The sequence below is a fragment of the Labeo rohita genome, chromosome 24, assembly GCF_022985175.1.
Source record: "Labeo rohita strain BAU-BD-2019 chromosome 24, IGBB_LRoh.1.0, whole genome shotgun sequence".
NCBI classification, from domain to species: domain Eukaryota; kingdom Metazoa; phylum Chordata; class Actinopteri; order Cypriniformes; family Cyprinidae; genus Labeo; species Labeo rohita.
Genome location: NC_066892.1, coordinates 29497813 through 29561986, shown reverse-complemented (window position 1 = coordinate 29561986; position 64174 = coordinate 29497813). Strand labels below are relative to the sequence as shown.

Below are 64174 nucleotides of genomic sequence, written 5' to 3'. Positions count from 1 at the left end.
CAATACATTGACAACCAGCTATCTTGTCAAGCCAGCTACACATTTACACATTTACCTATTATCACTCATTTACAAACTTTGCAATATTTGCCTCTATGTAAGAACATATAAGGGTAGAAAGGGGTAAAACGACGCCTACTGTTTTTCCTAAAAATGACCACTAGATAGTCAAGATACATTTTTTGTTGTAACTATAGACTACACTGACAAAAGTCAATGTTCTGTTCTGAACATCACATCCTTTGTTCTTCCATCAAATGTATTCTAACTACTTGGTTAAATAAAAATACTTTGAGTTTATATTTAAAATTGACCTCAAGTTAGCATCAACTAGCAATATTTTTTTTTTTAACAGGCTATTATAATTTTTGTAATTCATAATTATTGATTATATTCTAAGCTAAAACAGCCTGTACTCCGATTTTGCTGTAAAAGTATAAAGCAAATTGCTTTGTCAGTCTGTACCCCACCTGTGGGGCAGAAAGCCCTCTGGGTACACATTACATTTTTGTTAAAAATCTAACGGACATTTTTCATACTTGGTTTTTAATTGATGTTATCACTAAAACTATGACACCTAATCTGGACATGTTTTGTTTCACAGACAATAATTACACTCCTTAATGTGGGTGTTTTCCCCATTCTCCTCTAGATACAGATATAAACATATTTTCTGCATTCTGCAACATTATAGATGCACACAAACAACAATAATGATAACAATAAACAAACAGCACAAATAAATCCTTAAAATTACCACACACATACAAAAACAGACAAGATGATCAACAGCACAAATGAAGTCATTAAGCAACAAAACAAAAAGCCTACAACACCATCGACGTAATTTATTCATTCTGCAAAGCATGCCAGGAGCTCACAAATACCTGAAAAACAGTCTTCATAATAAAACTGTTTGTTCAGACTATATTAACGTAGTTGGGAGAACATTTAGAAGAATATAATGCTCTAATGTGTTTTGAGGTAGATTTCATGTAGGCTGGATGAAATTTTCAAGTGTATGCTCTTTATCATCATTAACTATTGTGAGCATATTCATGCATGAAATACAATTGTAACCATTTTTTCATTTGTATTAAGCAGAGTTCACAGAGTTAACATCTGCTGCAGATCAAACATGCCACCTAGAGGATGCAAACATTTTATAATATCCAATTTCATGTTCTCAACTTCAGCCCTTCTCATTTCACACTACAGCAGCTAATAACGGGTTGTTTGCTGCCACGATTCAGGACAAGAGTCACCCTGCTGCCAGAATCTAAAAAAAAAATAATGGAGAAAAAGAGACAGTCCAGTGTTGCTTAAAGAACTCCACTTCTTATTTTGTTTTAATTCACCCCCTAAATTGATGTCATTCCAAACAAGTATGAATTTATATTTAGAATTTATATGAAGTTTATTTTTTTGAATTAAGACAAATTAAGCAGTGAAATAAATAAATAAATAAATAAATAAATAAATACATTTCTTATTTTAATTCACCCCCTAAACTGATGTCATTTCAAACATGTATGAATTTATATGAATTTAAATTCTTTGAATTAGGACAAATGAAGCAGTGAAAAACCAAGGAAGAAAGGAAGAAATTTCTTTTTTTATTATTTTAATTCACCATCTGAATTCCTAAAATCTTAAAACTTCATGGGCTTTTTCATAATGAATGTACATTTCTTTAATATTGCCAAGCTCTAAAATATTTTAACGGATAAAAATTGAGGAACATTTTTTTTAAGTTATTATCCTTATCAAATAAATCAAGAACTGCTGAAAAAAGTCGTGCAGACTCATCGGTTAAAAGGAGTGGAAATACTTTTCCGCTTTTAAAATCTCTGGAATCCTGTACAGAAACAAGTGTCCATATATTACAGTAGATGTACCAAACATATCAGACTAGATTATGAGTCAGGCCATTAGAAAAATCATCACCTTCTTTTCCACTTGATGCATAATTAACCGTCTTCTTCCCTCGACACCGAAGACGAGCACCACACTAATAGCACAGATAATCAGACTGATCTCAGAGTCAGCAGCGCACGCACATTACGAGTAGCAGTTCACTAATGCTTCTCTTTGCATCGGCCTTCTGCATCACTCAGCCACATCGTCTTGATTCTCTTCATGAAGAGGCTGAAACACGATTCTTAAACTCTGACCTTGATTGTAAAGGATACAGTAGCGCGGGAGAGCAACTCGGGGCGGGGAATGGAGAGCGCGATAACAACAATCAATATGTGCAGGGCTTTTAACTTGCAAAAGAAAAGATTTATGCATTTATGAAAAGAACCTTCCAGACAAAGATTTTTACTTTCTTCAGTGCACTAAAGTCTGTGGCAGAAAATGGTCACTTAACTTTTCTCTTCAAGTAGTCGGACATAATGCAAATTTTCAATTGCCATCAGACCCACACAATGTTTATAATTATATGAGACATCTGCGTTTGTGTACTCTAATATGAAACTAAACAAACTTATGTCGTTGACTGTTTCATTGTTATTAAACATTTTAGGTGCAAAAAACATCCGGACGCGACCGTCGCAATCGCCCCCTACTGGCACCAATTATGAGCCGAATTCATTTGTCCATGAAACCGCTTCTGTTTACATCCCTGCAGGAGCATTTGCTTTCTGCGTACTGAGCAAAATATGTATAGTAATTAATTAAAGTGCGACATAAACTATTAGGACTATTATAGATTTCACTTTGCGCTCATAGTTTCCACTGAAATCTGCCACACCCGATCACACAGCGGCGTTACTTCAAACAAAGCCTTTCGATACTTTGAATCAATTGAACCAATTGCTTCGCAAAATGATTCATTGTTGCAAAGCGCAGGTGACGCCTGCTGGTCCAAACGGTGTAAATGCAATGAAACCTCAGGTCAAACACGCATAAAAACACCTTTCACAAACCAGTTGCAAATTATTTACTGACACTGTAATCTGTTAAATGCAAACGAATCATCTAGGCTAAATACCATTAAATGTGTGTCAGTTTTAGTGTAATCACATAACTTAGCGTTTTAATAGGGGAAAGTAGGGTAAGATGAGCCATTTTTTACTCATGTGGTCCTCAAGATAAGAGTCTTTTTAAATGATCGGAATATATCTATGACAAAGGGTTCTAAAAATATGGCTGCTTCTTATAAAAAAGTGTTCCCGTGGCTCAGGTTGCCCCACGTTAGGGGGGTAAGTTGACAAGAGTCAGTGGGTAAGATGAGCCATCTGGGTGTAAACAAACCATCTTTAAAGATAATATGCCTCTTTTCAAAACTAATTTAATAATCAAATTTCTTTTACAAAGTCGTATTTCTTTTAAAGCTAGCTTAAACAATGTAAAACCAACCAAATTAAGTTTAAATTTCAGTCTTTAATTGTTTGCGTTTCTAAATCAATACAGTATGTTGAACACCATCGTTGTAACCTTCTCATGAACAGAATAAACAGAGTTTGTAGCGTAAAATTAAATAAGAACTGAAGAATGAAGGAATAAATGTCACTGAAACTAATGAACTTTTAGTCAAAAGATTCTTGGTCATTAGAGACTACAGGTGGAAAGATATATATGATTAGAATGTTCTTTTGGTTCTTATCATGAAAGAGTTTGGTGTAGCAAAATTGAAGCATGATTTTTGAAAATTGTTAAAAACGTTATCTGTTTTTGCAAATAAACTCCATATATATATATATACACATACATAAACTAAACCAGTTGCATAATATCACATTCAAATACCAGTTTATACTTAAAAGATTTAACATAAATTCAGTTCCTTATGGTGGGGTGAGTAGAAATACTGGCTCAATTTACCCCACAGCATTTGGCTCAATTTGCCCCAAAGCTGCCATTTTGGAAAAAAATAGCTAGCTTACCAATTCAGGCTAATATTTAGCTAAATGATTTGCATGGTTTTATACGTTGCTAAATCACCTATATGCATCATAAATATTTTTAGACCTGCATAAATTTGCACTGATGAAACAACCATTACATCTGTTATGCAAAAATTTTACTTTGACAAGCCAAAACAGTTTTTAAAGTAAATGGATGCCTTCGACTCCTCCTATGTGTTTCCCATTTTCACAGTCTGTTACAAATGATGGGTGGTTCCAAAATACATGGTCACATGACAATAAAAGTATACAGCTGCCAAGACACAGGGGGTGGCTCAACTTACCCCACTCTCCCCTATGTGCTCCCAATCAAACAGTTCGCAAAGGTTCAGTCAATGTTTTGAATGCGCCCAACTCTAAATAAATTGCTTAGCATGTTTTTTTAGTTTATGTTTTTGACTCTCTATCTAAAATGATGAATGATCTGTATTTTTTTTTTTTTTTTTAAGAATAAGAGTTCTTTAATATTTAATATATGTGAGACTAAATTAATGAAATACACTGTAAATGCTTTTCTGCACGATGATTAAATGATCGTTAATACCTTTTCACTGCATGAACGTTCATTTGGAGAGTAGTGTGCCAAAGCATCATAAACACACGTGCTGTAGCTGATCCTGCTCGCGCCTGTAGATGGCAGTAAAGCACTGCGGCTTCGCTCTGTCGAGGCATGGCAGGTGGTTTAACATCAGCCCACCTAAATGTGTGGTCCTGACAAAAGCAATGCTGTCTGCATGGACCAGGGGCACTGCTGGTCATTTTGAGATAAAGAGACTTAGGTTTATCGCTTCTTTGAAGAAGCCTCATTCTGATTAGCTACCGAACAGCAGAGCATTTTAATTAGAGTGTCAGCATATTTAAATCTGTACATGAATAATTAACTCCTCAGTCCTGGCAGCCCACGCACCATGTTAATGCAGCAGGGTTATTACTATCCTCAGTCAAATGGCACAGACTGATATTTGTAGTGGCAGTTTTGATCACAAATAGGTTAATTTGGGATTTGTGGTGGATCATGAATGCAGAAGAGTGCGGCTGTCTTTTTTGAATGCGGATGAGGTTCTGCATAGCGAATACAGTACCAGCATTTCCCTTTCATGTTCTGCTAAAACCTTTCAGCTCCACTGATGCTGTGAAATGATATTATCTCATTTATTCTGTATTACTCATTTATAATAAAATACTTTGAGAGAGCGAGAGAGAGAGAGAGAAATGTATGCATGTGAAACAATAATAACAGCACAAGAAAGTCATGAATGCACGTTTCTGACTCTATGGTTTTGGGGGGCGTGTCTCTCTGACGTCATCAGCTCTGGCTGTACTATAAGGCGTCGGCAGTGACAGGCACTATGGCTCCTCCAGTGGAGACACGGAGCATTTTTTCTGAGTCATGTAATGATTTATCAAATCAAATATTCAAATCAAGCCATTCATTTTTTTTTTTTTTTTTTTCTGGAGGCAGTTTTAAAACAGGAGGTAAGAGGCAACATTAATTAATCTGGCATGCATCTTTATCTCTGTGTTGGTTAAAACTGACCATTTATATAACATTTTGTCAGAAAACCTTTTTATTAACAGTGCTGAGATGTTTGATCAATGTGTTTAATATATTTTTGTCATCTCATACATCCTTACCTGAACTGATATAACACTACACCAATTTTTAATTACAAAAATGCACTTATCATAAAGTTATATTGCTCTTTATGTCTAAAATATTTACAAATATTTGTTGACCCAAAGAAGACGCCCTCTATAGGACAGGTAATCCATTATGATCAGTTGCTCTGTTTGTCTTCCATTGTTATTATTATCATTATTGTGCAATGAAACATATGTTTCAAAATAAAAGAGCAGAAACAGTGAGCAGTTTTTATAAAAAGCAGCAGTAAGAGAGCAGTGCATTCTTATGGAGGAACCAAACCTGTACTTACGAGTGTAAATCTGTAATTTAACATAGCTCCACTTATTTTAGTTCCTTTTGTTGTATTTTCTGGGTAAAAATGTCTGACTGAAGCTTACATATTCCAGCATTTATTTTTGCATTCCTGTCACACGTGCAGCCAGATGAAACACAGAGCAGAAATGCTATTATTCATATATGCATGCTTCTGCTGAAATACGCTTCCGTTTAGAAGAATCTGCATTGTCAACACCTTTTGTTCTATCAAAAAAATGACTTTTTTCGGCCTCATTGAATGCTGGTGCAATGCTATTTATATGGGGAGAATGTATGTTGGTGATGTACTTGTGTGGCTTCCCTCCAATATGTTATTTTTGTTGCTTAAGAAGTTGAGGTTGAATGGCCTCCTTGAAGGGGCTTCTGACAGTCTTTTGAAATGCTGTGGGAGAATATCTACCCGGATGTTGTCCTTAGATGCCAGCCGGGGATGCACGCAAGCGTCTGAGTTCATACGTATGCGGTAATCCCTTGGGTAAGTGAGTTTGTGGTCAAGCGGTTTGTTTATTGCTTAGTAAAAATTGCCCAGCCATGCTCGGTAGAGTAGAACATACCTTCTTAGCTGCATCAGGACCAGCTCAGTCACATAGAACATAAATATGCAAAGAGCCAAAAACTGTGTGCCTGATAGCATTTCATCTGTCTGATGCATCATTGCTCTTTATTGATCAGGAGCTGCCTGATGGCCACATAACACACTGTTTCAATCTGTAGATCCTGAAACGTCTGATATTATTTCTGAATACAAGGATTTCATTTTTCCTTTTCAAAGTATAAACTTAATCTCATGTTTCACTTAAAATAGAATATATGTTTTAGTAATATGAAACAGGACTAAACATGAAAAATGAATGCGTATTAGACAGTGGTTACAGGAATAGTACTATTAAAATTTAAATGCTGTCATTTATTTACTCCCACTCATGTCATGCCTAATCTGTAGATATTTCAGTCACGAAAAGTTTAGGAAAAACAAAACATTGAGCAATTTATCTCCTTAAAATATCTTCTTTTTAACAGAAGAAACAAACTCAGGTTTGGAAGCGTAAATAATGGTAGAATTGTCATTTTTGGGGTGAACTATCACTTTAAACCTATACATTTAATGAAAACAATATTAAAAATATTACATTTTAGCTTTCGTCTTTTGTCTTTAGATTCGTTCGATTAGATACACATATGCATGTATACTTTTTCATATTTATATTCATATGTGTAAGCATATTGCAAAAGGAATACGAGGAACGGGAGACCTAATCAAAATCATTAGTGACCTCATATAAAGATTTTATTTCTTATAGGTAACTGATATTCTAATAAAATATTATACTGTGTTTTAAGATGCTTTGCCTCTCTAGTCATCCCAACTCCAGGTATAAATAGAGCGAAAACCCCAAATAGGTTTGGGATACACTCCTAAAGTCCTAGCATACGCCCTTGTCAAAGAAATGTTGCATCTCTCTTATTGAAGCAATCTTGCAGAAATTGCTTCTTCCACACTGGACAACATGAAAGGCTGTGTTATACCGCAGCACATCTGTTGGAGGCAAACACCAGGACTGGCCAATCTCTGGCACAATCACAAGGTCCTGACTGATGAAGGGACTCGTCAGAGGACTCAGGAGAGCCTGATCCTAACTACACGTAAACAACACGCTCTTCATCCAATCAGTTAACCACTGCAGATGCACCGTTTGGCCCACTGATGCTGTCTGTGGGAAATTAGAAATTAGACTAATTCAAATGTGAATCTTGTAGCTGTTGAATTTTTATTTGTTGAATTTTGAAATGGATGGACTTAACTGGATTAGTGCAAACAAATGGCATTTGAGAAGACCCCATAATATGTTTAATAGTCAGATCCTAGGATCATAGGAACTTGCTGAAAGCAATAGGCAATTTGCAAGAGATTTCCCATGGCTGGCTTCAAATGAAAGCATTTTTTGAGATTCTTGCCTATTGAGTGCGGGTTTTACGTGGTACATCAGCTCCCATTGAAAACTCAACTTTGCTGGTTTCTGTTCTGTTTAATCCTCAATCCATTAAAGACTTGCCATGAAAGCACATTTTTGGCAGATTTAGCATTAACATTCCTCACATGAAGTGTCTTTGAATGTCTTACGTTTTGCTTTTCATGTACCCAACTGAGTCATCATGGTTATTGTATATTAAAGCCACAGTCAAACAGTTTTCAGTGCTTTGACAGATGTCCTTAATGCCTAGTGTCAATGTCTCGATCATGCTAGGAATAGCGGTGGAAGTAAAAATGCTATCATGTCTGGCTTCAGAAGTAGTTGACTATTAAGTAGGGGTGTGCAGTATTGACAAAAAAAATGATATCCTTATTTTTTTTTTTTTTTTTTTTATATTTTAATATTTTAATAAATATGACTGTCAAGTGAGATGAACACAATATAAGCAGTTTACTGAAAAACAACAACAACAAAACAAGGCAACAAGGCCAGTTTTTTTTCAGTAAAATGTTTAAATTGCTTTTATCTTGCTTTTATCTGTACTTTTTCAAGTATTTTACTTTTTTGGCCTACGCACCCTGGTTAAATTGTTTTGAAGGCACGGTGAGTTTCTGGCTGTTTCCAATAAATATGACTAAAATTGCCAGTAGGTGGCAGTAAGTCCCTGTCTTAATGAGTGATTTGCTGTATTATTTATTCTGATTTGCTGAATCATTTATTTAAACGATTCATTCAAAACGGCTGATGCATTTAGAAACAAATTAGCAAGTGGCTATCTTTATGAACGGATAATAGAATCATTGACTCAAATGATTTGTTCAAAAACTGATTCATTCAGGAATGGAACATGGCAGTGCTGCTTTGAGATGCAAAAAAATGTTCTTTCACTGGTGATACAGGACGAAAGAGACAAAAATGTGTGTTAAATGTAATCAGTATTAACTTTTGTTGGCATGTGTACAATTAATATATCATTTGTGATTGCGCTCACATGCCAAAGTTTGGGAAAACAGAGCTCTTGCTTGTGTGATATTACTTAACTATATTACAACTTATAAATATTAAAAACAAAAACTTATGCATCTTTTGCTTTTGTAACTTCTGACATCATTCTAATAGGTTTCATTAAGGATGCTCATTTTAACCGGTTTTACTGTTAACTGACAGAAAGAATTTTGACCGATCAGCTAAATGGTTTAAAATGTCTTTTTTTTTTTCAGGTATTTACCAAAATATTGTAAAACTTCCATTCGCGCAGCACAAAAATGAACCAAAATTCTGCATACTAGCTTGTTGCACAGTTTTTTCTTTTGTTTTGTTAATTAAGTAAAAATATTTATTGTATAGGCCTATTTATTCATTATATATATAGCCTAGCTTTATGATGTTTTTTTTCGTTTGCAGAAGCGCTGCAGGTGCGTGATGTGTCCATGTGAATCCTCATGTTCTGTTGTTTTCTGCTTTTTGTGCATATAAAATTAATCCCTGGAAATCAAATTGAGTTTTTTCAGGGTCACATACTCTTATCCTTTCTAAAATAATAAAATTCTAATTTAAAATAATCTTGTTGGTTAATGGTTAATGGTTAATAATCGGTTAACGAGTGTCGGCTGCCGGTTAGGAAAAATAGCCGAAATGAATCTATAGTTTTCATCATGCAGTGAATGCTTTTGGACTCTCAAGATGTTTTTGCTTGCTTTTTGCAAACACTAGATAGTGTCAGCTCACACATTGTTAAAACAACAATTACAGTATTATCGTAGATGAAAAATATCGCACATCCCTACTATTGAGTGTCAGTTTAACGTAGTACATTAACCTCATGTTTGGAATCTTGACTTCTGCTGGTTTCTTCTCTATTTAATCTTCAATCCAGTAAAATCGTAGCATTTGCATTCCTCACATACTCACAAAGTGTCTTGAATGTCTCATGTTTTGCTTGTCATGCACCCCATTGGGTCATCATGGTTATTGCTATCAAAGCCACAGTCAAACAAAATGTTCCCATGCCCTGACAAATGTTCTCAACGCCTGGTGTCAGAGTCTCAAACATTTCATTATGGTTTTATGGGACAGTGCTCCACTATAGGGAGTGATTCCTCGTGTTCTGTTTGCCATGGACAATGCCATCGCCTTGGTCAAACTTGCTTCACCTCAAAATAACCCTTGTAAAGTGAATGTTTTATGCAATGTGTGTTTTGAAAAACTGGCAGTCTGACATATTCCAACATGCAATTAAATCTAGTCTAATGCTTTTATAAGAAATAAACATGATTTATGACATTTTAGGCATTGATGAATGATGAAACACAAAAAGTGTTTTCTCTAAGTATATGTTTGCGTGTAATGGTGGACATTTTCTCGTAATCCTGTACACGGCCGCATGCCATGTCTATTTCCATGTTGTGTTTTTTTGCTTACGCTGTTATTTTCCTTCACTGCAGCCTGTGGTCTGTTGGGCAGTGTTTTATGCTAAATGAGAGCTTGTAGACATTGCTGAAGCAAAGCGAGAAAATAAGACCACATGTCGTTTGGTACCAAGCAAAACGGCCCTCTTACCATGGAGACTTTTATATGGTTGAATAAAAGGGAATTGTCGTAGTCTGTAAAGTTATAGAGGGCCTGTTGCTTGGCCAATGAAACCTTAACAAAATAGCCTGACACATGTTGTTTTATTTATATAAATTTATGCATATTATTTAGGGTGCGTCTGGCTGACGTATAAATCTTGCAGGAGTTTATAGAGCAATGTAAAAGTTTGGGTAGGGTTTTGGTTTAAATCTGAACATTTTTGATGAAAATATGAGTGGTGCAAAACTCTCAAGTCTAGATGATATTAGAATAATAATAAACCACTAACTATTTGATGATTATTTTCAAGATTCTTTTTCTACATCATACAGAAGTCTTTAATTAAAAAGCATATAGGCTGGCTTGAGGAACATAGGAGAAACATCTCTTATTAATACAATGATACAACGCAGTAGTCATTTCTATTATTCCATAGCAAATGCTTAATCTCAGAAGTAATTACTTGATTGTTTCTGCGAAACCATCTTAACACCCCTGTGGACAACTGCGCACTGATCTGATTAGCTTAAGTAAGTGTGTAACATCAGAGGTATAATCAAATGGAACAGCCATCTTTAAGTAATTATGTAAGCAAACAGATTCTTAACTGTTTAGAATAATTATAGATTGCGGTGTTGCTCTGCATCCAAAACAAACACTTTTTAATGTTCTTTACTTAACAGGACTCTGAAGATTAACATTTTAGGAAAAGGACTGAAACTTCGGTTGGGAATGTCGTGGATTCTGAAGTCCTTCCCAACACTGCTGTTCCTGGTTTACCTGCACGCCGCAGAGGACGATGATATTCGAGCGGGTAATGACAGTTTCTGAACTCTTTGAGCAATGCATTTGATGTATTTAAGACACTAAAACTCAACTATGAAGTCTGTATTGACAACTCATATTTTGAATTAATTTTGAATTAATACATTATTTATCCGTGCACAACACTATTTTTTCATTAATGTGCCCTTTTCATTATCTCTCCCCTTGCAACAACTCTTTTATGATGATGTGTGCATCGGAGCAAACACGGCAATATTTCCTCCACTCCAGCAACATATCACTTACATAATCAAGTTTTTGAATTTTGAATGAGATGTTTTTGGGAAAACAGGCAGCACTGTATCTAGTACATTTAGAATTCCATTATGAAGTTACATTTTTGTTTGGTTCAGTAAGTTTTGAATAAGAATCTAAATTTGAAATGCAACATTTTGAGCTCCATGAATGGATGTTTGTCACTCTCTGTGTGTCTCTGTGTAACACTTTATTTTGATAGTCCACTGTAGACATTCTACTAACAGTAAGTAACTTTGCAACTGTATGTCAACTAGTCATTAGAGTATTAGTACACTGTCTGCTTACACTCTTCTAACACTCTTCTAAACTTTGTAAGTATATGTCAACATTTTTAACTAACCCTAAACCTAACAGTCTGCTCTGAGAGTTAGTAGACATGTAGTTGCAAATTAATGAGCATTAGTTGACATGTAGTTGCAAAGTTACTTATAGTTAGAAGAATGTCTAAAGTGGGCTATCAAAATAAAGTGTAACCATGATATTTAGTTCTAGCCCAGTTCTTGTCCCTATTTTGTAGGCTGCAGCACTGCTGTCAATGATCTGGTCTACATCATGGATGGCTCCTGGAGTGTGGGAAGTGATGACTTTGAAACAGCCAAGCGCTGGCTGGTCAACGTCACCAGTGGCTTCGATGTGAGTTCGCACTACTCACAGGTGGGCGTAGTACAATACAGTGACACCCCCAGGTTGGAAATCCCTCTAGGTCTCCACAAGACCACTCAAGATCTCATTAAAGCCATTGAGGACATCAGCTATTTAGGTGGGAACACGCAGACGGGCCGTGCCATCAAGTTTGCCGTGGACCACGTCTTTGCATCTTCCCGACGAAGTGAAGTGAAGAACCGTATTGCAGTAGTGGTGACTGATGGTAAGTCGCAGGACGACGTCATGGACGCTAGCGTAGAGGCACGAGCACAAGGGATTAAAGTGTTTGCGGTGGGCGTCGGGACGGAGATCACCACATCAGAGCTGGTGACCATCGCCAACAAGCCGGAGGGCGAATACGTGCTGTACGCGGAGGACTACACCAACATCGACCGTATCCGTGATGCTATGGAACAGAAGCTGTGCGAGGGTAAGATTCGCATGCGTGTGAGCCTCCCCATAAACACTGACCACATTAAAACTAGTTTTTGACATTACCAATCCACTCCTGGGCATGCAGTTCTATCAGCATCTTAAAAGAACAGTGAGCTGCTAAAACACCACAGTCCATTCATGCCCAGTGACAGGGAAAGCCACAAAGCTCATGGGCCAAACCAGCGGCATGATGCCATGGTAGGGAGGAACTGGGGAGGGGTAAAAGGAACCAGATGTGGTTTAGCCACTGCCAATGCAGCTGGCAGCTCTGGTTTGGACAGATAGTTGTCACTAGTGGCAAGCGTGTAGTTTCTCCAACCAGAAGAGTAGTACTCATGTTCCCCCTAAAATGAAAATACAGTCATGGCTTACTCACCATTATTGTATAATTATCTTTTTTTCTGTGGAACACAAAACAGTGTCGGGGTAATGCATTACAAGTAATGCAAGTTATGTAATCAGATTACTTTTTCAAGTAACTAGTTACTTAAGTAATGCATTACTTCTTAATTTACAACAAAATATCTGAGTTAGTTTTTTAAATAAGTAACGCAAGTTGCTTTGTTTTCACATTTATTCACTGACAGCTCGTCGGTCCCTGTGTTGAGAGAAATTTGGAGTAAGTGCAGAGACTCTTCCTTCAGCCTGAGACTTATACAATTGCCAGAAATTATTTTTTTGTTTCTTTTGTTATTAAAAAACAAATAAGCAAGCCCAACCCAGGTGTCAAAAAGTACTGCAAAAGTAACAGAATGAATTACTTTCCATAAAAAGGAACTGGGTAATGTAATTATTTACTTTTTAGGGTTACACTTTATTTTAAGGTGTCCTTGTTACAGTGTAATTTTACATTTATGTAATATTAATGAATTACATGTACTTACTGTATGGTTAAGGTTAGGATTAGGGTTTGGCTTAGTGTTACTTGCATGTAATTAAGCATAATTAATTGTTATTATAATAGTAAGTGGATGTAACGTGTAACAAGGACACATTAAAATAAAGTTTTACCCTTTTTAGTAATACAATACTGCATTGCATTACTTTTAAAAGTAACTTTTTGCAACACTGTGCAAAAGTGCTCATTTATTCAAACTTACCTGCTTGTTAATTTCTAGTAATCCTAAAGACTTTGGACCTGTCCCAATACCCACATTTTTTTTTTTTTTTTGCACGTTACCCCCTGTCTCCTTACATGATGTACTTCCTATATTTGGCCCAAATTTTTAAGAGGGCATGCAGACTGCAAGTGTGCATATACACTTGATTACCCAAAATGACACACTTATAACATACTGCAAAAGTTGCAGATTGCTTTATTAAACATTTTTATTTTCAATACTTTGCACTGAATGTTCTAATAAATTTCCAAATGTCAGTTTAGTCCCAATATAACAAGTTACAATTTAAATGTGGTGCTTCTATTTAAATTATTAAAAGCAGTTGCAAATGATTTACAAAATACCACTGTAAGTTTGGTTAAACTTTATACTGATGGTCCCCTTTAGACATTGTGTTGACTCTAAGTAACTTTGTAACTGCATGTCAGCGTATTAGAGTATTAGTAGACTCTTAGGTCAGGGTTAGTAAAAAAAAGTTGACATGCACTTGCAAAGTTACTTTTACTTTACTGTTACTTTACTAGGAAATTATATCTGTAATTTCTAATTAGTTTAACTTACAATGTACATTTTTTTTCAACACAGGAGAACATGATTGGGACAAGCCCCTTGCTCACTGATTCCAGACAAAATCGCCCAAAAACACTAAGACAGTTTCACTGCAATTTGTGTTTGTATGCTTTCACATGGTCTGCTTAGGTTCACTGATGGTTAGGGTCAGGGGTCAGGTTTAGGGTTGGACCTCTATGGTTACCTTTAAGGCTGCCCTTGACTAAAGATTTTTCTGGTCGACTAGTAGTTGTCCATTTTAAGCTTTAAATTGTTCATTATAGTCGACTATTAGTTGCACGTTTGTTAATAAACCATATAAATCATAATAATGAGCCTTTAATTGCCTACACAGTCTAATAATCACTCAAGCGCATGCAAAAAAGCTTGCCACAGCACCGGCAGATGTGAATGAATGTGTCAGGGAAAAACAGCAAGGAGACTGCATTAATGTTTAATAATTGACTGATAAACTAGTGCTTTCTTTGTTTTTATCTTAAGAGATGAAGTCAGCAACACTGACTCATCATCAACACAGTAGTGGATGCACCTGTATGCATGTTTCATACTGATTACATAATCGGAGAACTTTTTTTTCTGTTTGAATTGGTTCATTTAAAAGTAGACATTTCACTCTCTATAGACATATTTGTCATGTCTGTAAGACAAATATACAGAGTTTCGAGGTTTCGCGCACAAGTTTAAAAAGACAGAGACGGCAGAAAGCGCATCCTGTTTGCTTTAATTGTTCTACAAAAGTGCAATGTTTCGTTGTATTCTGAGTGCACACAAATAAACGAAGAGTCTTTATAGATTTGAAAGATGTATTATGTTTATCTTTATGAGCAAAAATGAGGGACTGTTTTAAGAGCAAGTGACCTAATCGACCTTCATCTGTCATACAGTGAGCGCGCTACTATTTAGCTGCACACTCTGCACTGACACTTCAATAGCGCACATTTTTCTAGGTTAACATTAGATCGAGCAGCCATGTAAAGCTGCTACTACATACATCTTTCAGACGAAAAGCCATATTTGAGGTCGATGAATGATGGGTGAGCATTGGATGTCCTGCCCGATGTACTGTATTACCACATAGACCTTTGGATTTTTTTTTCCCCGCGATTAAGCGACCAAGCCTCTTCTCATTGACTCATTTTGACTTTTTTTTTTTTTTTTTTAAATCATGCACATTGTTGCAAAATCGTCAACACATAAAATAGTTACATGATTTTCTCATGTGATTTTACCAATTATTTTTTTTTAATTTGTGTATACAGCATGTGTGCTAAGGCTTATAAAACTATTTGCCAGCTTTATGGAATTAAAGTGACCCTTTAACTGTCACTCCCATTTTTGAACACAGACATAAACATGCATCTAGACTTAAATTTTTATAATTCATGAATGAAAACATTTTGTAATTTGATTTTAATGTACACTTTCCGTGGTAATGCAATGTCTGATTTTAAAATGCCTTTCAAAGGATGAATTTTGAGATTTTAAGTTTTCAGTTGATATATAATTTCTTAAGATGTCTATTGCGTGACAGGGGAAAAAGCAACGAAGAAAGTCTTTTGTGACAAAGGTCAGAACTTCTGTTATGATGTAGATTTTTTTAAGTTGCACTCTTGACATATATTAATCTATTACTTTTCCTACATAATTTGTAACACACAAATATGGTAAAATATCTATTTAGGAGTTTTAGACCTTTCCAACAATGTATAGTTTGTCATGATTAGATTAGGATTTATTTGTAATATGGTGAAGTAAACTTAGGCGTAACAGTTAAAGGGTTAATAGACTAAAATTAATACTTGAATCTCATTGTGATTACAAGACGTACTGTACTGCATGAGAACCAGTAGTGTTCACTTTTGATCAAATGTCAAATCTGCCACTTTAAATATGCACAAGTAGAGACTGGAACGCTAAAAAAGCTTTTTTTTTTTTTTTTTCCAAAAAATTGTATGGCTTTGGAAGTCTTTGACTATTAGCACACAAATCATATTTTTGGTGCTTTTTAGAGCAGGACATCTCATAGTCACACTATGCTTTAATTGAATAGAAAAGAGTAGGTTGGACATTTTTCAAAATGTCTTATTTTGCATTCCACAGGTTTAACGTGAGTAAATAATGTCAGAATTTTCATGTTCAATCCCTTTGACCATTTTGACACTTTTTGCTTTGAAACATTCGTGAGGTCATATTACATATTGTTTGAAAGAAATGTGAGACTAAATGAAAAAAGAAAAACTGAATTTGCTGGTTTGAAAGCTTATGACGTAATATGTGTGTGGTAATATGTTTGATATGGCAACTATGTTAAATGTGTTCTCCTGCAGAATCTGTTTGCCCCACTCGTATTCCTGTGGCGTCTCGTGATGAGAAAGGCTTTGAGCTTATATTAGGCATGAAGATCCATCAAAAAGCTAAGAAGATTCAGGGCTCGTTGGTGTCAGAGGCAGCGTATCTGCTAGACAAGAGCACCGACATCACTGAAAACACAAGGTTGCTTTTAAAACTAATGCTGATTTTGATAATCATAAAGATTTAACGTTTATTATGCAATTAGTGGCGATTCTGTGATTTCTCCTGAAATGGTTTCAATTGTGCAATATATTCATCTGAATACTACACGTTTTAAATTTGTTTCAAAGGGAGATTTTTCCCGAAGGTCTTCCTCCCTCCTACGTGTTTGTGTCGACGCTGAGGCTGAAAGGGCCTTCAAGCAGGGAAAAGCTGGACCTGTGGAGGATCCTGTCTAAAGACGGACTGGTTCAGGCGGCTGTCACACTCAACGGACTGGACAAATCGGTCATTTTCACGACCACAAACACGGTTAATGAGGAACAGATAGTTACTTTCCATGCACAAAGCCTTGAGGTTAGTGAAATCTACCAACATTCTCCTTTTATACAAATGATGCTAGCTTTAAGAAAAGCATTTTGTCATCAATCATCCTTACTCTACTCTAACAGATCTACTTAAACAGAAGTTGCCTTTTTGAGCGACACGCTCGTTTAGACAGCAGAATGTAGAAATAAGCCGCTTTATGACACGTTTCCTTTTAAAACTGTGACTTGGCTATATAGCTGCAATTTCCTGTTCAAAATCCCATGACGCTTTTTCCACGAAAGCTCCTCACTTATACATTTCAATAACACAAATTCTGTTTTCATACTCTTGGACTTCCAGCAATTATCTTCTTTGTACCTGTTCCATGTCTTCTTGTGCTCTTAATACCAAAAGTAGTTTTGTGTGCTGTTTTTCACACAAACGAGTCTTGCCAAGAGCCATTTTCCCCCATCATAACAACTCATTCATGTAGAACAGCTTGTTCTGGAAAACTGTCAGACTCTTGTGACATTTATGTCAAATTATTTCTGCACACCTTAGTCTGTATTTATCTTTTCAATGCATCTTCAATCAACACAAACCCATTTCTCTGGAACGTCCCGCAGGCTGTTTTCGACGGAAGCTGGCACCAGCTGAAGGTTCTGGTTAAACCCAGACGTGTCACCTGTTTTCTGGATGACCAGCAGATCCAGGATGAGGCTCTGGATGCTGTGGTGCCCATCTACATCAACGGGAAGACTCAGATCTCCAAACGCTCTGGCTCTGATGCTACACTTCCTGTAAGCAGCTTCCTGCAGTATAATTGAACGCTGGGATGTTACTGGCAGCCAAAGTAAATCATGGATGAGAATGGATGAGCACAGTCATTTCTGTCCAGCTGTTTTTAACTACAACGAAGATTGGTTGTAGTGCTTAAAGAAACTACTAATGTCTCACAGTAATGACTGATATAGAGATTACGGCTCAGTCATCTGTCTGTTATAACTGCTGTTCAGACAAACCTAACTGGTTTGTTTTGTTTCTCATTGACCACCACAGATAGAAATCCAGAAACTGAGGCTTTATTGTGACCCACAGCAAAGTGAGAGAGAGACAGCATGTGAAATCTACTCTGTGGTAAGAAAACAAGTGTAGTAGTATTGTGTGAGGCGGGAATTCTGTCCAATAATTCCTTTTTAAAAACTGAAAAATCAGGTAAATATCTTGAATGAGCTGTACACAACAGTGACTGTTCACTTTCATAAAATATTATGAATGACAAAATCAAGTCAAATATAAGTTGAAATGGACCCTTTTCGCTGTGATGACTTGTTTTCACAATTATTAACATTGTAAGTCTAGCAAAATATTTCCTTTGTATTTATTTATTTTAATTATTATTATTATTATTATTATTTTAAATTAATGTACATTTATAACAACAATCTTAATGGAAGTCCGCCATGGAATAATAAATAAAAAATGTAAATCCAACATTTTATTTCACAATTCAGACTTTTCCCTCAATTCTGAGAAAAAAAAAGTAATATGAACTCAGAATTGCTAGATATAAATGCAATTCTGAGAAGAAACGTTATACACTATAAGTTATAAAAGTTATAAACTCAGAATCGTTAGATAAAATGTCACACTTACCTTTTTTATTTGTTTATAACATTATACTGAAATTAATTTTCACCACCGGATAAAAATAAAAAGGGTAAATGCAACTTTACTTTGCGATTCAGACGTTTTCTCACAATTCTGAGAGAAACTCCAAGACATAAACATTGCATTCTGAGAAAAGTCAGTACTGGCAGTAGATTAAATTCTAACATCTGAATAATAATATTAAATATACACAATAATTTATCCTCTACTGGAAAGTCATAGAAACACTATTGTGGATTTTGGAGCAAATGGGAATGCAAAAATGACATTTATTGTACTTTTTGTTCATCGTTATAGAAGTTTACCCAATTATGATCACTCTAACCCTAAAATCTGAAAAGGGTCCACTAAAATCAATAACTTATTTAGTAATATTAGATTTACTGCCATTGCGTGTTTAATTACATCACACACACAGTTATGTATGGGATGCTTAGTTCATTCCTTCATATACTGTATCATTGTCTTTCACCCCCAGATTTCAAGTGCTTTTTTATGAATCAAATGTTTTGATTCTTCTTAAATGTGGCCGGTTTGGTTCAAGACACTTTATTAAAGAAATACACTGGGCAAAAATACTTCCAGAACCAAAAAATTTACAACGTTTTGCAAAGTAAAAGACTATGCAGACAGATCTAACTTTTCTTATTCTGCTTATTTTACAGGATGATGAACGGGTAAGTTTTGATTGTTATTCTCACAAGTTGCTGTCATTTGAAAGGATTTCTGTGATATCAGTTTGTGCTGGTTTTTCCAGTGTCCCCTGGATCGTGAGCCCACCAATGAGATTGAAGAGGCGTGCGACTGTAACGAAGGCCAGCCGGGACCGCCGGGTCCACCGGGACCTCCAGGACCTCCGGGACCGAGGGTCAATCAAGATCTCCACTGATCATTCCTGTTTAATTGCATACATCCACATTTAAAATGGTTATTTACAGCCAAAGTCTGATCTCAACAGGGTTTGCGTGGAGAGAAAGGAAGGGATGGACCTCTGGGCCCAGATGGTAAGCCTGTGAGTAAAACCACATATATTCAGGACATTATGTGAACCTATGTAAACTATACGCTTCTGAAATGCGTGTTTTCCTAATGAAGGGACCCCCAGGTTCAAGAGGAGATCCAGGTATACCTGGAGAGAAGGTGAGATGCTCTTATGATTTGAAAGTATTACTAGGGCCCTATGATTTCCAAAAAAAAAAAAATAAAATAAATAAATAAATAAATAAAAAAATAAAAATAAATAACAAAAATAAATAAATAAATAAATACAATTTTATTGAACCATTTAAATGGAATCCAGAAATATTAAAAATAAAATTTGGGAAAAAGTAAAATAGATTTCATACTGTGTTTTTTTTTTTTTTTTTTATCTCTTGAAGAAGAAACTGTTGTCTTTTTTGATTTTCTCTCACTTAGGGTGATGAGGGTCCATCGGGGCCGAGAGGCGATTCAGGACCTCAGGGTTTAAAAGTGAGTCTTGCATTGGGATAAATGAAAAAAAAAAAAAATTCACTTCACGCCCTTCCTTGCAAAATAATAATTTTTGTAAAGCCAGCAGATGCTTTCAGATGCTCATTCTCAAATTTAGATAAAACAGTCCTTTGGCATGAATAGAGCCTCTTCCCACTTTGGTGGAGCGTGATGTTCTCAATCTAGCATCCTAATTACCAGATTTTAGATGTAATTCAGTGAGCAGACTCGTTCCCTTTATGGCGAGTCACGTTCGATCTATTTTATTTCCAGGGTGAACGAGGAGAACAAGGGTTGCCAGGGAAACCGGGGCCGCCAGGACCCATGGTAAGACCTGAAATAATTGGAGCCTCTTTCCAAGGCCTCTGCCAGGCCTGTGCAAACCACCGCTTCCCTGTGTAAACGGCTCAATGGCTCCTTTATAAACGCGGTCAGCATTTGACAGAAGTGTGGAGCAGACGGCGATTGGCCCTGTGTAGAGAGAACACACGGATGACAATCGCCGTCCAGCACACTGGCCAGAAATGCGTTTGTTTTATACCAACAAAGTGCTTTCAAAAGACACATGGCAAGTGAAGAAGAGCCAAATACATTAGTGGAGACAAACACAAATACAAAGAATTTTAGAAAACCTACTTTGTGTAAAATATTGTGTGCATTTACATTCCTTTATTGGTGACAAGTCATAAACAGCTTAAGCATAAACTAATCGACACAGCTAGATTGTTGTGGTTTGCTTGCATTTCCAGGTTGCTGGTTTAAAGACTGGTAAAATGGTTTATTCCAATAACCAGTCGTTTTGTATTGTGTATTGTACAGGTAAACATGTTCACTGTCTTTTTTGTTTCAGGGAGCATCAAAACCAAACGTTGGTACAGTCGGATTACCAGGAAAAAAGGTAATATTTATTAATAATATAATATTTATATATTATTTCACTACAAAATCAGAGGAAATAAATAAATAATAAAAAAAAGCCCACCTTTAATCCTCATTGTTAAATAATCAAATGAAATGGTAAAGTGCATACAACATGGCAATATTTGCTGTACTTCCTTGTAATTATTGCTCATTCAAAGAAGATATTATTGTATTGCATTCCTCACTAAACTGCAGTATTTTTTTCTGTATTGTTTTCAAATTTTACATTAACAATACTGCAAAGTATTTTTATATTAGATTTTAATTTTATTTATTTATTTATTTTATTTTATTTTATTTATTTTACATAACAATACCGCAAAGCATTTTTATTTTAGATTTTAATTTAATTAAAATCTATTATTAATTAATTAATTTACTAATAAATTAAAATTAAATTAATTAATTAAATAACTTACTTGTTTATTTATTAGTTTACATTAACAATACCGAAAAGTATTTTTATTTTAGATTTTAATTTTATTTATACTTATTTATTTATTTACTTACTTGTTTATTTATTATTTTACATTAACAATACTACAAAGCATTTTTATTTATTTATTTATTTTTACATTAACAATACTGCAAAGCATTTTTATTTTAGATTTTAATTAATTAATTAATAATTATTAATTATTTAAATACAGTAATATTACAATGGGCAATGCAATGGGAATCACCATTTAGAAAATTACTGAAAAGTAAATGTGAAGATGAATTACAGCCATGACATTTTAGAAGAAAGTTAAGACGCTTAAAGACAATTTGATAGTAACAATTAAAGGGATAGTTCATCAAAAAATGAAAATTCTGCCTAAAAACAAGTCAATGGAAACCAAAACTGTTTGGTTAAATCATTCTTTAAAATATGAATGATGACAACATTTTTATTTTTGGCTGGACTGTCCCTTTAACTGTCATTCTAGAATAGCCTTCCTTTTTAAATTGTCCAAGGATGGATGGATGGATGGATTGATTGATTCAATTACGTGTACTACCATAAATAAATAAGTAGTGAAAAGGCCTTATTCATAAATTGTAAGCTGTCATAACAAGCATGATATTAAACTTGACATGTATTTTTAAACAGGGAGAGCAGGGGGATAAAGGAGAACAAGGACCACCTGGAGAGCCCGGTCTATTGGTAATGTAGTGTAATGTTATATGACAGCTCAAAATGGCATGCCAGAAATGATATTTGTCCAAACAATGTCCTCTAATAATTTGTCATAGGTGTGCTCTGCTACTTAAAACACAAAAGCAGATATAAAGATATAATTATATTCTTCAATGTAATTAAAATGCAGCCATATTCTTTAAAAATGTGCATGAAATTGGAGATTAAAACACATTTGTTTGTAACTTCACATGCACAACCAGAGCATGAAAAATACTGTTCAGTTTCAGACCTTTATCTTACTGTACATAATGTGTCTCGAGCTGCTGTTATCAGTTTTTGGTCCTGAGAAACTCTTGTGTTTCTTCAGGGTGAACCAGGACTTCCTGGAAATGATGGAGCAGTCGGCCCCGCTGGAGCAAAGGTCAGTCAATCTACAAAGTATTTTAATGACATGCAATGGTGTACAGCAACATAAATGTGTGCAGTGTCACTCCGATTGTTTTATAATAGTAATGTACTCTTAGTATTCTTGTGTGTGAAGATTCAACTCATTGTTACTGCAAAGGCTTTCCAGATTGCTTTAATGCATATTATGAGATTAATACACAGATATTTATAGGCCAACAGAATAAAGACATTTGTCAGGCGTGGGTGTTTGGAGAGGTTAGTCATTAATTACATTTACAGTGTTAGTGTGAACTCCTGTCATGTTCAGTTATTCAGCGTGACAACTCTGAGTTATAAAAAGACATTTTTTAGCATTAATACACAGAAATGAAAAAAGAAGTGAACAAAAAAAGTTGGCTGCAGTATGTCAGAATAGAAGAGTTAGACATGCTAAACTCTTTTTGTATTTTTAGATCTGTATTTTTATATATTTGTGCTTGGGTGTACTTGCTAACAGCATTTATACAATATATATATATATATATATATATATATATATATATATATATATATATATATATATATATTAACACAGACTTGCATTTAAAATATATAATTAACACTTTCCATCAGTTTGTCACAAATCAAGAATGAAGATTTTTCAAATTATATTTAAATATCAGCTATAATGCACTTATCAAAATAACAGAAATTCAAATGTCAGAAAGTATCATTTTTATTGTCAAAAGAATTATTTAAAATGTATCGTTTAACTTATAATCTGCAAAGGAAAAGTATTTTCAAAAACTCCATTTAATGTCAGAGAACTTTACGAGTTTATAAATAAATAAGGTTTTCTCACAAAATATGTGATTTTCCGTCTGTATGGATGCAGAAAAAGCAGAAAACATGAATCATGTTTGCATTTTCTTCTGTCGCCGGCCACAATTCTGACCTTGAAATTAGGATTAGGCATCAAATAATATCATACATGTGAAAATTGATTGAGAATTGATCAAATCATTGTAATTTCAGACATGAATCATGTGTTCGTGCTGTGTTTCTGCTGACTTCAACACATAAATGGTTGTCGAAAGCAAAAATGCCACAAAATGCATCATATTTTGGTGCTATTTTTAAAATTAGAACAGCAGATTTAATAAGAAATAAGTTTTGGATTTCATTCAGCAAATATGAGATCTATGCATAATTAAAAATCTACAATAAAAAAAAAAATTCTAAAAATATTTTATTATTATTATTATACTATTATTTATTAATATTTTGAATATTTAAGCATTATTTATTCTTAATTTTGAAATAAGGTCCAACTACTATATGTTAGCCATTGTATCGTTGAAAGACCAATGAAAAAGTGTGCTATCAGAGATCGCCGAAAGCTATATTTATTCCACCAAGCGGTTCAGACATTTTAGTGAAGGCTGTAAAATGTGGCCCAGCTCACTCTCAGCCGGTGTAATTCTAGAAAAAACTCTTTGCCTTTCTCATTATCGCTCTCTGCGGTCAAGTGTATAAAAGACAGATACGGCCATTTGCTTTCTGCTGCTTCTGGAAAGCAGCTTTGTCCACTGCAGTATAACTCGACGCCCTTCCTGTTATTGTAATGAGGGGATCTGAAGTGTAATTCAGAGAAGAGCCGTTCTCTCTGCGTGTGGGTTGACAGCTATTGCAGTAATGGCTCTCTTTTGTTGAACCGGAGTTCACAGCTGCCGTCGTTAATGTTAAACATGCTTTTTTCTATCTGCGGCACTGAAATCATGCCTACTCGCTGTACATCTACATGCTTTTATTTCATAATGCTTTGCTTCAGTTTTTGAGTATTAAGCATAACCAAAGAGCCCAAGCTAGTTACCCATCATCTGGTCTTGAGGTTCTACTTAGATGCCATTGGGATAATAAATAAAGTGCGTTTGCCTTGATATAGTTTCAAGGAACATTGCACCGTTTAATAGTTTACAGGAACCAAACAGCCGCTCAGTCCTTTACGGTCATGTGTGGCTCAGATACGCCGCAATTACAACGGCCGAGTCCAAACAATGTTCACTGTTTGTCTGTGAACTTATACAATCTTGATTAAGCAAGACTAATGACCCTCTCCTGCAAATTAGACAACGTGGTCTGAAATCTTCATCATTTTGCGTAGGAAAAAGAAATGTATATTTGACTGCAGAAAGAAGAAAATGTGAAAAATGTTCTTCACATGGTACCATTCAGAAATGTATAAGAAATGAATCGCTAAACCTAAATAAATTGTCTGGAAAGCTGTGGAATTTTGATGAGGTCATTAATCATCTTTAGGGTTTTTCGCTACTTTGAAGGAAATTAATACTTTTATCCAGCAAAGATGCAGTGAGGATAAATGGATTAAAAGTACATTTATAATGTTACAGTAGATTTCGGTTTCAAATAAGTGCTGTTGTTTTGAACTTTCTATTCATCCGTGAATCCTGAAAAATAAAATGTATGACAGTTTCCACAAAAATATTGTGCAGCACAACTGTTTTCAACATTGCTAATAATCATAAATGTTTGTTGAGCAGCAAATCAGCATATTAGAATGATTTCTGAAGGATCATGTGACACTGCAGACTGGAGTAATGATGCTGAAAATTCAGCTGCGCATCACAGAAATCAATTACAGTTTAACAGATATCCACATAGAAAACAGCTAGTTTAGATTCCAATAATATTTCATTATTTTTATTGCATTTTCGATCAAATACATGCAGCCTTGGTGAGCAGAAGAGACAAAACCATTAAAAACAATCTCACCAACCCCAAGCTTTTCAATTAGTACTGTACTCATAGTTAAACTTTCCACAACATAAAATGAATGAGGAAATAAAACAGAAAATTAAACAATTGTACTTTTTTAAAAAAAATTTGACATGGCATGATTTAAATCACAATTTAGTAAGGGCAAAAAGTGGGAGAAAAACAAAGCTTGAACTGAAAATCCCTTATTCAGGAGTCATTAAACCTTTAATGCTTTGCATTTTAACATTATTAATTACATTAAATTAATGCTTTAAATGACCGTTCCAGTAATGCAAATAAAGTTTCCTGGTCAGTAAGGAATATTTATGACCGGTAAATTCACCTGCCATTAGCACTGAAGTGAGTTTGTGGACGGTGTTTGACTCTATTCGTTCTCCGCTGGCAGAGACCAAAGCAATGGTTAATCAGTACAGACATTAATCAGCCTGACTGACAGGCTAAAACTCTGTGCTGGCACAAATGCCAGCTGATTCAGCGCTCCAAACCTAATAGTACCTGGACTCTTGTTTGGATATTCATGAATAGATGTATAGACGTACACCTGGAATTATAAATGATGCTTCAGATGTAATGAAACGCCTCTCAGTGCTCAAATGGACGACAACAGATGGATGGCCATTGAGGGGTCAAAACATGAACGTCCTGTTGAATTAGAAACAAAAGTGTTGTGTTATTGAGTTCTAAAAGCATTAATGGCTCGTGTTCATCGTGTCAAACGTGTCCTGTAATCTTTATCCACGGCTGCCGCCTCGGCCAACCACACTTCATCTAAAAGAGCTGCTGAACGCCGTCTGTTTTCTGTAACACGCTGTGTGAGGATTCAGCTGAACTACGCGTTCAGTAGCAATGACGTAATGCTTGTGTTTGTTCAGTCGCTGCTTTGAATGAGACTAATGTCCAGCCTGCTGTCAGCTCATGTAGATTTCATACGCACTCTATTGCTAAAAACTGAATCTGTCAACACATTTTCTAGTGGGCTGACAAATGAATCTAAATATTAGTTCTGGTAGCACATGCTGGAATGGGTTGGTGAGATGATGCCGAGTGACATGGTTTTCTTTGGAGACGGTTCAAAACATTCGTTTATTCTCTGTGTGCAAAATGTCATGTATGTTCTAAATATAGTCTAAACAGTCCACAGACAGGAAATGCCAGAGGTGTATTTGATTTTGTAAACAACTTTATGGAGACAATTTGGAAAATGCTTCAAATGTTCACCTTTAATGTGACATAGATGTGCACTCCATAATACGACGGATCATTTTTGTTCATTTTGTCTTCAAAACCAAAATTCTAACAGCATGATAATTATGTAATAGCTACACTATTTTAGATTCAAGTAAAAGTCAACGGTATAATAACAGTAGATTTTAGTCTAAATGTCATGACAATTTTGTTAGGGCAGGCTGCCATGTCTTTTGACTATGGGTCAATAACGTGACAACTAACTTTTCTGAGTGCATTTTTTTTTTCAGTTAAAAATTGGTTCAAATGCATTAAAAAAGATTCTCCTTTGCATCATATAGCAATTTGCCAATGACTCATGGAAGCATCAAGCAGGTTTGTAATTCTCTTTCAAATTTGGAAACAAAATAACGCTTTTAATGGCTGGTATGTAGTTACCACATTTGGATATCATGTTTTATTTATTTTTATTGTAAATTTCATAGTGACCTTTTGTGGAAAGGTAGCTTGTTTTGTTTAGGTGGCCAATTCTGTGCTTGTAACTTTTGACTGAATTTGAAATATCCTGTGGTGTGACCACTGCAGAGTGTTTTCCATTATAGATATATGTCCCAGATTGACGTTTTTTGTGCTTTTATATTCAATTGATGGTTTATATACATAAAATACTTTATTTTAGTATCAATGGAACAGATTTTAATGCAATTTAATGCTCATTTCAGACAGTTTATCAAAAAAATGCAAAATAATAATAATAATAAATAATAATAATTTAGCGCATATAATTTTAGTTTGGTAATTATGCATTCATTGGTAATTTATTATTTATTTATTAATAACAATTTTAATCTATTATACCAGATTCCACAGCCAAGCAAAGTAAAATAAATGCTCTCCATAGGGAAAATGTTAATTCTGACCCTGCAGTCAAGCACAAACTCCAGATTTGATTTTCTACTGTAAGAAAGATGTTCATGCTGTGATCTCAGAACCTGAACCAGCAACCTCCCACTACTCTAAATTGACCCTTTGGAAAGACCCGCCCCCCTTAGTTACTGTCGTTACGTCCGACAAACCATGGCACTAATGCCACACGTCATGTTCTCATGCAGTGAAAAATACATTACGGAGCAGAAAGGACACTGACAACACGCCGACATACAAGACAGAGCTGGTTACTTTTGGTATGAAACAAAGTGTATGTGTTTAAATTTTGTAATTTTTAAAAAGAAATTCAAACAACAAATACTGTTTTGTGGCTATTTAATGTGTCCTGACAGATCGCTGTAGCATCTCAGTTCAGCCAGCACATGAATCAATCATTTCTTCATCTTTACTAGTTATAGTACAAAATAAACATGAATGAACATCAGAAGGGATCTTGTTTCACTTATAAAAAGACGTCAATACACACCATTTTTCAAGTTCAGTCCACCGACTTTAATCTACTCTCCTGTCTGGTTTGTTTGTCGGACAAAACAGTGTATTTGGCGTTATGACTGGTCAGATCGCCTGTTGATCAAACTCCCTGCGAAGGGTCAGTTGAGCAGCCAGGATTGGGCAAAATTCTGAAATAACTGGGGCTAAACAAATGACTGCAGTTAATGCCATGTGCTGCACTTTTCACACATCTCTTTAAATAGATACTTAATGATATAAGGCCTTTGTGTCATCTTGAGTGACCACTCATCATGTGTTGCGACCAATAATAGGAATAGCTGCATTAAAATAAAAATAATATATCTAATTTTTATGGTTAAAATATGAATCAATGACACAGCATGCTTAAGTAAATTATATTTTAAGATCATTTTTATCAGTTTTATGCAATTTACAAGAAAAATAAGTCTGCTAATTACTTTTAAGAAGGCAACTCTGAAATTATAAAACAAAAATATGAGATCATTATTTACAAAAACTTAAAATAAATGCAAATACTTTGTTTCTAAACACTTATTACTAAAAACATCTGAAAAAAAAAGTTAAGCATGTTAAGGAAATGAATTCATTTGAGTATAAAGCAAACAAACAAACAAACAAAAAACAACACTAAAATCACCTAATTTAAATGTTTAATATGAATTTATGCGTACACAACATTCTTAATGTTTGGACAATTACAAGAGATCCTTACACATCAATGAAATTATATATATATTATATATATATGCATAGACTTTGACCAAGTTTCTCAAACAAACCTCTGAGATTTACTTTCTACACCTTACTATAAATCCTTCTCAGATGCATTTAGTAGAAACTATGATGAATGACTTGCTAGACCAACATATATCAAGTTTGCCTATAATTTTTTAGTCTCTTAATGTGCTTTACCAACAGTAAATCATCTTTTTTTATTATTCAAATTATTTTACATTCCCCCTTCATCTCTTATTGTGCTTCTGCTACTCCTTTCCTGATTATTTCTCAGAAATATGCAACTTGCTGTTTATTAGACCATTCAAAGAAAACAAGAGTTTACTTGCAAATGTCTTTTTTATGTACCGTCAGCATCAGATTGAGTCATTCTGGTTGCGTTTACTGCACTCTGCTGTAAATTTTAACACTCCAGGCTTGCAAACAGAGGACTTCTCACTTTTTTGATTTTTAACAATTATGCTGTAACTCTTTAAAACAAGCTCCTAACTTTAGTAGAAGAACAAAATCCCCAGATAACCCCAAACTGGGTCAAAAACCTTCTCTTTTAGGATTTCAGGACTGTTAAAAGACCACAAAAGCCTCCCCAGATCCATATAAAACTTCATGCCCGCTCTTCAGTCCCTGCGAGGGTCCTCTGGTGCGGAGCTGTAGATAACCAGTCCTCTCTGGTTACTTTCATGTGGCCTTTGGGTTTTACTGCTGAGGTTTTATAGTTTCGGAACGTCTCGAGTCCATTTCAGAATCAGATCACATACCGCATTGCATGCACACATGTAAACAAACACATGTGATTATGTGTTGCGAACATTCACAGCCCTCACACACGCTCACACACGCTCATACATTATTCTGAAGGACTCACATCACAGAAAAACAATAAATAAATAAATAAATAATGGTAGATAGATTTATGCAGCAAAGAGTAAAACTCCTACAGTTCTGATTAATTGAGTCTCTGCAGTGTTTTTTTTTTTTTTTTTTTTTTTTTTTTTTTACAGTAAACGCCCACACAGACAGTTTCAGAGATGCACTGGCTTTAATGTCAGATCCTCTCTTCACTCATTTGTTTGTGTACAAATGTCAGACGATGTCTGACCATTGGCTAATGAACAGCATATATGGTTCAAGCATTTACTGCTACTCTTACAGATTCAGCACTGCTAGTATGCTTTTACTAGAGCAGTAAATGCATAAAGCATATGTGTGTACAGCTGGCTGGGATTGTTTAACAGTAGGAGCACAGTGTAATAAAACACTGTCTGTCAGTGTATGTCCACATCATCTATGTGTGGGATGTTAATACAGTATGAATTGTGCAGCAAATTTCACAAATTGCCTGGGCTCAAGAGCTTCAGCTGTGAACAGAGATGTTCTTGTATACTATTGCACTCAGTTGAAATAGGATTATAGTTAGTTCTGGTCTTCAGTGTTGAATGGCCACTTGACTATGTTTGTGCATTAATAGTGGGGATTTCTCATGGACTACATGATACTACAGCAAATTTACTCTCTTTAAATGTAAAGTTCTATAGATTTGGCAGACTTGGACAAATCTCCTGTGCCTAGCATTTTAACAGTTTTCATGTAAAGCCTAGAGCTCTGCAAAGCAGCATCCATCTTGTCCTTCATGACAAACCAATCTTGACACTTTTGTTGAAACGCACTCGTCCGGGTGGTGGTGGATATTGTTTTAGCTGTGCAAACGCTCGGTCAGACTGGTGAAGAGAACATAAACAGGTGCATTTTACAGCACTAGTACAATCAAGCTTTATTAAATGCACAGAAATGTTTAGTCTGCTTGATATGGCTCTCAGAATCAGGGACCTGCGCTTTTTAAACAAGCTGTAAATAACGACTGCTAAGGAAAATACGGTGACTTATCAATAATATACAGCTCAAAACCAGTTGTTTAAAACTCTGCTGACCTCCCAAATTCTGCAACTGAGCTGGATACTTCATCTATATTTCACATGGGACCAACAATGTTTTTGCCACCAGTTTAATCATACACCAACACTGTAGATTTACAGGAATATAAGTGATGTTTTGGAAAACAGAGTTTTGAAGAAGCCGTCTTCTTTCATGTTTCTGGCACAACATACACCTGAAATTATATGTCTAAATCAGTTTAGTCCAGAAACGCTGTGAGAATGTGGATAGTTATATCAAAACCGACACCTCCGAGACACGAAAGTCTGCAATTGTGCAGTCACGACGTGACAAGGGCCAAATGTCTAGATCAGTGGGGTTTTTGACTCAAAGGTCCCCCACTGGCCAACACAATTTTCAAAATGGTCAAAACAGTAATTTATTATTTGGATTTAGTATTTTTCTGGGTCTGCCCTAGTGAAAAATAAATATACTAAAATGTATTTAAAATACATTTATTTCATGCTAAGTATACTACAAAAACATTTACATAATATGTACTTAAAAAAACCCTGCAATTGTACTTTTAGTATACTAAACTGGTATATTTAAAGTCTGCTAAAGTGGAACAACTCATTTTGTACTTAAAGGAGAAGTCCACCTCCAGAACAACAATTTACAGATAATGTAGTCACCCCCTTTGTCATCCAAGATGTTCATGTCTTTCTTTCTTCAGTCGTAAAGAAATTATGTTTTTTGAGGAAAACATTTCAGCATTTTTCTCCATATAATGGACTGATATGGTGCCCCGATTTTAAACGATCCCAGCCAAGGAAGAAGGGTCTTATCTAGCAAAACAATTGGTTATTTTCATAAAAATAATATAATTCATATACTTTGTAATATCAAACGCTCGTCTTGTCTTACTCTGCCTGGACTGTTTTTGTTGCGGTTCATGACAGTTAGAGTATGTTGAATCTCATGTTCTCCCTCAACTTCAAAATCGTCTTATATTGCTGTTTGACCTTTTTTGTTAAGGGTGTTTGATCTTCTTTGCATGTTCACTTTGCAAACACTGTGTCTGTACTTCTGCAGCGATGTAGGATGAATTTGAAATGATTTTTGAAGTTGAGGGAGAAAATACGATTTGAGTTTTACGACATACACTAACTGTCTTGAGCCAGAATACACAGAGTTCAGGGTGAGTAAGACAAGACGAGCGTTTGAGATTAAAAATTATTTAAATTGTATTATTTTTATGAAAATAACCGATCGTTTCGCTAGATAAGACCCTTCTCCCTCGGCTGGCATCATTTACAACCGCATTTGTGATCGTTTGAAGCTGCATTTAAACTGCATTTTGTAAGTTCAAACTCGGGGCACCATATCAGTCCATTATATGGAGAAAAATGCTGAAATGTTTTCCTCAAAAAACATAATTTCTTTACAACTGAAGAAAGAAAGACATGAACATCTTGGATGACAAGGGGGTGAGTACATTATCTGTACATTGTTGTTCTGGAAGTGGACTTCTCCTTTAATGCACTTTAATTGTGCAGAAGCAGTATATTTGATTGTGCTAAAGTGAAACTATTGCATTATACTTTAGGTGCACCTTAAATATTTTGCATTTAAAGACTGATATGATTTAAAGATCTTACAATCCTCATCAATAATGACATTAAAATAGATTTTAGGCTTAATATTAAGAAATGTGCATTGTGCACAAATAGTACTCCAAATAAAGTTTAATTACAACTTTTGTATTTTTTTTTATATCAGTAAGTCTCAAGCAATATGTCAGTAAATATGTTAATAGACTTGAACTATACTTAGTATAAAAATAAATGCATTTTAAAGAAATACATTTCAAAGAAAGTTATACAGTGGTTCTTTAAATGAATAAAGTTATGAAATACTTTTGCCAAAGTTGATGTTCTCTAATATGTTCTCCAAATAAATGAATATTTTCAATGAAAGTCACAGACAAGCGGACGTCTTACAAGGACCCTTATGTCCAAACCACTGAGTGCAGCGCTGGCTGAAAACTTTGGCACAAGGCAACAGGATTTCTTAAAAAGTAGAGAAAGTGCCTTTGTCAGAGGGTGATTTTCCAATTACTGAGGCGGAAAATTTGTTTTAGGGATACGTTTGTCTTGTCTGTGATTATGGACGGTATTCATGGCATTAATAAATGCTGTCAGTATAAATAAATGCTTTTAGATAATATATACTGTCAGTATTTATTATCCTACACCTAATTTTGATCAGTCCTTCTGTTGAAGAACAGAAATGTTTACAGGGATATATTTTCAGGCCAGAGGGTTTAAGAGGAAATGTGTAGGTTGTTCTTCAGTTAAATGCTTGTTTTGTTTGAGCCTGTAAATCTTCATTTTGAGATAGGACTATATACTTTTCAAGGTAGATGAACATCTGGTTATGTGATACAGACATGATTCATGTGGGTGGACTTAGGAACCTGTAGTGCACAAGCAATAGCACATCAGTGTGAAGCTCATACAGTATTTTATTTTTATACTGTCCATTTTTAGACTTTTTTTCACTAGATTTTTAGATTAGATTTTGCAGTTGCATATTTTGTAGTGCATATTTTGCACATTCTTAGTAGCCTATAGTGTTTGCTTCAGCAAACTACTCAAAACATCTTTCAATGCTAATTTGTTACTAAAATGGTACATTATACATTATATGTTATGTTTTATATTCCTTTTTATACTCTTTAGATTTCTATTCTATGAAATGACTATGTTTGGATCTAAAAACATCATAAAAATCATAAAATCATAAAAGTGCATCTATATCTTTATGATACAAACGAGTCATAAATATTTGGCATTTTTCAGTTATGAATACGTAAGAAGGTTTATGTTTTAGATTTTAAAAAAAAGTGCCCAAAAAACATATTAAAATGTGTGTTTTGTACCTGAAAATGTTATGTATTGGTACCTATCAATGAGACCGGACATTTCAAAATAGTAAAACACTGACCTGTTATATTATGTTAGATTATTGATTAATAAAGCCTTATTTTTTGTGCAAATTCTTGCACAATACTTTATTATGAGGTCAGAACACTTTTACCATAGTGCATGATTTGTAAACTAATACATTTTGATGTTTATATGTAACCTGGAGCACAAAACCTTAAGTCTTAAGTATCACAGGTATATTTGTAGCAATAGCCCAAAAAACATTGTATGGGTCAAAATGATTGATTTTTCTTTTATGCCAAAACTCATTAGGATATTAAGTAAAAATCATGTTCCATGAAGATATTTTGTAAATTTCCTACCGTAAATATATCAAAACTTAATTTTTAATGGTGATTTTCTCAGTATTTAGATTTTTTGGCACTCTCAGATTCCAGATTTTCAAACAGTTGTATCTCGACCAACAAACCTAACAAACCATACATCAGTGGAAAGCTTATTTATCTTAATTTCAAAAAATAGATCCTTATGACTGGTTTTGTGGTCCAGGGTCACATATCACACAACCAGCTCCATATGTGTGGCTTTTATGACATGGTAAACTTGCTCGGTAGCGCACCCGGTACAGTGCTGCACTTGTGATCAATCAAATAGATCATTGCTAGATTTATGTTCACCTGTTTCCGATGAAAATAAATGCACTTTTAGTGCCGCTCACTGGACATTCCTTTTGAAAATATTGCGAAACGTGCAATAAGTAATGTAATATAATTTTGCAGAAACGGTGTAAATGCACGTTTTTTCCAACAAGCCTAGGCTTGACATGCATGATACCTCAGCAAGAGAAAGGCAACATTTATAGCACATACATTTTGTCGTCTGGACATTATGCATGTGTTAAAATTGGCCATACATGAGAGGGACGGACTGTGTAGTTTTATGTCTGAGACATCTTTTCCACAAACTGTACGCTTTGAATGTTTGCTCACCATAGAACATGTTTTATGTACCCCACACACCTACAGATGTCAGGCCAGAGTCAGAGTAGTTATTGGGTCCAGCTCCACAGGCTGCCGCAATCCACATTTATGTTTTCTCTAACAGACTCGCTGCTCTTCTAATGAAAGGTTTGCTTGCTTAGATGTTTTATGTGTCCTGGAAGGCCGAGCTCTTCAACAACAACAAAAAAGAAAAACAACTCTTCGTTTCTCTTTCAGAGCGCTCCACAAAGCACTAAAGTGTGAGTGAATGTACTTGAATCTTTCATGGAGGGCAAACATTTGTTCTTTGCTTAAGGGCAATGACTCTTGAACTCGTCTGCCTCCTCTTCACCTGTGGCTCCAGCAGCGACTTTGATCAAAGTCTGCTATAGTGGGACATGAAACTCTTCGTCTGGCCAGCCAGTTACTGTCTTCTGCTGTGTCTGAACACTGAGTTGAAGAAAAGCACTTTGTTAAACTATATTTGTGCTGTTTCCAGTAGCTATAAACTTCCTTAAGAGAAGATCAGTTTAGACTAGATACATTTACACTGCCATTACATAAGACATTTAGTCTCTCTCTCTCCTTTTAAAAATGTTTCAAGAATTATTCTTTATAACTTGTTATAAAGTTAACGTGTATAACGTGTCTCATCATATATTATTGTTATTAATCTTATATTATCTTATATTTTACTTCAAATTTGCGTTTATTTACGAAAAACGATTTGATAGAATAAGTTTTCATTTGAATATACTTTTTAAACAGAAAATACTACTGTAAATATTAAGCATTAAAATACTAAATACGAATTTTGTATCAGTGTTTGCATCATATGTAGTAGTATAACTAGAAAACTTGTAAAATGTTATTATCCTGCACAGTTCTGATTTACAAGTACACTGAAAAAAACAATTTGTTGAGACAACTTAAAATAATTTGTAACCTGGCTTCAGTTAACTCAGAAAAAGTTGATTCAACTTGAAATGTTAAATTATACTAAGTGACAACTTAGATATTTGAGTTGAATCAACTTAAAATTTTAAGGCAGCTGGGTTACTTACCCATCTGTTAAGTTTAGCAAACACAAGTAAACACTAAGTAATATGTTACTTAGTACAACCTAACATTTCAAGTTGACTAAACTTATTTTAGTTGACTGAACTTAAAATATTAAGGCAGCAGGGTAACAAATTATTTTAAGCTGACTCAACAAATTGTTTTTTATTTTTTACAGTGTACATGCATAGTTTTTAGAATATTGTGATATATGTAATATACTTTGATATACATAGTCATAGATCAAAAATACTGATGAAGAAAATGATTTTAGCTGTGTTTGTAGTGCATCTTATTAGAGCTGAAAACTAAGGAAATAGAAAAGACGATCAAAGTCTTATTTTATGATGTTGTGGAGCATAAATTGTTTAAATTCCAGCATTGCTGGTGTTTTGCACTGAAAGGCTGTGTTTTTACGTGTCCAGTGAGAGTTGGCGCTCGGCAGGAAAACAAACACAACGCCGCTTTAATTGTCATGTGAAAATACGCTTCTCGTTTAACTTCAAACCCTTCAAGGAGCATTAACTTTATTCTGAGTGTTTCTAAACTTACTCATTTTAAACGTGATTCTGAGTGCCACAATCTGAAAAATGTAATATGTTGGTCAACATGTGTTTTTGTTTGTTTGTTAGGGAGAGAAAGGAGACGCCGGGCTGCCGGGCGCTGACGGACCACAAGGAGTTCCAGTGAGTCGCTTCTGATATTCTTCATCTTTTAACAAAAGCTGTATGTGTTAAATATCTGTCAAATGTATTTAAATGCATATCTAAAGTGATTTCAAGCAGTTCAGTACCACACTTTTAAATGGAGCAAACATCCTCTGAACACGTGACTGTAAAACTTTGGAGCTCTTCATAATTAGCGGTGTCAGAAATCTGACAGTCCCCTCGCAGTGGTTTCAAGAAGTAAGGAAACAACTAAATGAGGAAGTATACTCTCTAAATGAGGCCCTGCGCCGACCGCAGTGTTTACAAATCTACGGGCGCGACGAGAGCCAGCATGTCAACATCGGCAATCTGACATTCCCATCACTCTCGCCTTACACCTGCCGTCTACAACACAGAGCTGCTTCCGTTCTCAGTGTTTACATGTCAAAACATCCTGGACCAAAAAAAAAAAAAAAAAGTTTATTTTGTCGAGTTCTTTAAATCTGGTGTGTCTTGACATTATGGTTTCGCCTCCTCCAAACAACACTTCCGATAAAATCTTTTAAAATCTGAAGCCGGTAGACATACTTGTAAGATGCACTGTTTCAGTTGCTCATATGTATAGAAGCTTCTGCCAACAGATTTAAGCAGACAGTCTACTCTAATGACTAGTTGACATGCAGTTGCAAAGTTACTTACTGTAAGTAGAATGTCTAAAGTGGACTATCAAAATAAAGTGTTACCTAAAGAAAATACATAAAGGTCATTGCAAATTTTTTCATCTCACAATTTTGCCTTTTTTTTTTTTTAACGTGAGTTAATTTCCAACAATTTGGACTTTGTTTCCCAATGAAATCTAAATTGTAATATGCAAACCCAGAATTGTGCAACACTTCTTAGTGCAACTTTTCTTAGAAAAGTCAGAATCACAGAATGTAAACTCATAATTCTTATTCTTATTCTTATTCTTATTCTTATTCTTATTATTTATTTATTTTTCAATTCCAAATTCTTGACCTTTTAACCTTTTGAATTTATCACTTTTTTTTTTTTTTTTTTGGCAATTGTCTTGCAATTCTGACTCATTTTCCTTAGAATTCATGATTTACATCTCAAAATTTTGTTTAGAAATAAAATAAAATAAAATAAAAATAATGAAAAGGTAATAAGGTAATTGCTTTTTATCTCACAATTTTGACTTGTTTCCCCTGAAAAGTCTGAGTTTATATCCCACAATTTGGACTTTGTTTCCCAATGAAATCTAAAAAATCTAAAAAAAATATGTAAACTCAGAATACTGCAACAGAATTCGTAGAAACTTCAGAATTGCAAGATATAAACTTTTAAAAAGTTGCCACTGTTGTTTTGCAATTCCAAGTTGATATATCACAATTCTATTTTTTTTACTGCCACAGAATATTAAAAAGGTAATAAGGTAATTGTGATTTTCTTACAGTTTGTTAATTTATAATCACACAATTCAGAATTGTGAGAAATAAACTCAGAATTGCAAGAAAAATTCAGAATTTCGAGACATAAACTCAAAATTCTGTCTGTTTTTTCTTGCAATTTCGAGTTCACACCTCACACTTCTGAGTTTTTATTAAGAATGGTGAATAATAAACATAATTGCAAGAAAAAAAATCTGAATTTTGAGAGATAAACAGCACAGGAAAGAGCCACTCGCATATTTAGAAAATGTAAAACTTTACATACACGTTACAGCCTCAAATGTGTGCAGCTTAACATCTGTAATCGATTAGCATTAGCTTTGTTTGCCTCCTTGATTGAGAGCACTACACAGTAATGAGAGAAAAAAGGATTTCATATTTGATCTACATCTGTGTTAAATCCATGCATACAGTCGAGATGAAATAACTGCATTTTCACAAGCTGCTTGTCAAATGAACATCCAGCCTCAGTGGAGAATAGAGACTGGCAGCTGAGCGCAAAAATATACAAGCCTGTTTTCCTTCTTAATGTCACCCACACACTTAATAACCGGAGACTGAATGAAGCACCGCTGCTCCCACTCACTGCCTAGAGAACGACTATGTGTGTGTGTGCTCTAAATCAGGCATAAAAACGTCTTTTAAAGTGTTAATATCTTTTCTTTAATACTTGTATTCATCAAGGATGCATTAAATTGATCAAAAGTGCCAGTAAAGACATTATAATGTAACAAAAGATTTCTATGTCAAATAAATGCTGTTCTTTTGAACTTTCTATTCATCTGTGAATCCTGAAAAATAAAATGTATGACAGTTTCTACAAAAATATTGTGCAGCACAACATAATAATCAGAAATGTCTGTTAAGCAAATCAGCATATTAGAATGATTCCTGAAGGATCATGTGACACCGAAGACTGGAGTAATGATGCTGAAAATCCAGCTGCGCATCACAGAAATAAATTACAGTTTAACAAATATTAACACAGAAAACAGCTATTTGAAATTCTAATAATATTTCACAATTTTTACTGTAATTTTGATCAAATAAATGCAGCCTTGGTGCACGGAAGAGACTTTTCAAACATTTGAGTGCTATAAAATATAAAATAATAATCTAAAAGCATTATTATTTGTAAGATTAGTTAATTAGTCTTTTTGCAGTAAAAAGTGCTTATTTTTTTCTTAAAAGGCCTCATTAGTGACTCCAACATGTTCTTGACATATTTTGTGTGATTCACCCATATGGCTGCAATGTGGTTCCTTTACAAATTTCTGTTTTTAAGTAATGATGAATATTCCCTGCCAGTAATGATCTGGTTTGGCTAATATTTAGACACTTTTGCTTTGCACTTGAAAGCCTAACTGTGATTTGCTAATAAGTCATTTCCTGCTACTAATCATTATATCTCAACCGGGCAAATTAACACTTGACTCATTTTTCTAGTCAGGTATGACACCTTTCATCTTTCATGTAATTACATTTACAGTCTCGCTCTCCTTCCTGCTCTTACATTTCTGCACTTTTTCCTCTCAAATTAAACCTGCGAAGGCCTCAGAAGTTTTTGATGTAATTCAGCTTTTCTGAAGAAGAGGAGCCTTTGAGTGAAACGCGATCGATGGAGCCGCTCGCTTTAAAATGACTCATTAACGGCAGATAATATGCAGGCATCTCCATTTCAAAGCCGAGTGACTATTCCCCAGTTTTTTTTTCACTGAAGTCTCTAAGGATAGTGGAATCAAACGCGCAGCTTGATGTTTCCTGCGTGTCTCTCAGCGCTGCCGTTTCAGGTGCTTTGCTAACCTGCGGACGGAGGGCCGTGAAGCATCGCCCGAGTCCGCATGCGGCTGCGTGCTTGTTGTTATTCAGTGTTATGAAGATACAACAGGAGATTCTTTTGTTGAATGCAAACATTCAGGCAGGTGCTGAGAGATCTGGGTGCGTTGAAGCCGCTGTAATGCGGGACCCTCGTCTGAAACCATCTACGCCAGTTTGTAGCACGGGTGTTTTCCAGTGAAAGTCAAACGGCGGTGTGTTTGCAGGTCTTCATCAGGGCATCAGACGGGTGTGGGAAGTTATTATTCAGTTTGTGGCAGGAAGGAAGAGGGTGTTTGGTTCTCGCATTTCATTATTTGGAGAAAATAGTGGTACTTTTCAGGTTTTACGGTCACTCATCTGTAAGATATTTACATTTTCAATGCACAAATGCACAAAAAGAAGTAATGTAGCATTTTTTCAAGGAGAACAGCTGATGCGTGTTATTGAAATGTGCCAGATTTCATTCTGTTTAGAATCTGTTTGATTCTGTAATGTAAAATCCAAGCTATTTCAGGGTTTTGATGTACAGTACTGTATTTAAAGGGCCCTGAAAATAGCAGTATTTTTGCTAAATAAATGAATAGGTAATTATGCATTTAACAGATTATACATTTGTAATAATAATAATAATACAATTATTATTATACTTTAAATTATAGATATTTTGGTACTTTTTAGGTAATTCATATTATTTTCAGTGGTGATTCTCATTACTGTAACATTATTTTTTTGATACATAAATAAATTAATAAATAATATTTGTATAAACAATAAAGTCATATAAATAATATATTTGCAACAGTTATAATAATTAATTAATTAAAAGTACCAGCATACTTACATTTTGAATATTTAAAGGTTTTTGAGGTATTAAAAAGGACCTTGGGATACTTTAGGTAATTCATATTCTTTTCACTGGTGATTCTCATTACTAAAGCAGTTTTTTTCTGATAAATAAATATATAAAGTATAATAATAATAATAATAATAATAATAATAATAACAATTACTATTCAAATTCTTTAAATTTAAAATAGGACATATCTTGGTACTTTTTGGGCAATTTGAAAAATTTTCGTTGGTGAGTCTCATTACTGTAGCAGTATTTTTATGACAAATAAATAAATCTATAAATAATAAAGCTATATAAATATACATTTTCACCAATAATTAAATTAAATTAAATTAAGTTAAATCAAATAAAAATGTAATTAAAAATTTAATTTAATTTAATTTCCTAAATTCTGAATATTTCAAGGTGTTCGGGGTGTTAAAAAGGACTTTGAGACACCTTTTAGTTAGTTATTATTATTACTGGTGGTTTTTGTTACTATAGTAACATTTTTTTCTGATAAATAATGTATAAACAACAACAACAACAACAATAATAAGAACAATAATTAATAATAATAATATAAATACTACAATAATAATAAAAATGACATATTGTGAGGTTTCTGTGCTAAAAGGTACGGCCTTGGAGTACAAAAAGCAGAGCTGATGTTAAATCTTTAAGAAATAGCAGGATATTACGGAGTCAGATTTCTGAGGAAAATGGTGATGCTAACAAAGCGTTTTTTGCTTTTTAATGCGCTTAATGACTTCTTGTTTCTCCATCGCATGAGGTTCATCACTGCCACTTACTGGAGCCTCAAAGGAAGCAGACGGATGGAGGAAGTTTTTAATGGATCTCAATTAAAGTCATTTAGCAGGCTGGAAAAACAGACAGTGGAAATGTGTGAATGTCAGAGAGTCAATTGTGTCCTTTTTCTTGGCAGGCTCCCATTTGAGCAATAGCTTTGCCAGAGCGTAGATTAATTGAGTGGCATCCTGGTAATGCTGTAATAACAGTAACCGGAGAAGAAGAACATGATGAATGATGGAATTATAGCAAGGCCTTGATCCCGACTCTGTGTTCCAAATGCAAGGTCATTAGTCCGCTTATCCCGTCCGTCAGAGCAACAGAAACAACGTGAACAATATGGCTGACGTATCGTATCTTTTCCAGGGAATCCGTGGGCTTCCTGGTGATGAAGGAGCGAGCGGACCGCAGGTATTATCCAGTCAAATGTTACCAACCACTGACTTTAGTGCTTTATTTTATTTTATTTTATTTTATTTTAATTATTTTTATTGAACTGAACTGAATTGAATTTAATATTTATTTTATTTTGTTTAATTTTTAATAAAATGTAGTTTTATTTGATTTAATTATTCATTTAATTTAATGTCATTTAATTCAACATATAATAAAATATTATTTCTGTTTTGTTTTTTGAAAAAAAAAAAAAAAAAAAAAAAAATAATAATAATAATCACCCATGTCCATCCAGACTTTCTCTGTATGAAACAAAAGAACTACTAAGACATTTTAAGCCAATACCTGGCTGCAGCAGTAACTGACTGCCTTTAACACGCATACGGCATCTTTAACTATAACACAAGGCACATTACAAACCGATGTTATCGATCTTGTGTTTGGTGGATTTCAGGGTGCAAGAGGAGCGCCGGGACAGAAAGGACCACCTGGGCCAAGAGGAGCTCCGGTGAGTAAATGTCCTCCTGGAATACATCAGTCTCACCTTTTTACCCCCTCATTGTGTCAACTGACCCGTTAAAATGGGACACTTCAGAGAAATTGGATTGGACGGAGTCCCAGGCAGCTGTAGAGCTGCTCATCAGATTGGCAGCCGCAGCCAGAGAGGAAAAGAGCAATCTGGACAGGGGTCAAACGCTAACCAGCGCTCAGTCCGGGACTGAGTAACACAGCGCTCGGGTAAACAATGTTAGGGTGACCTCTGATGGTGAGAGCCAAACATTCGGCCTGCTGACTCGGAGCAAACGCTGCTGCCACCTAGTGCTGGATGACATCTGATGCGCCACTAAATGCAGGGACATTTAAGACAAGAACATTTAAGAAATAAATGTAAATGAAACAGAATACACCAATATACAGTAGTCTCCGAATGTAAATGTCTTGCATTAGTAATGTTTCAAAGTTTAAAAATAACTTTAATTTTGCAGATGTCCAAAGTCTTAAATCTAGATGCATTTACTTGAGAAAGTCTTGTTGTCTATTTTACCTTTAATAACATCCCAGTAAAACACATTAATAGTGCCAAAATATATTTTATTTATGAAAAACAGTTTTTCTTTTTGTTTGTTTGTTTGTTTGTTTGTTTGTTTCTTTCTTTTTTTAATTATTGAAAATAAGATGTCAACCACATTTTCTCTAAAGATTCTTAAAAAAAAATCAAGATGCATTTACTTGAGAAACAGAATGACTAGATTACAGATTGACAGAATGATTAAAACAAGAAAAAAACATGTTTATTTTACATTTAATAACATCCCAGTAAAACATATTAATAGTGCCATATTATATTTCATTTGTGCAAAACATTTCCTCTTTTCTTTTCTTTTCTTTTCTTTTCTTTTCTTTTCTTTTCTTTTCTTTTCTTTTCTTTTCTTTTCTTTTTTTAATGAAAAAAGTTACCCATGGTTTTATGAAATTTACCCCTGTCCAACCACATTTTCTCCAAAGATTCTTAAAAATCATGATGCACTTACTTGAGTAACAGAATGACATTAAAAAAAAATCTCGTTATCTGAAAATAAATAAATAAATAAATAAATAAATAAAAATGAGGTGAGTCTATGATTAAAACAAGAAAAAAAAAATAAATAAAAAGAAAAATAAATAAATAAATAAAAAAATATGGTAAAACTTTGCCTAAAGCCTTTATATATAATGCATTCTATAAATAATGCATAATGCATTCATGCATTTTAATGCATGAATTATCCCTTTTAATGCATTGTAATCTCGTTAATAAATTGTAACAACAGTAATAATATATTATAACACTTTTCTATTCAGTGTTAAACCATTAGAAATTATAATGCAATAAAACATGACAAGCAAGCCTTCAGTTATTATAATGCATTTTAACTTTGGTTACAATTATGAAATTTATGAAAGGTATAATGCATTGCAGTGTACATTATGAATACCTTTAAAGTGCATTATACATCAGCAAAATTTACTATCACAATGCAAAAAAATGATCTTTTCATCTACTTCAGTATTTTTGTCTTGTTTTCCAATGCTAATATTTTATTAACCGGAGATACATTTGCTTGAGAGGCAAAATGACATAATAAGTAAATCTTATTTTCTGAGAAATTGAGTAAATAAGTAAATAAGTAAATAAGTAAAATAAGTAAATCTTATTTTCTGAGAAATTGATCCAAATGAAGTACGTTTGATTAAAACAAGAACAAATATCAGTCAACAGGCTCAGAAATATCAATTTAATTCAAAGAGAAAACAAGTTTTCATTTCTCATTGACAGATATTTAAGTATAAGCACGCTTCATTTTGTTCAGTTTTTCAAAAAACAAGACTTCATGCGTCAGTTTGCATCTACAGTTAATGTATCTTGATTTAAGGATGCTTAGAAATTTGTACTAAAAAACCCCAACAAGACAAATTTAATTCGTTTATTTATTTTAGTGCATGCAACATTTAATGCCATGACTTTATGAATTTAAGACTTTCTGCTCTGATTTAAGAACTTTTTACCCTTAATTTTTGAAAATGTAAATTAAGACTTGCATCACAAATTCCTTTTCATGCATTTGACAGTGACGGTGCTTTTTACTTGAAGTAGGTTCATTTTCTATTTTGCTCAAATAAGTGTCTTCTGGAGTTGTTCTGAAACTTTATTTGCAGTCTGCCGAGCGCGCCGTTGTGTGTTATCAGCGTTCGGCGCTTTAAGTCAGCCGGTGTTTAACTCTGCATCCTGTCTGATTAAATCCTTCAGGGCGCGCCGGGGCCTTCGGGGCCCCCCGGAGCAGACGGACTCCGCGGCCCCAAGGTTGGTCTGCTCCAAACATCACCTTTAGCAATTATGCTAATACCTTGACTCGAATCAGGTGGGAATAGCCGTGCTGAGATTACATTTACTCTGTTCCTGGATTTGTGCCCTTATCAAATGGATTATAGAAGTACGCTGAACAAAATCATTTAGGTTGCTGGTTTTGTAACAGTATTTCATTTAATAGTTCGAGTGATTAATAGTCTTTTTATCTGTCTGGGGAAACAAATGGCTTCTTCTAGCCACATTATAATGGAGGAATTGTGGTGCGTGTGTGGATGTTGACTCAGGGTTGTGTGTGTTCAGGGTAACACAGGAGAAAAGGGAGACGCAGGTATTCCTGGAGCCGCAGGTCAAAAGGTAAGAATCTCCTATTTTTGTAGCTTAGATTTGTGACGCAATTGTGAGCTTTGCATTCGGAGCTCTGGATAAGTGAGGTGAAGAGTTTATTCTCAGCTGTTTTGTGAATCTCACAGGGTGAGCGGGGTGAGCCGGGATTTCCAGGCCTTCAGGGTGCCATGGGCCTGCCTGGATTTAAAGGACACAAGGTAAAGCTGCCGTCCCACAAACATCGCTAAACACATACATGCACGAGTAGTGTTTTTAAAAATCTTTTTAAAATAAGTCCCATCCAAGGTGAATTTATTTAATCAAAAATATTGTAAAAATGTGAAATATTATTCTAATTTCAAACAGCTGTTTTCTATGTGAATATCTGTTAAATTGTAATTTATTTCTGTGATGCGCAGCTGTATTTTCAGCATCATTACTCCAGTCTTCAGTGTCACATTATCCTTCAGAAATCATTCTAATATGCTGATTTGCTGCTCAACAAACATTATCAATGTTTAAACAGTTGTGCTGCACAATATTTTTGTGGAAACCATCATGCATTTTATTTTTTCAGGATTCACAGATGAATAGAAAGCTTGAAATTTACTGTCACATTTGATCAATTTAATGCATCATAGCTGGATTAAAAGTATTACAAGTATTTTTAAAAAATTATACTGATCATAAATGGTGGTGCAATACAATCAAATATTTAAATTAAGTTATCCATGGCTTTAGTGACAGCAAGGTCATGGATTTGATTCCCACAGCCGCACATGCTGATAAGATGCTGCTTTGGATAAAAGTGTTTGTCAGATGAATAATTAAGCATCTGAAATGTTTTGATCTTGATAAAGGAACACAATTCCCTAATGTAACACTCTGTGAAACCATAATAAGGTTGTACCTGTGCTGTCAAACACTGTAGTCCATCTCGTTCCAGCTACCCTGTTTAGCTTAAGCTGATATAACTTGGTTTTTCCAGCCTGAGTCTAAACCAGCTTAGCTAGAAACACCTTAAGGTGCAGGGATGTGGATGTAAAGTTAAACACGCTGCTCACAATGCCAAACAATGTTTTATGTGGGCTACACATGCATATTCATGCTGTATATTCAGAATTAAGATGCATAGAGAAGTGCCAGTGCTGTCACTGCAATAAATGTGCTGTAAGTCACTTTGGATAAAGGATCTGCTAAATGACTACTTGTGTAGAAGATACGCCTGAAATACTGGCTTTTCAGCTCATTGAATGTAGTTTTTGATATGATATGCTAGAGAATACTGTTCTCCTGCTGCGCAGAGGTAGAGATAAGTCGATGTTTCTCTTTTATTTTCAGGGAGAGAGAGGAGAGCTCGGACCCAGAGGCATTCAGGTGGATCCCAAGCCATTTCCTTCACAATGCTTTTGACTAATACTTTATGTGATTTATCAAAGGTTTGCGTTTGGCTTCAACACAAATTCAGATTCATCTCTGATCTCAAATGTAACTCAGACCTAGATGTTTTCAAGCCGTAATGATAGCATTAGTGGGAAAGGTTAACTTTATGGCTCTTCAAAGTGATTAGTGTCATGTTTTTGGATAATAATGGTTTTTAAAATCTGTGATGGGCTCATATCTCAAATCAATATGCAGAGACTAGCTGAAGTTAGACGTTAGACGTTAATCAAGCTAGCAACATGCTAATAATTTTAGAAACAGACTAGCAACATGCTAGTAACTTGCTAATCATGCTAGAAACATGCAAACAACATGCTAATAACATGCTAATCATGTTAAAAACATGCTAGTAACTTGTTAGTCATGCCAGAAACATGCTAGTAACATGTTAATCATGCTAGCAACATGCTAATAATTTTAGAAACAGACTAGCAACATGCTAGTAACTTGCTAATCATGCTAGAAACATGCAAATAACATGCTAATCATGCCAGAAACATGCTAGCAACATACTAATAATGCTAGTAACATGTGAATCATGCTAGCAACATGCTAATAATTTTAGAAACAGACTAGCAACATGCTAGTAACTTGCTAATCATGCTAGAAACATGCAAACAACATGCTAATAACATGCTAATCATGCTAGAAACATGCTAGCAACTTGTTAGTCATGCCAGAAACATGCTAGCAACATACTAATAATGCTAGTAACATGTGAATCATGCTACCAACATGCTAATCATTTTAGAAACATGCAAACAACATGCTAATAACATGCTAATCATGCTAGAAACATGCTAGCAACTTGTTAGTCATGCCAGAAACATGCTAGCAACATACTAATAATGCTAGTAACATGTGAATCATGCTACCAACATGCTAATCATTTTAGAAACAGGCTAACAACATGCTAGTAACTTGCTAATCATGCTAGTAACATGTGAATCATGCTAGCAACATGCTAATAATTTTAGAAACAGACTAGCAACATGCTAGTAACTTGCTAATCATGCTAGAAACATGCAAACAACATGCTAATAACATGCTAATCATGCTAGAAACATGCTAGCAACTTGTTAGTCATGCCAGAAACATGCTAGCAACATACTAATAATGCTATTAACATGTGAATCATGCTACCAACATGCTAATCATTTTAGAAACAGGTTAACAACATGCTAGTAACTTGCTAATCATGCTAGTAACCTGTGAATCCTGCTAGAAACACGCTACCAACATGCTAGTAACATGCTAATCATGCTAGTAACTTGCTAATCATTTTAGAAGCAGGCTAACAACATGCTAGTAACTTGCTAATCATACTAGAAACATGCTAAAAACTTGTTAATCATGCTAGAAACATGCTAGCAACATGATAATCATGATAGTAACCTGTGAATCATGCTAGAAACAAGCTAGCAACATGATAGTAGCATGTTAATCATGCTAGTAACATGTTAATCATGCTACCAACATGCTACCAACATGCTAGTAACTTGCTGATCATGCTGGAATCATGCTACCCTGGTGAAAAAACCAGGGTAGCATGATTCCAGGGTAGGTATGTTTTGATGCTGGTTTAAGCTGGTCCTTTGCTGGTTCATGCTGGTCCTTGACCAGCAACATGACCAGCAAAAACCAGCAAAGGACCAGCTTAAACCAGCACCAAAACCTACCTAACCAGCATTCCGACATCAAAACATAACTGCCAGCATATGCTGATTTTTTTCACCAGGGTAGTAACAGGCTAATCATGCTAGGAACATGTTAAACATGCTACTAAAATAGTTAGAACCATACTACAACACCATAGTAATAATCGAATCTATCACTTTTAATTCATTAATTGAACATATATTTTGCTCTCTATACAAGTAGATTTATGAAAATACATTCACATGTGTTAAATTTAGGGAAAAGTTTGTATATAATGTGAACATTATAACACGTTTGAATAAGAAAACACAAAGGAACATACTTTATAATGCTCTTTATAAAGATTTTCAATTTCAAAAATATATTCCATTGAGCTTCACTGTTTACAGCATATTTTTTATCTTATATTTAAAATATAATTTGGTCAGAGGAAAAAAAAAAAAAAAGGTCATATGAGTTTATGAAAATAGGATGACTAAATACATATCCTAATATTATAATCACTAATTCTAGTGATTTTCCTATGTTTACACTACAGGATGAATGCCCGCAGTATGGTTTGTGTAGTTTAGCGTAAGAGTCTCAGTAGGGTACACCACCCTAAGTGTAGTTGGCTCAGTGTCTCACAGTTAAACGGATGTGACACAGTCTTCTAAAGGTTATAGGGAAGCACCTGCTGTTATTGAATGCTAATGATAACCTTTCAGAGTTTGAAACCCCTGCTAACACAGACCTCCTCTCATTCACAGGGTGAAAAAGGCAGCAACGGCTTCCCTGGATTGCCTGGCTTTCCCGTAAGTGTACAAACTCCACACAGATCCAGCAGGGGGCGCATCTTCTTATAGCACTGCACCTCAACATCTACAGTGGTGGTTAGAGTGAAAAGAATAAAAAGTCAATGTATACCAGTCAGAACTTAAGAAGACTAAATCAAGAGAATTTGAACTGGAATGACAGGAAGAAGAATTCACTGAACTGAAATTTAAAAAAAAAAAATGAATGAAGTTACACACAAAAGAGAAGTGACAGAAATTACTTTCTAGGAAGATATGTTTCTAGGAACATATATCTATCATTTCCGGTTAGTTTTTAGCAAAAAATATAATTCCTCATCCTGTTTGCATCCTCATTCAGTAAGATGTTTAAGGACTAGTGTAAGTTTATTAATTACAGACATTCTTATATAAAGGTCTTCAACTAAACTGCGACATTTGAATATTTTTATCCTGTTGAATCATTTTCCTTAGAAGAAACTCCTGATTTCTTTGAAACAGCTCAATAAATCTCCAAAAACCTTTGTCACAGACACTGACTCACAATCCACTTCGTAAATCTTCAGTCACACGCTTGACAGATCTTTAGACTGAATATAATTAAGTTTCTGAAATAAAATAGTCATTGGTCCATGTATACAAATTTTGCAAAGATTTCATCCTCTTGAATGCTGTACACTTATTAAAAATATCTTCATGTACCCAGAGATTGTGCATATGTAAAAATGGCCTTATGGCAGGTAACATATTACTATAGATATAAGGCAATGTATTTCAAAAATGAAATTTCGGTATGGGCAAAGCCAGGTGGGAATGTCTTTTTAATTATACAGTTCATATATTTACAATCAGAGTAGTATTTATCTGGCACGAAAGATGCATAAGCAATGAATCATGAGAAAAATCAGCAGGGTTTTGTAACACTCTCTGCTGCTTCTTGTTGGACAAAGTAGCTTCACCGTTTGCTCGTATGAACTCCTACACAGTATTGTAGCGTGAGCTGTCCGACGAAATGTCCGACTTCTGTCGACGTGTCTTTATGTGATTCAGTCTGCAAACACACGCAGGGCTTGAGAGTCATTTTGTGGGGTTTCTCTGGCTGTGGCTTTGAAAAGGTTTTCTTCCTGTCACCTGCTGTGAACACTGAGCCTGTGTGTGTTTAATAACAGATTTTTTTTCTCTGATTTTATCATAAAAGTTTCCTCTTTCTCATCCCGAATCAGGGCGAAGTGGGACCGAGGGGCAACAAAGGAGAGGTTTGTAGAATTACACGACTCGCTCGCATTTAAACCGTTCCTGCCTATTTACGCAAGAAACAAGATGGTCTCCGCCTCCTAAAGGAAGTAGCATGGGACGGCAGAGCACTTCTGAGTGCTTTGAAGCGTTTACATTTGACAGTTTGACAGTTGTACTAAGCTGGCTTCAGCACGCTGTCAGAGCAAACCGGCAAACTGGATGCCGTGTAAACTAGAGGAAATTTCCTATGTATATTTATTATTTTGTGTTTGTCGGCAAATCAGTAGCAGACATATGCAAATCGGTCGCTTCCTTTAAAAGAATGTTTTTTTCCTCCAGAGAGGAAAAATATTTATGAAATATTTCTGTACTGTATGTTTGTTTCACAGTAGAGTTGCACGATTTGTTCAGAATGTCATGTTGTGAATATTTTGACAATATTGTGATTGGAGATTTAATCTTTTATATGAAAAACATTTAACCTTTCATGTTGCTGCTCAGCAACAAGCATTCAAATCTTATTTATTTATGGTAGCATATTATCAGGGCTGTTACTGTTGACTAAAACTACTAACTGAAATAAAGCTTTAGATTATATTAAACAATTTATTTCTGTAAAATTTCAGAAATGCATTCACACAAATTGTTAGCATGCTTGTATAGTACACTACAGAACACAGCAGCACGCAGTGCATTTAAATGATACGTTTGTTAAATACACAGCCTTTTCACACATCATGATTTCATTAATTGTGCAGCTTTACTCTGCTGTTAAATGCAACATTTGCATGAAGAATAGTGCATGAGCATACAGTAGGCTTTATGTGTGCTGTTTTGAATCGTCTAGAGAGGCACGCCGGGTGAAACCGGGGTCAAAGGTCCTGACGGACAGAAGGGAGACATGGGACACGTCGGTGTAGTCGGGCCGCGCGGATTCCCCGGTCAGGACGGTCTGCCAGGGCTACCCGGCGCTCCGGGCTTTCCAGGGAAGCCTGTGAGTATTCTTACATTTCTCCCAACTACACGACAGCAATTAAAATTAAATTTTTTCTTTCCTTTCGCGAGAAATAAACACGTCATAAACAATGTACGGCATGGGCTGCGGCGATGTCAGGATGCGTCATTGTGAAAGAAACCACAAGGCCCTGAGGTCAAGACTGTGTAATTGAGTTCCTTTTCAATGTTTCTTCCTTTATTATCTGTGCAGCCTTATCATTTCTTTGAAAGCTCTATGTGTTTTTCATGTACCAACACCATCTAATGAGTGACTCAATATGTGTTTCAGGGTAAGCCTCCCTCAGAGGACTACTTAATAAAACTCTGTGGGGACATTTTGAGAAGTGAGTATCCGACCTTGTTCAAGGTCATTATCCTCTCGAGAACAAAGAGCCCAAGGAGATTTTCCTTTTCCCTTTTTTAATACGAACAAGCCTGATATGTAAAGAGCCAAGAATAGCATGCGGCGTCCAATTAAAGCTGTTAGATAAAAGCAAAGTTCACTAGAAAGGAGCTTTTGTTACGGAAACTTGCTGAGCTATCAGAGTTTTTACAGTTTGCTTTGAATTAAAGGGGTCATATCGTACATTCTGTTATCATTTTACTTTTTTTCCCTGTGGTCCACTTAGAAACCTAGTGAGCTGCCTCACTGCATATTGTCTACGTGCAGCCTAATCATCAGAACCTTAAAAATGACTCAAAAAATAGATGAATCCAAAGTCAATGTTGAATGCAAAACAAGCTGAAGATTAGCCAATGTATGATGATACAAATCTAATTAAAATAAAAATACCAACATAGACTCATTGGGAAAACATGCTTTTACATATATTTGTGCAAAATCACAAAAATGTACCTAAACATACAATTCACTCCAGTTTCCAGCTGAAATGAGCACTAGCGGCAGTAAAACACCAGTAACTTGCCTTCCTTTTCACACATCATGTGATTAAAGAAGCATATTCTCGATTAAAAATGACTTGTTTTTGTACAGTTTCTTTGTACAGTTTTCACAGTACTATGTTATTAGTTCAAAACACTTTTACTGTAGTGCACAGTTTGTAAACTAATACATTTTGATCATCACATATCCAGCTCCATATGTTTGACTTTTCTAACAAGAGTAAACTTGCTCGGTAGCGCACCCGGTACAGCATTGCACTTATGGGTCCCATGAAATATGAATCATAATGAAAGAGCTTTTATCAGGCTAAACAAGCCATGTTTGCTTCAGTGAATGTTTTTCTCTCACGTTTGCTTTTGTTAACACTATCAGTTAAGTCTAGTGTAGGTTTTATGCCATTTTTAACCCCAATAGAACATTAAACTTTTAGCGACACTCACCAGACTTTGAATTTTTCAAACTGCTGCCATACATGCAATCTAATAAAACATTACCACATACACTTTTATTCATTTTGGATACCACTAAATGTGCTTTTAGTGCCACTTACTGGACATTTCACTTTGAAAGTGTCACAAAAACATAAGATAATATTTTGCACAGGCACATTTTTCAAATGACCCTGGATTTACAAATACACACCATATGTAAACATTTGGTGAACTCATTTTAACTGATGTTTCAGTATTGACTAAATTATATTTTACATCAACTTTTCTGTTGCCTTGTCCACCATCTTGCATTTATTTTTTACTTTACTTGACTCTTGGAACACAGCAATATTAGTCATGTTTCTTTTTTTGCCACAAAACAGTCTCATGAGTTTTCTTATGACCATATTCTTCCCTTTTTCCAATTCACATGTTTTGGCATTTATTCATTATTAATGTATTAATTTAAAGCCAGAAATTAGGTAGTGATGTAACACAAGTGTTGTCTAAGTTAAATGGATTAGCAAGAAAAAAATTGTAGGGTGTCATTATCTCCTTGGGTTTTTGATTGGATGGAGGAAGATCTAAATGCAAGCTTGGAGAAGTCTGTCATTTCAGCCGAAGATTATGACATTTTGATTAAAAGTCAGTTTGCATTTAAATGCATGAATGAATCATTTATCGTGCAATGCATATGAAGATGCATGTGAAAATAGACTGGGTAAATGTTGATAGGGGGTGTTTTCATTTTACAATAAAAGTCAAGTAAATGTTGATTTCATGATATGACCCATTGTGCATCTCCACTATAACACATCTCTATCAGATCAGTTGCCGCAGCTCCTGCAGATGATGAGCCCTCAGCGCTGTGAACCCTGTGAGACCATTAAAGGTCCCCCGGGACCCCCTGGAGCTCAAGGGCCTAAAGGGTCGAGCGGGCCCCCTGGCTATCCCGGCAGACACGGCGCCCAGGGCTACCCAGGACCTCCGGGCATCCATGGACCTCCAGGAGTCAAAGGTAACACAGACGTCTGGCTGTAACATTTCCACATTATGTAAATGGATTTGGCTTTGAGTTTGTATTTTAATTGCATAACATGCTTGTCTTTTAGGGGACACAGGTCCACGGGGATTTAAGGGCAATAAAGGAGAGGGCAGACCAGGATACCCAGGGCCTCCCGGAGACACAGGTACATTATTAACACTACATTATGAAATACATGACATTACTACATTCTTAAATAAAATGCATTATGAGGGTTAACGTGTAAATGTCCATTCTGTCATGTGACAGATGCAAATGCATATGGCACAAATGCATATGCAGCGTTTGGGAATGAATCTTGCGTAACTGTCAGATTATGTATTCCCTCAACACCAACAGGGATCCAGGGTCCTCGCGGCAGCGATGGCATTGGTATTCCGGGTCCTCCGGGAATCCCGGGCAAATCCGGGGCTCCGGGCATTCCGGGGAAGCAAGGTCCTCAAGGGCCGGCCGGCGTGTGCGACATGTCCATCTGCTACCAGTCCTATAACCTCAGGGATGAACGCTACAGTAAAGGGCCCGATTTCTAACACACGCGTTCGAGCGAACACATGGGCTCAGCTCTCGGACTGCCAGAAGCGCCGCAGCAAATCCAGAGGAATTTACTGACACGGCATTGGACATTGTCTGCGCATTGCTATGCTGCAATGAAACATCAGGGGCCTGTAGATGAATGACGGCCATTAGAGTGATATTTAAAGACGTGAAACCTGCCTTTCGATGCAAGAAGAATCCGTAAACACCATTAACACAAGAGTGTGTACGTAAGGTAATTTGGATTGATGTTAATGTCATAAACATTAATATTTATCATCATTACTTATGAACATTAATTATTAATGAAATAAATGGCTATTTTGTTGCCAAACAAGGAACTTTGCAACATGATAGGAGATGCAATAATAAAAGCATTAGTGTGTTTGTGGTTTGGTACAAATACAGATAAAGAATAAATGGTTTTATTACTTCAGGGACAGACTTAATGTTTCTGTTTGCTTTTTGGCAAAGCTGTCTTTAGTTTTGTTTTTTAACTGTACTTGGCTGAGAATCTTGGATTGGACAGCTTTTTAAGACACAACAGCCATCATATTTTCATATTTAATTGAATTACTAACTGTGCTTTCAATTGCTGGCCAGGTTGACTTAATGAATAGCAACTGTTCTTCTGTTATTGACATATTCGTGTAATTTTTTAATTTTTTGCACTGCCTGAGGGAAAGGTAAATTCACACTAACCTCACTGAATACAATTCCATTAAGTAAAAGGAACACAAAGCGTTATAATCAAAATTATTCAATTTATGTGTGTTCAGGAACTCATAATGGATTTTATTCTTTTCTTTTGGCAGTAAAATATTTAAGCTGTGTAAGGTACGACATACAAATCTGACAGATGTAATTATTTTAAATCTTGATTTTGTGAATCCATACAAACTGCTAGTTACGTAAATATTTTCTTCCACTGAAATCTTGAATAAACTGATATCACATTTTGGTTACACTTTATTTTGATAGTCCACTTTAGACATTCTACTATCTTTGAAACTACATGTCAACTAATTCTCGTTAATTTGCAACTACATGTCTACTAACTCTCAGAGCAGACTGTTAGGTTAGGTTTAGGGGTAGTACAATAAGTTGACACATACTTGCAAAGTTTAGAAGAGTGTCTACTAAGCAGACAGTCTACTAATACTCTAATGACTAGTTGACATGCAGTTGCAAACTTACTTACTGTTAGTAAAATGTCTAAAGTGGACTATCAAAATAAAGTGTTACCCCAATTTTTTTTTTCTCATATAATCTTTTACTCAATGCTAATTTGTTGTTTTATTCACTTATTGTATTTTCATTTCAGTTCATATATCTTTAAAAGCTTGCTTTTTACACAAATCCCTAGGACTTTTTTATATGATGCAAGTTTAATTTATCATTTAAAGCGTTTTGTTTGCTAAGAATGACTTTGTTCAAATAAAAGGTAATGAACACTTTGTGTCTGGTCTGTGGTTATCATGTATGCTGTCAAAACGCATGTCGAGTCTTGAGAAAATTCTGACATCACATAAAAAAGGAAGTAGAGGGTGATATGATTCAGATATCAGCTGTGGACTGACACACATCCTCTGTTGCTGCTCTGCCTTAGAAGTCAGTATTTTCTATTAATGAACTGGCCAGACGAGCTGTGAACAGTGCTTTGGGGTAAGTCTACAATCTCTACTGACTTATAATCATTTATCTAGCCTTGCATTTTAACAAACTCGCTTAATCCTGCAGGTTGTTGGTAACCACCAAGATGGAAATGGCTTACACAACACCAGACGATTATGAAGACTATCCAGTGATCACCAATAGGTCAACCAGTACTGTGTGCAACACCATTGACATCAACGATTTCTGCAAAAATTTTCTTCCACGCTTCTACTACGTCATCTTTATCGCTAGCGTACTGGGCAATGGAGTGGTTCTGCTCGTCCTCTACAAGTTTGAAAAGCTCAACACGGTCACCAATATATTTCTTATGAACCTGGTGGCCTCCAACATTGTTGTCACCCTTACGCTCCCATTCCATGCCATTCATTATTCCAACCAGTGGATTTTCGGAGAAGCTCTTTGTAAGCTGGTGAACAGCACCGACTATCTGGGCTTCTACAGCTCCATCCTCTTCCTCACCCTCATGACGTTCGACCGCTACTTGGCCGTGGTCCATTGCGTGGTAGCCAACAAACAACGCAGAACCTGCTATGCCGTCGTGCTGTCGGCAGTCGTCTGGATTATTAGCCTCCTCGCTAGCCTCGAACCCTACATCCATTTTACTGTTGAAGAGTATCCGATAGAAGGACTGGTGTGCGAAGACACGAGCAATTTTCAGTGGAAACTCTTCAGCCTCTACAAGCAGTTTGTGTTGTTTTTCATCCTGCCGTTGACTGTATTCATCTACTGCTACTTCAGAATAACTCTAACCGTCCTGGCCACACGGATGGTAGGAAAACATCGCACCGTACGGCTCATTTTCGTCATCGTCCTGATGTTTTTTGCATTCTGGAGCCCGCATAACATCATACTGATGATCAACGGGCATGGAGATCCTAAACAGTGTAGCAGCCTTTCGTATGCAGAGTACGTCACTAGTAACATGGCACGCTTGTATTTCTGTATTAACCCTGTGTTTTACACCTTTCTGGGAAGAAAGTTTCAGAATCATGTTCGAGGAGTGTTAGTGAGTCAGGTGCCATGTTTATCGGACCGGATCAGCTTCAGCTCAAGTAGCAGAATGTTAGCTTAAGACTGAATGATGGTGTGTAAAATGGCTGCATTACAGTGATGTGTTTTGCTTCCAGACTATTCCTGCTTTTATTGTCCATGTCTTTACAGAAAAAGTGCAATGAACTAGTTGAACTAGATGAAGCTGATGCATGTACAGTATAATAAACTGGTGTGATTGATATTAATAAAGATTTCTGTTTTAATTATTTACTGATTTGTTTGTGTGTGTGTGTTTGTGTGTGTGTGTTTAGATGTAGGGTAATTATAGTTAATTAACTTTTAACTATAATAAAAATTACTGAACACTATATAGACATAAAAACCTTAATCAATTAATAATCACAAAAAGCCTAAACAAGTTAAAAAATAATTATATATATATATATATATATATATATATATATATATATATATATATATACACACATACATAATAAACAACAACAACAACAAGAGTAATAATAACTAAACTGAAAAGTTTGTCAGAAAATTTGAAAACGTTTGAAAAAATAAAAGTTTAAAAGTTTAAGTTAAAAAAGTTTTAGGTTCGATGGTTTTCAGTCTGAAACAGTTTGAAGTTTAAAGTAGTATTAAACGGTTAAAGTTTGAATGTTTTGAAGGCAATGCAGCCTGTCAGAGATAGACAGATAGTTACATAGATAGATAGTTACCCTGGTGAAAAAACAGCATATGCTGGTAGGTATGTTTCGATGCTGGTTTAAGCTGGTCCTTTGCTGGTTTATGCTGGTCATGTTGCTAGTCAAGGACCAGCATAAGCCAGCATCAAAACATACCTACCAGCATATGCTGTTTTTTTTCACCAGGGTAGATAGATAGCATGTTGTTAGCATGTTACTAGCGTGATTAACATGTAAATAGCATGTTGTTATAATGATTAGCAAGTTACTAGCATGTTGCTAACATAATTAGCAAGTTGCTAGCATAAATCTAGCATGATTAGCATGTTACTAGCATGATTTGCAAGTTACTAGCATGTTGCTAGCATGATTCTAGCATGATTAACATGTTCCTAGTATGATTAGCATTTTACTAGCATGTTGTTAACACAAGTTGCTAGCATGATATTAACATCATTAGCATGTTACTAACATGATTTTATCATGATTAGCATGTTACTAGCATGTTGCTAGCATGATTTGTATGTTTCTACCATGATTAGCATGTTGCTAGCATGTTGTTAGCATGATTCTAACATGATTAGCAAGTTGCTACCATGTTACTAGTATGATTAGCATGTTACTACAGTCTGAAGATCTGAGCTGAGTTTGGCATTGGTAGAGGTAAAGCTCTAGGAGTATGGGATTATTTTTGTGCCAATAAGAATGAACGTAACTTTATAAAACAACGTAACTTTCCAAGAAACGATCAAAAATATGCCTCTGCAAAAGAAGAAAAACACAATGAAAATGAAAAAATGAACTCAGTCGCACGAATTTAACATGCTCTTCAAATATGCTTCATTCTTTGTTAATGATTTTCAAAGAATCGTTTTCGCGAATCATGGATTCTGAATGCGTTGCCACAGCTTTCGCTTACGCTTCGCAAATTTTCGTTTGCTGTTTTGGCACAAACCTCTCGTGGGGGCGGGCTTAAAACAGCGATCTACTCTGATTGGCTAATGAGCTTTTGATGGACATTTGCTCTCTGACCTGGAAGCACGGACGGTGACGTCAGTGGCGCACATATTGGAAAGTTGTTGCGGTGTGCAATACGTCGTGCTTTGTTTATAGAAACTATCAGAACTGTTGCACACTGTACATGAATAAAACTTTTATCGATGTTATTGATTAACGTTACTTTAGCAACACGAACTTACTTCAAGCTGCCCTGAGGGACAAGCTGAGGTGGAAGATGATGCCGCTCCGTGTCTCTCCTGGGAGCTCATCTTTAGAAACTAAGAGACGACCGTAGGTGAAATACTAATAAATAATAATAATACTTAATATAAACAAAGCACGACGTATTGCACACCGCAATATGCACACCGCAATATGCGCGCCACTGACGTCACCGTCTGTGATTCCAGGTCAGAGAGCAACTGTCCATCAAAAGCTCATTAGCCAATCAGAGTAGATCGCTGTTTTAAGCCCGCCCCCACGAGAGGTTTGTGCCAAAACAGCAAACGAAAATTTGCGAAGCGTAAGCGAAAGCTGTGGCAACGCATTCAGAATCCATGATTCGCGAAAACGATTCTTTGAAAATCATTAACAAAGAATGAAGCATATTTGAAGAGCATGTTAAATTCGTGCGACTGAGTTCATTTTTTCATTTTCATTGTGTTTTTCTTCTTTTGCAGTGGCATATTTTTGATCGTTTCTTGGAAAATTACATTCAGTTTTACAAAGTTAGGTTCATTCTTATTGGCACAAAAATAATCCCATATCTAGGAGGAGACACAGTTATAAAATTTAGTCTCAGAAAAAGAATAATAATAATAATAATAATAGTAAGTTTAAATAGCATTTCAGTAAGTTGGCTTTCTCAAGCCAACTTAATAAAATAATAAATACAATTACAAAATAATGTAATTTCTACAACAACAACAACAAAACTAATTCAAAATATGAATAAAAATAATATTAAAATAACACTAGTGTGATTCTTAAATAAGTAGTTTGAACATTTATTGCAGCATAAAAATGTTAACTGCATTACAATAATAACTGAATCGAAATGCTTTTATTTTAACTGCTGCTGTCTCATTTTGAGGGCTGCACCCTCTGTAGGTCGCATCTGTGAGCCGCATACGTGATCAATGTCTCATTTCATAAAAGTAACTATCATAAAATTGACTGTTATTCTTCCTGAGGCTTAAACGTCTGTAATGTCTTTCTTCGGAAGAGAGCACTGGAGTGATAATGTGTTTTTGTAGGCCAGTCTGTAAGTTTGCATCATGCTGGCTCCCTTCACAAAAACCCGGTTGGATTTTCCCATTGGCTTTGGATTACTGCAGAAAATAAACTTTGGGATCAACAAAAGTTTATGATTCTTACACATTTTGTTCATCATGATAATCAGCTGATGTAAAAAGCTGAACGTAGGCTGTAAACCCAAACAAATGACTTCAACATCACCACCATTAAGCTTTAACAACTCTTTTTTATCTTTACATAAAACAATTTTCCCTAAAACAGTTTGAGATTATCGTTAGAGTAAACACACTGAGGCTGTGCGTAGATGAGTTTACCTGTTCAGCCATTTAAACAAGGCTTAAATGAATAAATAATAAAATCACAAATAGGTTTTACTGATGCTTTTTTCTCAGAGAAATAAACATGAAAATATCTTACGCTTATGTAATTCAGGCATTCATCTGAAGTCCATTCAACAAACCTATTAACTTCTAAAAAAATTGCACAGGAGGTCCTAATATGCCACTTATTTCTATATTGGCCTACGAAAACACATCATTCACACAGAACTCATGTAAACCAGCCCTCGACGCACGTCTTTCACATCTTTTACAGCATCTTTCATGACAAAATGTTTTCAAAAACATCGAGATATCCCACATCTCACAGCATTTGTGTGAATTTGTCTTGTGCAAGGTTAAATGCAGAAATGTTTTATATAAACACTGCACGGCTCACAAATGTACTTTAAATCATAAATACATGTTAAGCATTTCAAGGAAATTGTAACTACTAAAGAATACCACATAGTGAAATAAAGTCAACCTATGATTTCCATTTATCCATACCGTAAAGCTGCAAATCCTCGGGTTTATGTGCCGTCCATATTTATAATGTATGTATTGGCTTGTATCCAACCATAAAAAAATCTCCTAGAGCCACACTGTGTGATTATGAATTTGTGAATGGATCAAAAATTCAGTTCGCAGTTGGTTCTGAGAGTTTGTAGGATCTGCCTTTCATCACTACGGAGTGAAAAAAGTGCATTAATATTGAAGAGTAGCATGTCTTTCATATGATTGAGTAATATGAATTCTGCTTCATGTGTTACTACACGGCTTGAACGGATTCTACTTCATATGCTTTTTCCCTTTGACGCTTTAGAATATAAGGTTTGTGATCATGAGTACAAACTGATTAAATTAAGTCGTCATTCTCAAGGCCAGAGTCAAATCTCATTCCCATGATGCATTTGCATGTCCTTGACATCATAACATATTCTCAAGTCAGCCGCTTTTAGAAATAATGCATTTAATTTGAAAGCAAAATAAATTACTTTTGACAATTCATCCAATTTAGATAGTTATTTCTAAATATTGTTCGCTTTAGCTGTATTTATTTATTTTGATTTATTTTTTGGCATGGGAGTTGCTTTGTTTCAGTTTTTTTTTTTTTTTTAATTATCTAATAATTTCTATTTCTATTTTTTTAGTTTTCATTTTAATTAGGGTTAAAACTTTAGCATTTTAGTTGCCGTTTTTAATAGTTTTTTTAATTAGTTTTTATTTATTTATTTATTTACTTATTTATTATTATTATTTTAGTAAAGTTAAAATCAACTGAATAAAACCAAGAAATGTCCCCTTGGCAAGTTATTTTTTTGGTTTTATGTAACATTATTTTTTTAATAAATGCTAAATAACTATTTTCAGTTTGTATTAAAACCACCAACATATTTAGCATTCAGCACACTTAGTAGACTTAATAATTTTAATGGCAGGTGTTAAATGAATGCACCTGTAAATACATCCCTCATCATGGCGAGTGCATCCAGCACTTGTAATGCAGTTGCTGTGCAAAAGCAATGATGCGATTAGCGCGGGGCTCCTGAGGGGCCTCCCACCGACAGCACTGCACTGTGTGATTGCATACGGGCCCCGAGGAGCCTTCGCCTGTTGTCCACACCCTGTCCACTCAGCAGGGGAGCGATAGCATGCTGGGAACGCAGCGGAAAGCAGAAGATCAGGGTGAGTCACTGGTCAGAATAGTGAAGTTTGGGTTAATGACACATAGTCATGTTCTGTATGAGGCGTCTTCGCTGGGAACTAGCGGAGGGTGGGGAACGACGAGCCTGCTTTTCCAGAAAAACAACTGAAAATAATATACTTCAAGTCTCCACTAAAATAGGCTCAGAAAAATATGACCAGTGGCTCAATTTGCCCTAAAAACCAAACTGGCAACGGTTCAGCTGTTCAGCTGTCAGTCTCTCTGGTAAATAAATACTGTGCTACTTCCTCTCTTCATTTCTCCCAGATCTGTCAGCTGTCATCTTCAGCACATCCCAAACACACTGCATTATTTGCTTTGAAACCCAAGGTCTCTTTGACTTCCTCCTACAGATTCCTCAAAGAAATCTGGCCCCAAACGCCCTCAGATTTCTTAATCAATGCCATTTCCGAACAGTAGAACCAAGACACAGAATAGTCAGGACCATTTCCCTTTTCCCCATGAGATCACATCCTTCTTTATTTTTGCAATATGATATATTGCCAGTGTGTATGATAAAAATATTTTGATCTTAGTACATCTGCATTGTACTCACTGCATAAACTCATTACACTGACCATGCAGAAAATCTTTGACATGCAAATAAATAAATAAATAAATAAATAAAGAAACAAACAAATAAATAAACATATAAATAAAAATATAATTTAATAAAATAAAAAAATAAAAAAAACACATAAATTGTACTAAAATAAAACATAAATAAATAAATGGCAATTAAGTCAAATAAATATAATTTAAAAATAAAAATGAATAAATAAATATTACTAAAATAAAATGTAATAACATTTAATGAATAAATAGATAAACACAAATAAATAAACAAATGAATAGTAATAAATACAAAAATAAATAAAAATATAATTTGATACAATAAAAATAAATAAATAAAAGTACAAATAAATAAATAAATACATAAAGTCTACTACAATAAAAAAGGCAATAAAGTCAAATAAAAATAAATACAATTTAATAAAATAAAAATGAATAAATACATAGTAATAAAATAAACACTAAAATTTAATGAATAAACAAACAAATAAATAGTAATAAATAAATCAAATAAATAAAGTTATAATTTAATAAAAATAAATAAATACAAAATACAAATAAATAAATACATAAATTGTACTAACATAACATTGAAAAAAAAAAACATTGAAAAAGTAAATAAATACAATCATTGTAATGTAGCTATTTTTCATATATAAACTGGTTTTCAAATAAAACAGCAACATTTTAGTTTGATAAACTTGCCCATGTATCGGCTATTATTGGTTCTGGGTCTTTGTAGGTCCTACAAAGAAAAGGGACTTCCAGTGATTATGGCATTCATTAAGATGCCAAAATGAACTCAATTCATGACGTCATACTGCTCTTTATAATGCCGTAACGGCCATTATGATATCATAATGACTTCCACTGATGATTAAAAAAGATGAATTACAGCTCCAGATCGGCACTCATTAATGAACTACATATTTGAGATGAACTGCATGAAAATATCTAGCGATGCTTCCTCTGTAAATGTGCAACCCCTTTCAACGGTGGCAAAAGCTTAATCAGGCTTGGTCACAGCAAACACTGCGAACATTTTCTTGGACAGAGAGGGAGGCTCACGCAACGCCACTCTTCCCGTCAAGAGAGAAGTCGAGGATCTTAAATTAATTTAAAAGTTATTTGAAAGGCACTTCCAATTACCATCTGTGCGCTTTTGTGACTCAGAATCCTGATGTGCTCGCAAGCAGACAAAAAGAGGCCAGAAAGGCCAAGAAACCAATACATTTATTAAGCAAAGTATAAAATATTCAAGGACAGGATCCACAAAATACAACCTTGTACCAAAACGCATAGTCATACATAACCGAAGCACACAGACTAACTAATTATATTTGTAAACTGAAGTCAAAGTTTGGTAGATTTCCAAAGCAATGCATATTGTGTTATGAAACTTCCAGCCATCATTTGCATTCCTCCAGACGTCTAAATCAAAAGAGAAATTCAGGAAAAAAGGCTAAAACAAGCAGTCTAATGTTCCCCTGGTGTGCTCTAGTTTTAATTTAATACAACCGACAAATTAAGCTCCTTTGCTCTACATTTGTGTTGAATTTGCCTTAATTATGGGATTATGGCAGCGCGTACCTTGACGTTTACCGTGGCCCCTGGCGCAGCGATTGCCAGTGTTTCTTGAACTCTCTCTCCCGCTTGGCTCTTGATTTGGATGTCTTTCCCTCTGAGCTGTTTTTGAGTCAGAGGATTTTTTTTAAGATTGGGTTCTTGACTTTTAAACATGACTGTGAAATAAGCATGCACCTTGGGGTTTAAAAGCAATTTCCAGGCCGTTGCCTCCGACAGCGGCGTACACTGCAATTCACGCACGCGTCTGCGCGTATCTGCCTCATCGACGGCCCCAACCTCTCTCATCCTTCTCTAACCTTTCCAGGCGGCGTCTGCCCGACATTTCTCACCTGCAGAGAGCAGGTATTCTTTGTTCGAAGCGTTTCATTTTTCCCGTGGTCATTTTCCCCGTGCCCAAAAATAACATTTTCGACACAGACCTGGGTTTGGCAGCTTTCTGCTTCCTCATTTCAGTTTCTCATATGATTTGGCAGTTGCATGAATTCTTTTTTGCTCCAAAGATGCCTCAGAAAGATGCGAAAATGGTTTATCCAGCAACACTGATGCTTGTGTTG

The 64174-nt window shown here is 35.2% G+C and overlaps 2 protein-coding genes across 2 annotated transcripts; both read left to right on the top strand.

Annotated features, from left to right (window-relative positions):
• Positions 1-5345: 5345 nt before the first annotated feature.
• On the top strand, positions 5346-55171 carry si:dkey-225n22.4 (collagen alpha-1(XXI) chain). Its single transcript, XM_051098215.1, has 30 exons — positions 5346-5387; positions 11099-11229; positions 12016-12573; positions 16597-16762; positions 16912-17137; positions 17716-17889; positions 18149-18226; positions 19426-19437; positions 19518-19628; positions 19719-19772; positions 19856-19900; positions 20177-20230; positions 20504-20557; positions 21081-21128; positions 22245-22298; positions 22642-22695; positions 36297-36350; positions 41589-41633; positions 42073-42126; positions 44407-44460; positions 44767-44820; positions 44937-45008; positions 46132-46167; positions 48642-48686; positions 49889-49921; positions 50749-50895; positions 51187-51241; positions 53059-53250; positions 53345-53422; positions 53617-55171. The coding sequence occupies exons 2-30, from the start codon at positions 11148-11150 to the stop codon at positions 53805-53807; spliced, it is 2880 nt and encodes a 959-aa protein (XP_050954172.1). The 5' UTR covers positions 5346-5387; positions 11099-11147; the 3' UTR covers positions 53808-55171.
• Positions 55172-55386: 215 nt separating this feature from the next.
• LOC127155756 (C-C chemokine receptor type 3) lies at positions 55387-56755 on the top strand. Its single transcript, XM_051098212.1, has 2 exons — positions 55387-55476; positions 55552-56755. The coding sequence occupies exon 2, from the start codon at positions 55571-55573 to the stop codon at positions 56558-56560; it is 990 nt and encodes a 329-aa protein (XP_050954169.1). The 5' UTR covers positions 55387-55476; positions 55552-55570; the 3' UTR covers positions 56561-56755.
• The last annotated feature ends 7419 nt before the right edge of the window (positions 56756-64174 follow it).

Bases quoted from the DNA above. Each gene is read 5' to 3' on its own strand.
- si:dkey-225n22.4 (XM_051098215.1), top strand. From the start codon at position 11,148: ATGTCGTGGATTCTGAAGTCCTTCCCAACACTGCTGTTCCTGGTTTAC. The intron at 20,231-20,503 runs GTGAGTCTTGCA...TTTTATTTCCAG, and splicing joins CAGGACCTCAGGGTTTAAAA to GGTGAACGAGGAGAACAAGG. The intron at 20,558-21,080 runs GTAAGACCTGAA...TTTTTGTTTCAG, and splicing joins CGGGGCCGCCAGGACCCATG to GGAGCATCAAAACCAAACGT.
- LOC127155756 (XM_051098212.1), top strand. From the start codon at position 55,571: ATGGAAATGGCTTACACAACACCAGACGATTATGAAGACTATCCAGTG.